The sequence below is a fragment of the Pimephales promelas genome, chromosome 13 (genome assembly GCF_988280905.1).
Source record: "Pimephales promelas chromosome 13, fPimPro1.hap1.1, whole genome shotgun sequence".
NCBI classification, from domain to species: Eukaryota; Metazoa; Chordata; class Actinopteri; order Cypriniformes; family Leuciscidae; genus Pimephales; species Pimephales promelas.
In genome coordinates this window covers 78,194-136,918 of record NC_142781.1, presented here as the reverse complement: position 1 = coordinate 136,918, position 58,725 = coordinate 78,194, and the positions used below count along the sequence as shown (strand labels likewise).

Genomic DNA, 58,725 nt, shown 5'->3' with positions numbered 1-58,725 from the left:
AGATGTTTTCTCTGGAAGTATGTAGGTTTGGAAATTTTACGGAAATTCTAAATTAATGCATTACAATTGAACTAAACCCATTATGTTTTAGTCATCTGAATTGTTTTAGTTAACTAACAGCTATGGATGATAATAAAAAAATACAGAAACAACATTTTTATTTTGGTACGGTTGACATTCACTTTAGGGTGGTTCAAATTGTTTTTCAGGACGTTTCCAGGACGGAGGTGAATAAAGTTAGTCTGGAGCCCTGGTGTTTAGGATGTAGAGGGGAAATGGCTCATAAATGTGTCTGTAGGGCATCTATGTATTTATTATGTCTATTAGGGATGAGCGAGTACAGCATTATCTGTATCTGTATCTGTATAACCATATGAATTATCTGTATCTGTACTCGGACTGGGCGGGGCCTAAACCCGGAAGTGGGTCGGGTAGTCTTGAAATGGGCGGGGCTTTAACCGGTATGTTATTTTAAGCATGCAATTGATATGGGTTGATCAGAAATTGTTATATTTATTGCTGATAAGAAAACTATTTACATGACAGCATCAGCATTGAGCTTCAGATCAATGGTTTTGATCACGATAACAACGAACTACCGAACAAGTTTTGCAACAATGAATACAACACATGTGGTTGCAAATATGAAGTAAAATGTAACGAACAAGAGTTTTCATCTCAACTAGGGCTGGGTGATATGGACCAATAGTCATATCCCAATATATTTAGGCTGAATTTCAATATACAAAATATATCCCGATATTTTTTCTGCAAAGTGAGAGCAAATGTTCAGTCAAAGCCAAATATGACATGTCACAAGTAGTTTTATTGAAACATGAACATTTGCAAAATCAAATGAATAAATAATTAACAGGTTTCTTCACCTTAGGGCTGCATGATTAGCTATGACAAAAATCTTAATTGCAGATTATTCCCTTGGAATTGTAATTGTGATTTATTAATTGGTTTATTTATTTTGTCAATACAACGTTGGTATGAGCCATTACATTCATTTAAAAAATATAAAAAATAACACAAAGAAAAATAGGGGCATTAAGGGGTTAATATAGACATGACAGTTACCTTGGTGAATAGACAATACTGTTAATGAAACATTGAAACTGCTCCTGGTGAATAGAATTAAAATCATACCTGCTTTGTTTTTATTTCGTGTTATTTACAACGCAACAGTGTTGCATGCTCGTTGTTTCTTTTGCACTTTATATACAGTGAGGCGATCCAGCGCGCGCCGCCGCATTTGCGCGTGCAATTGAGTGTGCGCTACGACTAACGTTACAGTATAACGGCTGACAGGACAAAGTCCGTTTTGCTGAGGTGAAAGACTTTATTTCATGTTATAACATAACATGCTTTAATCAAGCACGCAAAGTGGAAAAGGAGTGACTGGGGCGCGGGGAGCAGTGCAGAGAGCTCTGGGTCAGCACTAAGCAGCTTGCTTGGAGCAAGGCGTGCAGCGCAAACTCTAATTACAACTGCATTGAAAAAAGAAACTTCCATTCTCTTCAGTGCATCACCAAGCTCCTCATCAGGAGCCTCGTAGGAAAACTGCCTTTTGGTCACTCTGAGCCTCTTCTGCTGTAGGGCAGCAACTACATTCATCTCCTCACACAATTCTTTAGCAGAGGATTGTGCATCAGCAAAACCAGTGCTTCTGTAACTGGCAAGGGAGACCTCAGCTTTTTTCAGGAGGTCCACAGCAACATCCAAGTGCATGGTTGGAGACTGCAGCAGTTTATTGACATTCTGGACTTTTACTAGAATGTCATACCAGACAACAGTGCAAATGCAGAAGCGGTATGAACCAACTTCTTCAGCTAGAGACTGTGCTTCTACTTTTATGACCGAGTCTGCTGTGCTGTCTCTAACCTCAATGAGGGCATCTCTAACTTTGGCAGCCTGAAACCTTACAGCCGCCACACTGATAAAATTCGGCTCTCCCATCGTGTATCTGCCCAGGACTTCAGTGTTGTGTTCACGTGCTTTTGGAGAATGGGCCACCTTTTAGTGGAAGCAGAAAACAAAGTGAACAGTTTTTGCAGTTAGCCAAAGTAGCCAGTTGCATCTGCCGAGCTCTTTGCTGCATCTGAGACAACTAAATTAACAGTGTGTGCTCCGCATGGCACAAATAGTGCACGGGGGTTTATTTGCTGTAGTCCTGCTTGAACACCTGCCTTCTTCCCCTTCGTATTTGCACCATTATCGTATGACTGCCCCCTGCAGTCTTCAAATGGGATGCGTAACTCTTGAAGTCTCCCTAAAATTAGCGCTGAAAGGCCTTCTCCAGTTGTTTCTTCTGCCTCAAGGAACCCCAGGAAGTGCTCTTTTATTTGAGGAATGCCTTCAATTGAAACCATTCTCAGAATCACTGACAACTGCTCTTTGTGGCTCAAATCTGGAGTGCAGTCTAAAATTATTGAAAAATATTTTGACTGTATGATTTCAGACACAATGGACTCCACAATCCTTTCACTGATACACTCAGTGATTTCATTTTGGATATTTTTCCCGAGGTATGATGTATGGTTCGCTCCTCCTTCCACCTTGGCAACGTGCTCCTTTAGGACAGGATCAAACTGAGCCATGAGCTCCACTTCCTTTAGGAAGTTGCCATTGTTAGGTGCATTTAATTTGTCAGAGGTCCCCCTGAGAGCAATGTTGCGCTCAGCCAATGACTGGATGATGGCGACCAACCTGGTAAGCACTTCACGCCACCGTCTTCTTTCTGCGTTTATCAGTGCCATTTCCACTTTGTCAATTGTTTGGCCTGTTCTTATGCGGCTCTCTAGCTCCTTCCACAATCCCATATGTTCTTGGTGTGTTCTGGACTATTCTCATGCATTTTTAGAGTCTCACTACAGTTTTTCCAGTATTGAAACCCATCCCTACTTAATTTAAATGCTTTCTGGGAGAAGAGCTTGCAACAGAAACAGTATAAACTACCCCTTTTGGGCGAATACATCAGCCACGTTCTCTTAATTTTCTCCCCATTCACTAACTGCCTGTGGACATAGTGGTTATGGAAACTTCTTCCATCCTCACTTTTAGGGAATGTGAAATCTGTTTTTACTTCATAAGGTCCTCGACTAACTAATTCAGTTCTCACTATATCAGTCAACTGGCGTGGCCAGTCAGCAGGATCCACAGGGCCAGCTTGTACAGGTTCACAGACATCTCTTGAAGCTGATGATGTGTCTTCAGGCTGTTGGATTGGAGGACCGAGTCTGCTGGTGCTGGGTCCTTCTTCTGTGAGAAAATTAAACACACAAACATAGAGCAACTTTAAAAATATCTGTAGATGCAATAGTGATGATTTTACTTTAAATACAAGACCCAGGTTTTCAGGTGTTCATTGTGTCGTATAATGAGTAAACTCAGTAGGGTTACATGGAAAATTTAACCCACGATAATGTCTTATTCAAGTAATAGATTTGTAGTTACTATGCCAAACTATTGATGAAAATGCCATTATATATGCCAATGAATGTTAATTTAGTATGAACACACAAACTAATGTCCATCTAAACACACAAACTAATGTCCGTCCAAATACAACATCTTTAAGTAAGAAGACCATTTGAAATGTGTATGTTAGGGTGTCTTTAGAGTTGAGTATTTAGTGTTGAAAACCAGAGATTATGTGAAAAACAAGTGTCTGGTGTGGATTTAGATAGATTAAGATGGCATATATTGATATATGTGATGTCGACTCACCTGGTTCTTGATGCTGAGATTGTTGCTCAGTAAATGTGCTGCTGCTGCATGATGGCTGGATAGATGCTGCAGCGTAAACAGGAAACAGAGACTGGCGTAAAATGTCATGCTGTGTGTTAGACAGTGTGATAGGCAATTCTCACTCCCCGATGTGTCGGATGAAGTAGAAATTTCGCTAGACACCCACCTGTTAGTTACATAGCTTTCTTCTGATATAATACAAATATTAAATTCATATTTGTGTGCCTTCTTATTAATAATTGAGAAAAAAATTGAGAAAGATCTGTCCTGCAATCATACTCCAAATCAGAAAAAAGCTTACATGACAATATCTGCAGCCACGACGACAGACATTGGTTGACGCTGGAGCACTGTCTACGACTGCTGGACCTCAGGTTGCGAAATACTGAATTATTTATTTAAACATCTAGCAAGGAGCTGTGCCTGGTGAGATCAACAGCTGTAACACAGCATGTTGTTGCTGTTAGCTCATAGCTTACTGCAAAAAGTTCAGCTTACCGGAGTTAGGTGACAAGCCAGAATGGTTAGCAATTGAAGAAGCTTGTTGTAATAAGACTTCATTAACGGCTCTGCTCAATAGTCCCATTAAAATTGACGCCAAAAGTATCAACGGAAACATAGTTATCTCTAATATAATTAAGGTGTGGAAACAAATTAAGGTATATTTGAAAATTCCAGATATATATCTGGACACACCAATTTGTAATAATCATGCTTTTCCTCCAGGGTTACATGATAAGCTCTTTTTTCAATGGAAACACATGGGTATAGTAACAATTCTAGATCTTTATAGAGAAGGCACATTTAGCTCTTTTGAACAGTTAAAACAGAACTATGCTCTTGTTTCTGCACATTTCTTCCGTTATTTGCAAGTTAGAGACTTTGTTAGAAAGCACATTCCAAACTTTGAAGTTTTGAATTTGAATCCCACCTTAGAGAGAATCGTGAATGTACATCCTGGTTCGAATGGTAGTGTGTCTAACTTTTACAAATTACTGTTAGAAAATCTGGATAGCAACACAGAGAAAATAAAACATGACTGGGAGGAGGAAATTGGTCTTGGCATTCATGAAAATGTGTGGGATGAATGCTTGAGAAACATACATACATGTTCTGTGAATGCTAGACACAATTTGATTCAGTTCAAGGTAATACATAGGCTTCATTATTCAAAGTCAAAACTTCATAAAATATATCCCACAATTTCTCCACTATGCAATAAGTGTAAAATGGCAGCAGGCACACTGTTTCATTCGTTATGGTCATGTAGTAAAATTCAGCAATTTTGGAAATGTATATTTAAATTTATTTCTGAAGCAAATTCTATTGAGTTGGAGCCTGAGCCTTGCACTGGACTTTTAGGAGCAGAGAATGCTTTTTGTAATAAATATCAGACACAGGCCATTTCATTGTGTATGATGTTGGCAAAAAAACTTATTTTACAAATGTGGAAAGCTGATGCTGTCCCCACTTTTGAGATGTGGGCTAGGGAATTGGGAAATATGCTGTTCTTGGAAGAACTGAGATTTACATTAAAAGACAAATTATCCATTTTCATTAAGATTTGGGAACCAGTAAGAACATTTTTACAGATGGATTGATCAAGCGTTATATGTTATTTTGATTCCTGTTGTTGCCATTCACTTGGATAAAACTGTGTATGTTTATTCTTTGCCTATTTATAAAAGTTTTTGTTTGTAGAGCAAAAAAAAAAAAAAAAAAAGTTCAGCTTACCACAAAAAGTTTAAAGTTTTACTTTGGTAAATTGATATAATATTATTATTAATATTATTAATAATAATAATACTGCATTTTATTCACTGTTAAGCTGTAAAAAGTTGTTGGTCATTCATCCTGTTTTTTTATTATTTATTATGTGGGGGTGGCTCTCCCTTAGGAAAAGCCCCAGAGAGCCCTTGCTGATGAAGCCGCCCGACATTCGCACACAATTGTCGCATTTAAAGCGCATTTAAATATTTTCGCGCCACTCCCGGTTGCTGAGCAACGCGCGTGAGTTTGACAGCTGCCTGTCAGAGAGACTCAGACGTTTTTTAGGATTGTATAATCTAGTAAAAGAAATGGACAAATACAAGCAGTGTGTGGACAGTGCACAGTAAAAGTGTACAGCGCAGCTTTCATAATACAATACATACATTTAATACACATACCTTTTTTTTAAATTCTGCAATATTGCGCCCCGTCCAGAAGATGGCGCCCCAGGCGGCCGCCTGTGTCGCCTGTCGGCAAAGCCGGCCGTGTTAACACGTATATAGGTTGTCGAAAAAATATTTTTTGAACGTCCATGATGCAAAAAAACCCCAAAAAAACAAAAAAGATGAAATAAATAAACACAAACCTTTCCATTTTGAATCACTTTCGTTCGCTTTTTTTCACAACTAGATTACTGTAATGCTTTATTAGCTGGTTGTCCTGCATCCTCAATAAACAAGCTACAGTTAGTACAAAATGCAGCCGCTAGAGTTCTTACTGGGTCAAGAAAATATGATCATATAACACCGATTTTATCATCTCTACACTGGTTACCTATTAAGTTCCGTATCAACTACAAAATACTACTACTGACCTATAAAGCCCTAAATGGTTTAGCACCTATGTACTTAACGGACCTTCTTTCGCCCTACAATCCACCGCGTTCCTTAAGATCACTAAATTCAAGGCTTCTGGTCATTCCTAGGATATCGAAGTCCAGTAAAGGAGGGAGGGCGTTCTCGCATTTAGCTCCAAAACTCTGGAATGGCCTTCCCGATACGGTCCGAGCCTCTGACTCGCTGACACAGTTTAAAACTAGATTAAAGACGCATCTCTTTAGTCAAGCATTCACATAATGCTTACCTTCTAGTCCTCTGTTATGCCATACGGAACCGTTTGCCACTGAAACTGCTTAACGCACCAGTGGGGCTCGACAGCCTCTTAGACAAACGGGTCGGCGCGTATGGTTGGGTTGCGGAGAGTTCGGGTTACGGAGAGTTTGTGAGTTATAACGGAAATCATTATGAACATCAGCTATGCTAATTATTTCCCATCTGCCTTTCTGCTGTTATCTCGGGACGCTTGTCCCGAGAAAAATGGCGTTCGTCAGGTCCAGTTTTGTGTCCAGCCTCTCACGGGGATTTCGGATGCCCCAACGCCTGTGATGAGACGACTCAACGCCTGTGATGAGACGACTCAACGCCTGCGATATGTTATGGCGCCGTTTGATTCATAAACAATATTTATATTTAATATTTATATTTAAACAATATGAATGTAAGCCAGAGGAGAACTGGCCCCCGACTGAGCCTGGGTTCTCCCAAGGTTTCTTCTCCATCCAATCTGATGGAGTTTGGTTCCTTGCCACTGTCGCCTTGCTTTGGGCTTGCTTTGAGCTTGCTCAGTTGGGGTTATTTAGTGTTTAGCAATGTTGTTGATCTGTGTTGTGCTACTTTCATGTTATCAGTGTGAAGCTGCTTTGATACAATCTGTATTGTGAAAAGCGCTATATAAATAAATGTGACTTGACTTGACTTTTTTTCCAACTCTTGCTCCGTTACAAACACACCTTGTTTATCTGACAATTCAACAGTGTCCAAAGGTGCACATTTTTTCCCTTCACATTAAAAGTCCCAATATTAGAATGCAAAGCTTCAAGCTAAACAGTTAAAGGACTTTTTTGCTCTGTTTACTTTCAATTGTAATTCATATATATTTCTATAAACATTACTTTACATGAACTGACCATGAACTCCGCATATACAGCGTTTATTCATATTTGCTAATGTTAACTACAGCAGTTACTAATGCTGTATTAGCTAAGTAGTGTTAAAATAAAATAAAAATTAAAACCATTCCAATGTTTTTACTCGCGTTTTTCTTCCATCTTCACTTTTTTGCAATATTTTTATCCTATTCTAGAAAGCACCTGTAGTTTGCAGTAGTTTAGCCTATTCACAGCCCAAACACACTCTCACACACGCACACACGCACACACACACACACACACACACACACACCACTTTGTGTGGCGTGCTCACAACGAATTTATACTTCATATTAAAGTAAATGCATTGGTAATACTACAACAGAGTTTCTTAGGATCTTGTAATTTATCATTCAAAATTAGTTAAAATATAATTAAAGATGAGTGCATGGACCTGATTACATTAGGTTACACACAGGATTTTTAACTGGGGGATAAATATACATAGAACATTTAAAAACAAAAAAAGTCATTGTTTCAAAATGCAACTTGCTGCAAGTTGTTCTATTTCTTTAGTTCACTTATATTTACATTTACATACATATACACAGAGTACATATAGCTCTCCCTTTTAACGTTTCAAAGTTATGTTTGTTGACGGAAATGTAAGATAAATGAAATAATGTTTACATTACACCATTTTAGAAACATTGCTGTGTTTGCTTCCGATTTTAATTCCTAATTCTATATAAACGAAACTAAACATGTCTTAATAGTTGTTACTGTCTTTCCAACCTTTACTGTTTGTATTATTTAACTGCACTGTAAACTAACACTGACTGACTGTTTTTAAATTGTACTGACGTTAACAAACAATAACCAAAATGCAGTATTTTTGTTTAGGTTTACATTTAGTTAAGAGAAAACCTCAAAATGGAACATTATAAAATAAAAATCCACATTTTTAAAAATGGTTTGAATGCCTGAATGTTGTATTTGTGACATGTATATATGTATATGATTATTTTTTTTTTATTTTTTTTTAACTCTAACCCTTTTTTTATGGCTGTGACCGAAGCCATCTAAACATAAAGTGAACCGTGAGTAAAAAACCCTCCACATTCATCCAGGCTTGGGACTGGCACTGTAGGGCTGTCACTTTTGAGAAAAATCTAATTCAAACGGTTATCGAATATCAAGCAATGTATTCGAATATATTCGAATTTCTACGAGCCCCGCCCCCCACCAAAAAAAGAAAAAGAAAAAACACCGTAACTGAGATTCAATCACAAATTTATTAACAGTCTGACAGTCATAAACAGGACTCAGGCCTGTCTGAAAAAAAATCTGACTTAAAAATGACTTAATGTTTTAAACAGCAGGTTATCAACTTAATCTATATGAAGTGGCACTATGCATAGTCAATCACAAAATTAGGCTACATGGAAGAAAAAAACTGAATCTGAACAGCACGTCACAAACAATAACTTGACAGCTTAAACAGCAGCAGAAGTAAAGCCTAGCCTAGCCTGCATTCAGTTCTTAATATTGTTTGCTAGAAACACCAATTTATCAACTTGATCTGAATCAAGTACGGCTATCTTTTTATTGGCGATGTTCCCCGCGGTGGAGAACGCGCTCGGAGCGCACAAACAGGTATTTGCGCGTCAATGTTGAGAGGAGTGGTACAGTATCTACAGTGTAGAACCGGGGGCCGTTTACACCTGGCCACTTCATGCGTTTTCTGTGATCGGATAGATCGTGAAAAGACCAGGTGTAAATGCCCCCCGAAACGCATTCGAGACGGATTTGAATCCGATCGCTCAAACCACTTCAGGAGGTGCTCTGGGCCGCATTCCAGACGAAACTGGACAAGTGTAAATGCATCTGGGTCTTGAAACCACATTTAAATGTTACTACTCCCAAAAATGCTAAAAAATAAACGTGTGAGAGCGTGTTATAGGCCATATGTCATGCTAGTTTAGTCAGATATGACGACGCTACTGCGACACCATCACCTCAGATGAGCAGCTGAGCACCTATCAAGCCAACGCGCCGCAATCTATCGCTAATCAAAGTGAAAGTAAGTCGCAGACGATTAACACTACCATCTTCATTAAAAGTAAAAAACGACATGATCTTACCAGTTCTGTTTCCGCTCTCTCTTATTGCTGTCTTTGCTGATTTTGAAATTAGCCGATGATCAATAAAATGCAGCTCAGATCTGTTACTTTCGGTGACGTGCACTTCATTAAATCCGCATATAGCGCGGGAATTGAAGATCGGATTTATATCCGTTTTGCAAAAACACATTCATGTGGCCAGGTGTAAATGATATCGTTTTGATAAATCAGATAGCTATCCGATCTGAGAAAATGCATGAAGTGGCCAGGTGTAAACAGCCCCTTAGATGAGTTGGGGTCCGTTCTGTGCGTTTCTTACATTTTTAAAACAGGGAGACTATTGGCAATTATGCACTTGATTTGAGGGTCGCACACTGGACGAGAAGCACAGCGCCACATCTAGGACAACTCCAGGTATCGCACACCGGACGCGCACTTTCTCATCAGTGTATGGCCAGCAATATTGTTGTTTAATGACATGAAATGAAGATAATGTCTGTTCTATGTTATAATTGTACTGCACAATTAAATACAATCGTTGCTGAGTCTGTGGTCTGAAAACTTTACCTCAGATCATCCGTTCACTGAATAAATTGAGAATCTCACCTGAAAAATCCAATAACATTAGCAATTGTCATTCAAGCAGCTGATTTCTGTAAATGAATGCAAAACTAAATGTATATTGCAGGATAGGGCGAAGTCAGGATCCATCAGCAATGATTTGAGACAAAAATAATTAAAATTGTATATAAAACTATGTAAATGGCGCTCTGTGGCACAGCAGGATTTGAACACGATCCTGAGCCATTGCTGGGCGCCGCGGACAGACGCCGAACGGCACCGCCGGTGTGTGTACTGTACACTCATAGAGAATAATGTGCTCGAATGTTAAAGATTTGGCGTGGCACTGAGCTTCTCGTCCAGTGTGCGACCCCCTTTAAGCCTAGTTCACACTACATGATTTCAAAACATCGGGCTGAACTGTGCAGTTCACACTGCATGACTTGCTCTCTGTGAAATCAGGAGTGTTCAAGTTGTTGAGCCGTTCACACCAAACGACACATCATGATTGATCCGCAACTGGAGCTGACGCAATACAGGATTTGACAACAACTCTGTCATCCAACGATTCAATCTCATCTACAAGCGTTCACAGGGATACGGCCCTGATCTTAATGTCCTCAACAGTAAAGTCTAGAATTAATAAAGAAAATGCATTATTCATTAATTCTCAGTTATGCACCCCCACTAATTCTTTTGTTTTAATTTTCTGTTTCAAACTAAATATGACAATTAAATCCTTGAACTGAATATCCTCTTACTTCACAATATAATATATCACAACAAACAGAATTACAGTAAGATTTAATGTACATTTCCAATAACATTTTGCTCACTGTTTGAGGGCGTTTGTGATTTCTCTTTCTGGATGCGGTTGTGGTACATCTCATGTCCAACATCATAAAGGCATTCATGCTCCTGCCACAGTTCGATTCAATTTTGATCTAAATCTTAAGTCCATTGCTTTCTTGACATGTTGCTGATCTTTCTGCAAACTCCTATTGGACGTGTTTGTTCGAAAATCGTGCATTTCGCGTATTTACCCGGTGACCTCAACCCATGCCATGCTCTGATTGGCTCTAGCTCATGACATCACTGGATATCTAGCATGCTAGATATGTTTCTGAGCTCGGCGACGTGTCTGCGAGCTGTCTTTGATGCGTTGTTGGCTCTTTCATACTAACAGATTGCCGAGCGTTAATCGTCCGCTAATCGCCCGCGATTTGCACGCGATAACACCCTGACTTGTCGGTGACTCAACGATTTGCAAATCGGGCTTAAAATCATGTAGTGTGAACTAGGCTGAAAGGGTAAAAACGCAAAAGTCTGCTTGACAGTGAAGGTTGTACACAGGCGCACAGACTTGGTGTTGTTGTGTGGCAGTGCTTTACATCGCCACCTAGTCACCTAGAGTGCATACTACATTGAATTTCACACACTTTTGCGTCACCATATGCACGCGGATTTCCCACCCAAAACGCTTGTCTAAACTAGAGGTCGACCGATTAATCGGTCGGACGATTAATCGGCTGATTTTTGGCATTTTTTAACATAATCGGCATTGGACAATATCCCAGTTTATCAAGCCGATTATTAGGCAGGCGCATCTGTGGGCAGCCTTGTGTTGTCGTGGAACACGTGTTTGACGCGCGCTGCCGTTAGAGTCATTTTCCATTTTCCAGCAATGATTCAGTTCGTATAACTCATTTATATTTAATTAAAAACTTCTGATATGTTACTGCCAACTTCGAGAAAAAACCTGAATAAGCGACAAGACATTCGGCTACTTTGGATCGTAGTTGAAGTTGCATTATCACAGAAGAGTTGCTATCATGTCACAATAAATAAGCAATCATTTTGCAATTACAGAGTGAATCTGAGACTTTTTATTTGTTCTGTTTGTGTGTCTTATATTTGAGAGGGTTGTCACTCAATGCAGAGAAATAAGTAATGAAAAAGAGACCCGGTGCTAATACAGCACTGGAACTTTAACCACCGTTATCTTCCGCAACGAATTCAAACGATTTCACTGTAGACTAAAAGGTCCAACAGCGGGATGCCATTGTCTGAAGAACAGAAGGACGGTGTGCTGTGGTGCAATTCAAGTTTTTGTAAAATATCATTTTCCCATCTGGTGGTTTTTGTCGTTCAACAGCAATTTACTAGTGAAATACGTTATTGTTAGAAGTTAAATTATATAAAATATAATAAATCTTTATGAAAAATTAAATCATTTAAAGTTTTTTTTTCTCCTTTTTTGTGATAATTAGGTTATGTCCATTTGTCTTTGTCCGTCAACAAACAAAACAAACCAAAAATACATGTTTCAGGACATGTTTCAGGATATACATGTTTTTTGTGAGGATAAAAGGTTTTTGTTGAGAAAGTTTGTCTATGTTAAGTAATTATCATTTCTTTTACATTTTATCTTTCAAATAGAGGTTAAAAACCAAGCAAATATCGGACAAAATAAATCTTCAGCATTAATCGTCCATCGGTCGACCCGGATTTCAAAAGATCGGCATCGGCGTGAAAAAAACCATATCGGTCGACCTCTAGTCTAAACGCAGAATAAAAAGTGATAATGCAACGCCACTTTTGAGTTTTCTCTTCAGATCATTTCTGTGTAAAGATAGCCTGAGAGAAAGAGGCGAAAACAGTGACAGAGGAAGAGGGAGAAGAAGTGAAAGACGGACAGGAACAAGGAGAAGCAGAAACCGAGGAAGAGACAATGATCATGGCAGAGAAAGATCATCATCTGGCTCTATTGGCGTTTTCACTAGCAGCACTGATCGATGGTACACCAAAGACGAGCCTGCTATTTCACCACCAGTGATCAAATTCAGACCAGCTCGAACACCTGGACCTCAAATTATTGAAACAGAGGCCTACAGTCCTCTGCATTTGTTTAACTTTTTTTTCATCCTCGGTTTGTCAGACCATCATCCGAAATTCGAACAGCTATGCTGCTGAGCACCTGGAGACAGCAAGAAGGCCAAGACAGGGAATCACCCTGAAGGATCTTTTTCTCATTCCTCTCATGCAGTAGTGATATATATGGGTTTGGTGAAGCTGCCATCAGTTTCAGACTACTGGAATGGGTCCAGACTTATGGCATTAGTTTTTCAGCATCAGTGATGTCCTGCAGGATATTCCAGGCCGTGTCCTCGGCCCTCCACCTCAGCGATCCTAAGGTAGATGCTGAGAATGCAAAAAATAAAGGAACCCCTGCATTTGACTGTCTCTGCAAAGTCAAACCACTCTATGAGCAAATCCGTGAAGGATATGGAAGCAGAAGGAAGTTTTTATCACCCACATCAGAAATTGCCATTGACGAAAGAATGGTTGCTTCAAAGTCAAGGAAACCGCGAAGGAAAGGAAAGGAAGGAAAAGCGAAACCGACAAAGTGGGGGTACAAGCTTTTTGTCCTTGCAGACTCCCTAAATGCCTACATGTGGGATTTTTTCATCTACGAAGGGAAATCCCCAGTAGGTCTGAGCTACGACTCGGTCATGGCTCTGGTGGATGAAAAGATATTGGGATCAGGCTACAAATTATATGTGGACAACTTTTACACCGATGCTCTTCAGGGACCTTCTCCAGAGAAACATCTCTGCTTGTGGACCATGAGGAACAACAGGGTAGGCTTCCCACAAACCAACCAAAACAAGCTGCCCAAAAATGCACCCCGGGCAAACATAAGCATAACTCTTGTAATGAACATCTGAAATTCACTTTGGAGTTTAAAAAAACAAATTAATTTCTAAGATATTAAGGTGCATAAAGATGGCATGGCCATAAAAACAGAACTTTTTATCGTAAACCTACGGATCGTAATATGGTCAAAAGTCTTCCTATTACTCAGTTTAATCGTGTACGTAGAATATGCATTGACAACATTGCTTACTCGATGCAGACTGCGGACTAGACAAAAAGATTCCTCAATAGAGGTTATAAACAAGAGTGGGTTGATTCGGCCAAAAATCGTTTTGATCAGATAACACAAGATGATTGTCTTTGATCAAATAAATGGACTAAAGACCCATAGAAGTCCCCTTTATGTTGCGTGAAGTATTCCCCACTTGTGTCAGAATTCAGAAAATCTGTTTACAAACATTGGCATATTGTTGATTCGGATCCTAGACTAATGAGTCTTTCCAGAAAAAACAAAACTTGTTTTTAAACGTACCCCTAAATTAAAAGATCATCTTTTAGGATTTATTATGGATTTATTTCTTTTTGGAATGATTTCTTTTTGGATTTATTTCTTAAATACAATGTCTCCATATGGTCTTCATGAAGAGTTTGATATTAAACCATTCTTATAAATAATTTTTTATATATATATATATATATATGTTATATCAGACATTTCTGGAAAATAGCATATGTTTTGTGTATATATTGACTATATTTCAGCAGATCTGGTGTAAATGTGGGGTAGCCTAATGTCCCCTAATCATTTTTTGTTTATTTGTAATGTATTTTCTATTTGAATTTTCCTTTAATGTTGTGTGTTATGTTGGTTATGGGTTTGTTGAGTATGCTTATATAAGTTTTCTCTTATGCCAAGTTCAGACTGCATGATTTTCAAAGTAGTCAGGTCGCTGCTCTTTTCCCACTGCACGACTATCTTAGCCAGCATTCAGTCGCTGCTGTGTTCACACCGCACGATGGATCGGCGACAGAAGGTTTCACACTGCATGACTTTACAATAGGAAAAATCGCCGACAACTCTGTCTAGCACGCTGCACGCAAACTACATTTCACAACAAACACACGTGAGATGTGACAAGGAAACAACGCAACATCACACATGCAAGACCGGAGTTCTCACGTGAGAATTTTTTCTTTTTCGACCCGGTTGTGGTACAGCTCCTATGAAACGTCAAATACTCGTTTTCCTTCAATTTCTTGGGTCCAAATAGACAGAGAAGAAGCCTTTTTCTGAAACAATGCCATGCTTGTTGATATATGATCTATAACTCCCCGCTGCTCTGTATCTTGTTCTCTCATTGGCTGCCGGTGATCGCCGATGTAGTTTTCAGTCAGAACACTTTTCACACAGCAGGATTTTGAATCGCCGACAGGTCCAGATATTTAGCATGCCAAATATCTCACGGGCGTCGGCGACTCGTCTGCGATTCTCCCAGATCGCGTCTTTGTTCATTCACACTGTGTGATTGTCACTCGCTTGAACGAGCGCCGATTTTCCTGTGATTTCGGGTATTTGTCGGCGATTTCTCAAAACCTGTCGGCGAGCCAAAATCGTAGCTAAAATTCTGCAGTCTGAACTCGGCATTAATTGTATTATTAGGGGTGGGGCTATTAGCTAATCAAATTAATTGAAATCACGGGGTGGGTCAGTTGATTGTGAGACCTATTTATATCCCTGTATTAAATGTGTCCCCCATTTGCCTGAAGAAGACCCAGTGGGGTTGAAACATTGCTTTTTTATTAATTATGGGTGCATAAAGCAGTGTGGCGGACATTACTTTTTCTTTTACTTTATTAGTTCTTTTTATCCTACACCTGCCAGAAGGTGGGTTGTGCACACTTTAGCTGTGTCCCAATGTGAAGGCTGCGATGCAGCCTATTTGGCCTTCGAAGGACACACCATGTAGCCTTCGTGGGATTTCCTAATTGTGCAACCAGGTGTTCCCTATTACTGCTCCTGGCGCCAAGCAACGGAGCGAGAGAACAGCTGCCACCCTGATCATTAATTTAATGAAACTGAGTAAACAGCTATGGAGACAGAATTGGCTATTCTCATTTTGTTGTTTTATATTTTACTGGAAATTTTATGTTTTATATTTTCCTGTCTTTAAATGAGGGGCAATATATATAAAATCACATAATTTCAATTCACATAACCACTAAAAGTATATTTCGAGTCATGTATTTTTGGCTCAAGAGTTGGCCAGAGCTGGTTTAATGCTAGAGGCTGCGTCCTGAATAGCCAGATTACACTGTAAACTGTTCAAATATTGGGTGTTAACCTACGTAAATACTGTAATGAAATAGCCTAAAAAATAATAATAATGATAAATCATATATATAGCCTATATTCAAATGTTAATCGTACCTGATTGCGATTTTGTAGGGTTTTCTTTCTATTGTCTACAGAAATGGATCATGTTGAATATATTTATACAGGCTGTCAATCCTATTTGAATATTTTAAAGCAGATGGATATAAAACGTGCAAACGTCTTTACTCCCGCTCGTCGTCGTCAGCTGTCAGTCACAGTTGCTAGGCGACAAGAACAATCCTCCGCAGGCTAGACCGGTCCAAGCGCTTCAGGTGCGCACTTTGGGACGCAGTAGTTAGCAACAATTTGTTAATATTGTGACAATGGACCAACATTTTGTTACTTACTAACCCTAATTTTTAAAATAACCAGTGGGAGAATGTAAGGAACTTCATACTGCGTTAGTATTCATGTACATATGTGAAGTAGCCTACTTTTTCCCTCACAGGACAACACTACACATTTTACATTAAACGACACAAAAGTATATTATAGTTTAAATGTATCAACCTTGCAAACACAAAAATAAACAAATATCCAGAGCCATGAATTCTCTTTTGTGTACACATTTAAAGTTGCATAAAATAATGAAATAATGAATAATAAAGAAATACAATGTACAAGAAATACAATACAAGGCTATAATGCCGTTTTCGCATTTCCACTTGACAAAACCATGCAATGCTGACGAATTAGTTAAGATGAATAAAGGAAAAAAAGCGGGAAAAAAACCCCAAAAAACTTTTGGCTGTTAACACTGGTTTCTCTGGCTATTTGAGTAAATGAAAACATAATACTTTTACATTTAAATGTGAATTTGCCATCCACCACTGAACTCTCGGCCACCCTTTTTTTAAATAAAAATGCTGTCGTCACCCTCGCAATGATTTATGGGGTAGGATCGGGTAGGATAGTCCGCGAAGTGTCCATTTATGTATCCTTCCTTTCACGGGGAAACAAAGGGTGCATTTGGCGTCGCTTTTGAATCAGGTAAGCCTTCGTCGCGCTGCAATGACGCAACCGGCCTTCGAATACGGCCTTCAGAGGATGCATAACTGATTTGGGACAGCCCTCATTTCCACCGCGATGACGCAATCGGCCTTTAAATGCGGCCTTCGCGGATGGAGCTGAATTGGGACGTCCTTCGTCACGCGGCTGTGACGCAATCGTCCTTCAAATACGGACTTCGGAGGATGCAGCATTCTTGCATTCTTCACATCAAATACATGTTATATATTAGTTAATGTGGCACAATTTGTTTTTACCTGAATATGGGTGCACCAGGTTCACATGGAGTGGAAACGCAGCATCTCCCATGAGCACATGTGGCAGTTTGATGTTGGTACCTGGCAGGTTTTCAGGCTGTGGGAGTTCAAGAGTGCCATGAAGAAGTCTGGAACCAAAAATACTGTCCTTGAAAATTCCACCATCACTTTCACGTCCATACGAGACAATGTCCACCATAGTGAAACAATTCTTAGTGGATTGGATTCCTTTAAATTTAAAGAAGTCACTTCCAGCATTTTGGGGTGTCTTGATTAGGATGTGTTTCGCATCCACACCCCAAACAGTTGGGAAAGGTCCACACTCTCCAAAATTCATGCTTGATGTCAAGCCACTCAAAATCGCCTTTTAAACCTGTCCATATTGCCTGGCAGACCTCACTCACTATCACTGAGACTGTGGTTGATCCCAATTTGTAGCTGGAGGAAACACATTTTTGGGCACTTCCAGATGCAAGTATGCACAGCGTGAAAGCCAGTTTCTCTTACTTATTGGACTGGTGTGGGTTCTTTTATGCTCCAAATAAGGTTTAATGCGATGTAGCTGGTCCTCGAACCGCTGAGCAGACATTCGAAAGGATCCAAAGTGCATTTGCTCTTTGCCGGGTGGTGTTTAATGGGCAGACATACCACGTTTTCCTCTGTCTTTTAGTTAACCCTAACAAACACAACACTTCTTCTTCAGAATTGAGTATAAACGCCTCGTCCATTTGGGGAGGCGCGCGCACAGTCAGCGGAGACTCACGCTCGTGCAGACGCATGGAGTGTAAACAAGGCTTTAGACTGATTGTTTTTGGGGGGATATTTTTTTGGGGGGGTTTTAAGATAAACGGTTCATATTGAAAGGTTTTTTAAAACAGTCTGGGTTGGGGGTTCTTCCATTTGAAAAAAATTGGCGGGTACCTGCTAATATGTTGGATGATATATGATGATATGTGTTCAGGTTTTTCATGGGGGGAGGGGTGGAACAGTCTCATCCAAAACATGCGCTGGCCAGTTGCACTCCTGCGTTTTCCCTAAACCAAACTGGACAGCCCATAGAGGTGGTCTTGGGGGAAGGGGTTCAAATTGAATAAATTACCAGAGCTTTCAGACATAGGCAAGACAGATTGTATCAAAGCAGCTTCACAGTGATAACATGACAATAATACAATACGGATCAATAATATTGTTGAATATTAAATATCCCTAACTAGTGTTGTTTTTGGTGGCCTGTTTTAGTTTTATTCTAGTCTTTGTGTCAAGCTGACATTGTAGTTTTTATTAGTTTTAGTCACATTCATTCTCTTTTTAGTCGTCTAGTTTTAGTCAACGAAAACTGATGACATTTTAGTCTAGTTTTAGTCGACGAAAAACATAGTCTAGTTTTAGTCAATGAAAATTGTATTTTAGTCTGTTTTTAATAGGCAATTATATTTAACCCAGTCAATATATAAGTAGCCTGCCTAGTATAGGCCAAACATTTTCTTTTAGCCAAACCCATTTCAAACAATCTTATCTTCTTATATTATTGTTACCTAATAGACAGATGGTTGTGGTACGTTGAGATTATGTGCTGTATGGTCCAGTCCCCCTGCATTGCTTTCTTTTGTGACATTACTGTAAAAACTCTTTAGCAACTTCAAACTCAGCATCAATCATTATGGTTTGTGACAGGTCGAGAATATGCTTCACAGCTTTCACATCAAGGAAGTTATCGGCCTCTGGATTTAGTGCTGCAAGTGCACTTGCCAGTTGTGAGTTGCGCTCGCTGAATCTATGCTCCAGTTCCCCAACCACCGAATCAATAGTGTTGTAGTACAATCTCTGAAGTTCAGTTTCGAAGTCATCATCCCCTCTGTGACCTCCTGTAGGCCCTGTAACGATTTAACCATCCATCCGTGTGCTCTCTATGCGCCTCCGTTTGGGTCCGGGTCTCAGTGACTCGCTGGTGGGTGTGGCAGTATCCAGCATCTGCTGAAACTCTTCCTGCAGTTTTGAATAATCATTCAGCATTAGATCCCATCCATAACAGCATCCAGGACATTAAACGGTGGCTCTCTCTTTCTTCATTTGAATGAAGGTAAGACTGAGTATATATTGTTCACCCAGGACTCACCTTGTAGCTCTCTTAGTTTTGGCCCTCTCATGCCCCAGTTTGCATTCACTGTTCGTAACCTGGGTGTTGCTCTCGACAATAGATTGCATTTTGACAAACAGATTGGTGCAGTAGTTAAGATTAGCTTTTTCCAGCTGAGGCTCCTCAGTAAGGTGAAATCATTCCTGTCCAGTGCTGATCTAGAAAGAGCCATTCATGCATTTATCAGCTCAAGGCTAGATTACTGTAATGCCCTCTACACTGGGCTTAACCAATCTCTTCTCAGCCGTCTTCAAATGGTTCAAAACGCAGCAGCCCGTCTCCTTACAAATACCCATAAACATACTCATATCACCCCTGTCCTCTGTTCACCACTGCATGAAAAGTGGGATTTTCGTCAGTAAGCAGCACTGTAGATTGTCGTGGAAGTTCAGGTTTACGACTGCACATGGTAATTTACAGGCAACACTCAAAACTGCCGTGAATTGCCGGAAATTGACGTGGGTCTTGCTTGGCAGTTGTCCCCCCATGACTCCCCTTCTCCTAATTCTAGAGGAGGCTTTGATATGTAAATGAAAATGCTGTGAGCTATACACTATTTCCTGAAAATCCTCCTCCCGTGAACAGATCCTCCTGAACCTCAGAAGCTGAGATAGTACTATACCTCTGAATGTGTGTTTCGGATGATAGCTCTGATGATGTAGCAGAGCATGTGTATCTGTCTCCTTAAAGAACATTTTAAAGTCTAGTTGGCCTGTAGTGAGAAACTCGGGCCCTTTGTAGACCATTGTATCCAGAAACTCTATAGCCCGCTCCTGGAATACTGCTGAAACCTTAATAGAGGCATGGTGGGAATTTAAAACCCCTAAAAAGGTGTCAAAATCCTGTTTACTGTAAACCCACAATCCCCAAACATTGTCTAGGGAACGGAAGTAGGAAAAAGGGACCTTCTCACATTTAGGAAAAACAGTTTCCTCCCACTGGGCCATGTAAATGTTTGCATAGGCCGGTGCAAATCTCTTCCCCATAGCCGTGCCCTTAATCTGTAAGAAGTACTTCTAGTAGTGCCCTAACATTCCCCTCTGCCACTCCTCTATCAGGTTGGATTCTATGATTTAGGCCAAAGGAAAGTATGACCTGCCTGGCCCTAGGGAAGGTCGGGGTCCTATTCTTCAATATGTGGGCCCCATGCACCATATTTGCCCCGGGATAACTGTGCACTTCCAGCTCCCCCCGCCTGACACTTGAACATTTTTTCACCGAGATAATTTTTCGATACATGATTACATTTGGTCCCATAGCTCCGCCCCCAAAGCTCAGAATGACACAAGTTTGGTGTCACCTTAAAGGGCACCTATTATGGAAAATTCACTTTTACATGGTGTTTGAACATAAATGTGTGTTGGCAGTGTGTGAGCAAAACCACCCTAGAATGATAAAAATCCACCCAGTGGTTTTTTTACAATCTCAATAAATCATATGCACTGTGTCAGAACGAGCTGTTCTGAGATTCAGCTCTTTGTGACGTAGACCGGGAGACGGGGTTGATTGACAGTGTGGCTGTGGCCTAGACCCCGCCCTCGGTGATCTGTACACATCATCCTCCAATTTTTCAACGACGACAGCCAGTAATGTCTCTTGGAAACATAAGTGTTCTGTCGTGGACTCGTGGGTTAATCCTGTTGTTGTAGCTTAAAAGTTAATCCTCAACCGTGGATCGCCATCTACTGTTTGCGATCCACCGTCACCTCTAGTAACAGTAAGTGTGTTTTATGATTTTTGAGCAAATAGTCTTTTCAGTCAATGTCAGCCAATTCAACAACAAATGCAACAACAAATGTGTCTAAAGTTGTTGTCGTTGTAGGATGTCTGTGTAGGCTATATAATTTAAACCTTGTTTGTATAGTGTGTAACCACACGTTTATATATATTTAAAGATATTGTATTAAAAACTGCATATATGTTGTTGTTCTGTATGTTAGCCATCTCCTCACATTTGCAAGTAAACATGACGCCACAGGTCCCCGTCCCTTGCATAAATGTAATTTCGCTTGTACGTAGCAAACTTTATCACAGTATGTGTATGTAATTTCAAAAAAATTGCGCCAGCATTAGTGTTTATGTGTGTCTGTGTGTGTGTGTTGCACATGCCTTAATTTCAAAGGGAACACGATTACAACGCTAAAGTACATAAATGTATCAAATAACCATACCGAGACGTACTGGTCCATTCTCATTTATGTTTATTCTGCCGGAGTCTCTTCGTGCTATTTAAATATTCCGATTCAAACGTAGACTGAATGACATTCAAAACAGCGCGTCTCTCACTCTCTCAGCCCTTCTGCTTACCGACTGCCATAGGTATCAAGTTACGCCCTCATCCAAAGGCAGGGCGGGGATATGCAGCTCATTTGCATTTAAAGCCATATACCTCCGAAACAGGTCATTTTTAAGCAGTTCTAACCCTAAATATAACAAACACTAAACACAACAAACATAACCGTAACATATGTAAAAAAAAAAAAAAAAATCACCCTAACCACCAACCTCTAACACTAACCTAAATAATACTAACTACTAACAAATCCTATTCTAATTACTAACCCTATCCTAAACCTAACCTATAGAAAAAAACACTCCACACACATTCACTTCAGCATAGCTGCACGCTTCGAACAAAATGCCCTGTACGTACGCACAGGCACATTCTTCTCCCTGCATTGAGCGACATATAGTTCATATGCCTCTTTGTTTTTGACCACAACGCTGAGATTGATGAGAGCCAGCTCCAAACTTGACCAGCGGAGGGAGCTGTTGGCAGGGACACAGCGTGGAAGGATCTTGCGCACATTTTCCACCTCTGTGTCACTGCCAACCTCTGGACACTGCTCCTCAACCAGCTCTGGGACACTGCTCTCACCCACAGAAATGTTCTGCGGGGCACACACAGCTGGGACCCGCAGCCTGAAGGGGATGGACTCATGTAAAGCCCAAAGCTTGAGCCCATACACCCTCGGCAGGAGGAACCGAGACAGCACTTGCAATGCCCTGAGCCGTGCCTGGGTCACAGGAAGCTCTTGAATGAGCTCTCTCAGCTTGTCAAAGCTTTTATAGTCCCCATTTTGGAGGAGACCAATGCAGCTTGCAAACGTCACCACCTTCACCAAGTCAGATCCCTTCAGTGACGTTGGCAGCCTCACCATCACCTCTTGGATCCACGGCATTCCATGCTCCATGTATTTCTGTACATTTCGCATGAAACTCAGGCCACGTTTCTCAATTTCCAAGCAGACATCCCCCACGAGGCTGACTGCTCGTGCCTCAAGTGACGGCTCGGCAGACGCGTCATGCACCTCCCAAAAGTCTTTAAAATTCCAGCTTACTTTCTTATTGTTCTTCAGGCTGTAGAATTTTAAAGACGGTGAAGAACTTCAGCTTGTGCCCAAGCAAACCCTGCGTCAGACACAACTTAACGTCATGGCCTGCTTGCACTACCATTTCCTTCGCACGGCCAAAAGTAAATGGGTACACGAAGGACGCCTCTCCTTCAAGAGTGTCAGCAAGGCCCTGAACACTCATGGAGCCCTTCAGTGTACCCGGGCAGCTTTCTCTCTGCAGAGCTGACATGGGGATCCTATCGTTCCGGTCGTAAAGGTCACACAGAAGCAACATCACCAGTTCAGCACCAACCACACTCATGCCAGCCCCTAGCGCCTCTGAGAACCTAAACAACTTAACAATTCTGGCCTGTTGTGTCGGGTTCCCCGTCCAGTGCCGCAACGGAGGTGTATCAACGCTAGGGATGGGTACCGAAACCCGGTATTAAAAGGGCCCCGGTGCTGAATTTTGAAAGACCGCTGTATCGATAAGCTCGGACGTTATCGGTTCTGCTGTCGGTACTGGAGAAATTAAGTAATTACACGTAGGTTACAATTTATTCCTATAAAGACGCTATCTTGAACATGTTTATCTCGCCAGCCATTTCTATATATAAACTATATTTTAATTAAACCATTTGTCTGTGATGCAAATTTGCTATTCGCAGTTTAGAAGAGAGAGAGAGGAGAGAGAGAGAGCGATCTCTCACGCAAAGCCACAGCACGCGCAACACGACAGCCCTGCTTAATGAGTGACAATGAGGACAGAACTGAACATTCAACGTGGTTACACTTTAGATCTGGGATATTATTCAAATTTTATTTTAGATTTTGGCTTCCAAAGATTATAAGAAGATATTTGAGATAAGTTACACCCGTTAAAAACGAGATGGATGATCTGTCCAGCGCAACTTCCTTCACTTCACAGCGCTGTGCTGTCAGTTCTTCCTAAACCCAAAACGTGCCGTCAGAATCAGCACGATCGGCATTTGTTGCAAAATCCACACATCTAAAACATCTAATAAAATAAAAGGAAACATACAGAAGAAAATAAAAGAACACATATAAACGGAGAGACTCTGAGACTGCTTAGAAGTCTCCCGTTCTTAGCTCTTCTTAACTTTGCTTTACTGTTCTATAATGTGCTACTATGGATGGTGTTAGGCCATGTCCACACTAATACGTTTTCGTTTGAAAACGTATATTTTTCTCTCCGTTTTGGCCTTCCGTCCACACTGAGACGGCGTTTTAAGTCAACAAAAACGTATCGTTTGGGAAACGCTCTCCAAAGTGGATAAATTTGAAAACGCCGTTTTCGCGTTGTAGTGTGGACAGTGAAACCGGAGGTATTTCAAAACGATGACGTAAGTTTAGTCATGTGATCCTTGTAGTACTAATAGATATTCATGTTTATCGGTATTGTGCCTGTTATGTTATTCATTTTTACACTGTTGCTAAAATATGTTACTTTCTATGTTACTTAATATGTGCTATTCTTCATAGCTCAGTACTGCAAAGATGACAGATAATGTATTTACATTTGCTGTCCTGCGGCAAAACAGACCTGCTGTCCTTGCGTTTTAGACCAAACATATGGTGACTGAATGCAACCTGGACGCATCAGTGATGGTGAGATTTTTGGTAAATAAAATTATCCTGTTATTGTGCAATAACATTATTATTTATTTCCATATCTGTATCATCTCAGTGAGCTTTTGTGAAGTTTCACGCATGTGCAGTAAAGTGAATTTAGAAGTTTCTCATCCACACTGAAACGTTGGAAAACGGCTGAAAACGCTAGTGTGGTATATATGTGGTATACTCATGTGGTATAATGAGTAGCATCAGAAGGGTTTAGTGTATTGATGGAGGAGTTATTGACACTCCAAATATACCAGGAAGTGACTCTATAGCTCCGCCCAGGAAGCTGATCTTTGTGGAAGCTGGACTTGTGTTTTTTTTAGGTGGGACTTGTTTTTTTTTGTGGATGGGACTTGTGTTTTTGGGGGGCGTCACTTGAGGGGTAAGAGGGGTAGGGGTTATAAGGGGTTACACTCATAAAAGAGTTATAAGTGTGATGTAATGCATGCTTGTGAACTTGGTCTGACTCCGGTTGGTCTGAAGTGGCCAGTGGACAGATGGGCCATGCACAACCAGGTCAAGACCTTAGGTTTAGGGAAATGAAACATACAAGTTCAAACCTATTACCCAAACCCCACCCTAAGTGTATAACAGCCCTCCCCATTTATCCGGGCCTGGGACCTGCACTGACATTGCATTTGTAATGTCAGAGGCTGGGTTACTGTTTGTTTGTTTTTGTTAGTTTTATGATTTTTTATTCTTTTTCTTCTTTTTTTAAATTTCTTTTCATTTTTTATTTTATTTTTTTTATAAACACACCTAATGACAAAAATAATACCCAGAACACATCTAAACCACCACCAACACCCTAACCCTAACTCTACATTTCGAGTAACAACTACTATAAATAAACCCTATTATCATTCATTTCACAAACTAACCCTATAGAAAGACCCCACCCTATTTCAAGGCTTTCAACATCCTGCTGCGTTTCAATGAAAACGCATTAAATGTACGCACAGCAATGTTCATCGAATGGCACTGAGTGATGTACTGTGCATATGCCTCCTTTCAAAGGCACGTCGGGATTTAACTCAATCAATGCCAATTCAACGCTGCTCCAGCGGAGGGAGCTGTTGGCAGGGAGAACACGTGGAACCAGCTTTGTCACATTCTCCACTTCACAAGACCTGCCAGCCTCAGCACCCTCCTCGTCAACAGACACGGTTCTCTCTGGCACTGCAGTCTTTGTTTGCACAGTGGAAGCTGTTATGCGCAGCTTAAATGGGATTGTCTCATGCAAGGCCTACAACTTCAACCCACAGACCCTTGGCAACAGAAACCGTGACAGTACTTGCAAGGATCTGAGGTGTGTCTGGGTCACAGGGAGGTCCTCCACCAAGGCTCTCAGTTTTTCAAAACTGATAAAGTCACCGTTTTGGATGATACCAATGCAACTGACAAAAGTCACCACACTGACAAGATCCTGGTCTTTGAGAGCTTTTGGCAGCCTCAGGAGTACCTCTTTAACCCATGGCATGCCATGCTCCATATACTTCTGCGTATTTCGTATGAAGCTCAGACCTCTTTTTTCTAGCTCCAAACAAACGTCCCCCACCATGCTGACTGCACGGGCCTCTACAGATGGTTGCTGGCTGGCATCATGGATTTCCCAAAAATCTTTAAAATTCCAGTTCACTTTTTTGTTCTGGATGCTGTAAAATTTCAAAGCTGGGAAAAAACGGATCTCTTGTACGCGCAGCCCACACATCAAACACAACTTGACATCCTGTCCTGCTTGTACAACCATCTCCTTTGCTCTGAAAAACGTGTGAGGATAGAAAAAAGCCAATTCAGCTTCCAGGGTCTCACAAAGACCCTGGACTGACATCGATCCCTTGAGTGTCACGGACACCTGCTTTTTTGAAGGGCTGTCATTGGGTTGCGATCATTGCGATTATACAGATCGCACAGTAGGAGCATTACCAACTCTGCCCCAACCACACTCATTCCAGCATTCACTGATTCGGAGAATCTAAACAGGCGTCGAATTCTCTGCTGCTGAGTCTCATTGGTCGTCCAGTGACGAAGGGGAGGCGGAGTAAGTCCAGCAAACCCACGCTGACAGGTTAGACTTTTACTGTCATCAGAGCTGGTGCCCAGACTGACACTGTATTCTGTGGAAGCTGTATTGATGATCCCACTGGGAAGGGTTAGGTAATAGAGGTTTGGCTTAAAAAAAAACAAAAGTGTCAAGTTATGCCACCTCTGATCTGTTTCTGTGTGAGTTGTTTGTATGTATTCTGTCCAGGAAGAAGACCGGATTGGTGCCACGCCCTGATTGGTCAGCTGACCCCTGGTCGTTTATAAAATACATCTTTCATCTTGTGTATTGCTCTTGTGTCCGAGGACAGTTATGAGAAATAAACTGGTTACATTGTAAATGCGTGGGGTTTTTTTATGATTAAAACAGGAGTCCATGCAGCTATACAAACTCTTTATTCAATTGGTCAATTACTTGCAACATTACTTGTTAAAACAGGCACAATTGTCAGAACAGACTGCTTGGTAGTTGACAAACAAGTGCAACCATCAAATTGACGAATTGAGACATTGTGTACCACTTCCCGGTCACAAGGATATCTCCTCCCCAGACAGTCAACAATAACCCACTGGTTTTATCTGCCACGTCATAGGATCGTCTTAGCTATCTTTGATTGTACCCAAAACAAACACAAGTCACACCCATAACAAACACAAGTCCCACCCATGTCAGACACAAGTCCCACTCAAAACAAACACAAGTCCCACCCAAAACAAACACAAGTCCCACCCAAAACAAACACAAGTCCCACCCAAAACAAACACAAGTCCCACCCATAACAAACACAAGTCCCACCCAAAACAAACACAAGTCCCACCCAAAACAAACACAAGTCCCACCCAAAACAAACACAAGTCACACCCATAACAAACACAAGTCCCACCCAAAACAAACACAAGTCACACCCAAAACAAACAAAAGTCACACCCAAAACAAACACAAGTCACACCCAAAACAAACACAAGTCACACCCAAAACAAACACAAGTCACACCCATAACAAACACAAGTCCCACCCATGTCAGACACAAGTCCCACTCAAAACAAACACAAGTCCCACCCAAAACAAACACAAGTCACACCCAAAACAAACAAAAGTCCCACCCAAAACAAACACAAGTCACACCCAAAACAAACACAAGTCACACCCAAAACAAACACAAGTCCCACCCAAAACAAACACAAGTCCCACCCAAAACAAACACAAGTCCCACCCAAAACAAACACAAGTCACACCCAAAACAAACACAAGTCACACCCAAAACAAACAAAAGTCACACCCAAAACAAACACAAGTCCCACCCAAAACAAACACAAGTCCCACCCAAAACAAACACAAGTCCCACCCAAAACAAACACAAGTCACACCCAAAACAAACACAAGTCCCACCCAAAACAAACACAAGTCCCACCCAAAACAAACACAAGTCCCACCCAAAACAAACACAAGTCCCACCCAAAACAAACACAAGTCCCACCCAAAACAAACACAAGTCCCACCCAAAACAAACACAAGTCCCACCCAAAACAAACACAAGTCACACCCAAAACAAACACAAGTCACACCCAAAACAAACACAAGTCACACCCAAAACAAACACAAGTCCCACCCAAAACAAACACAAGTCCCACCCAAAACAAACACAAGTCCCACCCAAAACAAACACAAGTCCCACCCAAAACAAACACAAGTCACACCCAAAACAAACACAAGTCCCACCCAAAACAAACACAAGTCCCACCCAAAACAAACACAAGTCCCACCCAAAACAAACACAAGTCCCACCCAAAACAAACACAAGTCACACCCAAAACAAACACAAGTCCCACCCAAAACAAACACAAGTCACACCCAAAACAAACAAAAGTCACACCCAAAACAAACACAAGTCACACCCAAAACAAACACAAGTCACACCCAAAACAAACACAAGTCACACCCATAACAAACACAAGTCCCACCCATGTCAGACACAAGTCCCACTCAAAACAAACACAAGTCCCACCCAAAACAAACACAAGTCACACCCAAAACAAACAAAAGTCCCACCCAAAACAAACACAAGTCACACCCAAAACAAACACAAGTCACACCCAAAACAAACACAAGTCCCACCCAAAACAAACACAAGTCCCACCCAAAACAAACACAAGTCCCACCCAAAACAAACACAAGTCACACCCAAAACAAACACAAGTCACACCCAAAACAAACAAAAGTCACACCCAAAACAAACACAAGTCCCACCCAAAACAAACACAAGTCCCACCCAAAACAAACACAAGTCCCACCCAAAACAAACACAAGTCACACCCAAAACAAACACAAGTCCCACCCAAAACAAACACAAGTCCCACCCAAAACAAACACAAGTCCCACCCAAAACAAACACAAGTCCCACCCAAAACAAACACAAGTCCCACCCAAAACAAACACAAGTCCCACCCAAAACAAACACAAGTCCCACCCAAAACAAACACAAGTCACACCCAAAACAAACACAAGTCACACCCAAAACAAACACAAGTCACACCCAAAACAAACACAAGTCCCACCCAAAACAAACACAAGTCCCACCCAAAACAAACACAAGTCCCACCCAAAACAAACACAAGTCACACCCAAAACAAACACAAGTCCCACCCAAAACAAACACAAGTCCCACCCAAAACAAACACAAGTCCCACCCAAAACAAACACAAGTCCCACCCAAAACAAACACAAGTCCCACCCAAAACAAACACAAGTCCCACCCAAAACAAACACAAGTCCCACCCAAAACAAACACAAGTCACACCCAAAACAAACACAAGTCCCACCCAAAACAAACACAAGTCCCACCCAAAACAAACACAAGTCCCACCCAAAACAAACACAAGTCACACCCAAAACAAACACAAGTCCCACCCAAAACAAACACAAGTCCCACCCAAAACAAACACAAGTCCCACCCAAAACAAACACAAGTCCCACCCAAAACAAACACAAGTCACACCCAAAACAAACACAAGAGATGCAAGTTGCAAAGGTGTTCCCTGTTTTTGCCCAAACTACTGTAGGAAAGTGACGATGGTGTAATTTGGATCCTTTTTGTCCACCTCGTTTATAGCTTGCTCCAAAAGCTGAAGAATGAATTGCTGATCATCTGCAAGTACATTCATCCGGGATAAATCACTGATGTTGTTTTTAAACAACGTGGGACGTTGCAATTCTTGTGGAGGGAGCTTTTTCAAATTTGCTGAAAACACATCCAACACTGTGTTTATCACCTGAGCAGTGTTTGCTCTTGATGCCATCTCTGAGGCAAAGAGTGGGTGTGGTTGAACTTTTTTGGCCGAGACACAGCATAAATTCAGTAGGTAACCTCCATCAACAAAGGCTAATGTATGGCCATAGGTGTGTTTCAAAGCTGATAGCCCAGCAGGACCATATTCATTGAGTGGGATGTGTTTTTTCAGTGAATGCCAATGAGTTTGAAGGTTCACTCCGATAACCTTTCCCACCATCAAATAGTGGATGGAGGCCTTAACGGCTGAAATCCCCTTCAATTCGATGACAACACATCGATGTCGTAGTTGTACACGATTGTTTCGCTGGGGTTATCAACCACAGTGGGAAATATGGGGATGTGGATATCTTCGTCCCTGAGGAAGTCTTCTACATCGCTAGTATTTATTTAATATTTAATATATAAACAATTCATTTAATATTTATATATAAACAATATGAATGTAAGCCAGAGGAGAACTGGCCCCCGACTGAGCCTGGGTTCTCCCAAGGTTTTTTCTCCATCCAATCTGATGGAGTTTGGTTCCTTGCCACTGTCGCCTTGCTTTTGGCTTGCTTTGAGCTTGCTCAGTTGGGGTTATTTAGTGTTTAGCAATGTTGTTGATCTGTGTTGTACTACTTTCATGTTATCACTGTGAAGCTGCTTTGATACTATCTGTATTATGAAAAGCGCTATATAAATAAATGTGACTTGACTTGACTATGGTACATATTAAATAGATTTATGTTATTTGTTTACTAACTCTTCTGTACCAAACCTGTGTAAAACAATTTTTCGTCACACTTTATTTTAAGGTGTCCTTGTTACAGTGTCTTTATGTATTTAAGTACTGAGTAATAGTAGTTAACCACATATGCTTACTATAGGGTTAGGTTAGGATTAGGGTTTGTTTGAGGGTTAGTTGCATGTAATTATGCATAATTTACTGTTATTAATACTGTAAGTACATGTAACATTTGTAACAAGAACACATTAAAATAAAGTGTTACTCAAATTTTTTTCATTTTGTAATAACACCCATGGTAAACAACAATTCATATAACAGTTACACTTTATAACAACTGAATATTTTCACAGTTATGTAAGTACACTGTTATTGCAGTGTGAAACACATATATAATTTATGCCTAGCCTATATATTATTGATTTGTGAGTTGTTACATTTTACATCTAAATGCTGTAGTTTAAACTGCATGTGGAAGTTAAAAAAGTGATGCAAATACATATTGTTGTTACAAAATGTTGTTACATAATTCCTTCCATAGTGACATTACTGATGTGAAAAAAGTGAGTAACAATTTATAACAACTAGGCTACAAGCATTATAATACACGGGTAACAAATGCTTAATTACCATGTATTTCTGCTTTAATTCAGGGTTAATTCGGGTAGTTATAAAGCATTTAGTAGTGGTCAGTTAACTATGTTTGTGAGCACATCTAAAGTGAGGACTATTCATGCCGTAGAAATATTTAACATCCTTTAAATCTCCTTTATAAAAGCTTTACAAGGCATGAATAGTCGTCACTTTACATGAGCTCACCTAATAGTACACTGACCACTACTAAATGCTTAGTAACTATTCGGATTAGCTACATTTACTCACACTTTCTAAGTGATCTTATGAATGACTGACAACTCTTAAATAATTGGTTTATAAACAATGCCATACTTGATTTAGATAATATTAATCGATCATTTTCAAAGTATGAAAATAAAATTATTAAATCCATAACAGATATGCTTATAAATCCATAAAAAGTGCATTTATAGTTGTATTTATAAGACTTTGCTTATTAATGTGTATTAATGCTTTAAAAATTATGAATTAACTGTTTACTCATGCTTAACTAATGGATAATAGCGTGCAGTTATCATAAAGTTTTACCAAATGAGGATGACATTTTGTCATGTTAATTACTGGGCTATAAAATGTTGCAATTTATTCATTACGTTTAAACACGATGTTGAAAACCATTATGTACATAAGGTAATTAATGGAGTGTACAATATATATTGACATTTTTTGGTTCCGTCGAATTTGATTGCTACACTGTAAAAAATAAAATCTTAAAAAAAGGGTCAAATAACCGGCAGCAAAGGGTGCCAAATACATACCGTAAAAATAAAGTTAAATATCCTAATATAAATTAGGTTGTTTTACAGAAAAACACTGTTATTTTACAGCTATTATCTGGATTATTATGATCAAACACTCTAACTGTAAAAACAATGCATTGTTATGATCATAGTAAAATACAGTTCATAGTAAAAAAACAGTCAATGACTGTCAGCAATGGCTGCCATACAAAAAACATAAAATGAATGTAAAGTAGCCTAATTTAAATAAGTGCAAAAGTAGAAATCTTCATTAAGCTCTTTAACAGAAACAGTTATTTCACATATTTCCTGAATTTTTTATTAAGAAACATGTAGGTAATGTATGATTTTCTCTCACTATACATCACTGCATCAGCAACTACACAGTTACTGTCAGTTAAATAAAGGAACATGCAGCATTTCATCAGCTTTATTCTGCTCATCCTGAACTGAAGCACAGGCTCTACTCTTCAACACAATGGTGACCCACAAAACACACCATACAGAAACAATCCAGACTTTATTTATTGCATACTAACATTCTTACTGAGACAGATGTTTAGAAGTTGATTTTTTATGTGAAATAATAAATGTTGATGTCACCATAATGGAGATCAGTGTTTGCTTTAGTGGGGCTCTTGACCCTTTGCTTTTAACATTACTATTTCTCTGGCTGCTTTAACTGAGTGTCATAATTGATACATATTTGTAATGGTAGGAATCCAAGAGAATCTCAGTTCAGAAGATCTGATCACTTATTAATGGTAATGGTTTTCATGTAATTGAATGCTTAGTGATATCACCTGATTTTTAATGCACTATGGCTCAGCTTGTCAGCTAACTATGGCTCTTTGTCACAGCAAAAACTCAGTCAGTGTTAATTTAACACTCCTGGGATACAGGAGTACACACTCAAGAGTGTTAAAGTTAATGAGATAATTAAGTGATTAACTGAGTGATGATTGAGCATCATTGAAGACACCTAAAGCAGAATCACAAGGAGAAAATCTAAAATTGTAAGCCACCGTTATGGAGATGAGTGTTTGCTTTAGTTGGGCTCTCGACCCTTATTTTATACACTTTATATTTTAATTGGCTGTTGCATCTGAGTTATACCTGCCAGATGAACAAAGAAAAAAATATTATCTAATAATTTTTGTTATATTATTACAATCATTATTTGAACTTAATGTTTGTGACTTATGTTGTTGGTTACATTATAACTGTGATTCTGTACAAATACCCAGAATTTGAGATATAATATAATGGATAGCTTAAAAGTTGTACAAAAAAAAGAAAGTCTGTATTTTAGGCACACACAGATATCAAGATTCAGTCAATGCTTCTCAACAATGGTGGTGAGCAGAATATTCAAGTAGGAAAAGTAAATTACATAGACAATTCTAATCATAATTTATTCATACCGCAATGCATGATGGGAGCCATGAATGAGTTGTGATTGGTGGCAACAAGGATTATTATTGTCACCACGGTTGAGATACACAGGCTGATTATTGATGTCTGTGTTTCTAAATAAAGATAAAGGGATTTGATCAGAACAATTTTTATTACATGTTTTGGATTATAAGAAAAATACAGATTATCATATGGTGCAGAACCACTAAACTGTTGCTAACAAGTTAAACCGAATCATCTGAATAGGTTTCATTTAGATCTCAGTATGATTATGTCAAAAAATAACCAACTCTGTCAGATCCCACTTTTCTTTGTTCATTTGACTGTTATAAATCAATAACAGCAGACAAACAAAATTTAAAGTGAAAGGATAAGTGTCGAGAGCCCAACTAAAGCAAACACTGATCGCCATAACGGTGGCTTACAATTTGTGATTTTCTCCTTCAGTGATTCTGCTTGTTATCACCAGGTGTCTTCAATAATGCTCAATCATCACTAAATTAATCACTTAATATTGTTTCAATATAACAAGGTTCATGGGGAAAATACGACAATCCTAGATTTAATCTAAAACTTAAGTACACCTATTTACAATGTAATCACAACAGATACACTCACAACAGATTTCTCTGTCATATCAGTGAATCAGGTCACCATATGATGACTATAACATCACCAATAACCGACCAACATCAGCTGAAATTTTCTCCCGATTTCAATGCTATAACAAATGTATGTTGAAAACATAATTAAAGCAGCCAGAGTAAAACTAATAGCATATAATAAAGGTCAAGAGCTCAACTAAAGCAAACACTGATCTCAATCATGGTGATGTCAAGTTTTTATTTAAATTAACATATTTTTACTGTAATTTTATGGTTTTTGTTTGGCACCCTGTGCTGCCAGTGAATTGACCCTTTTTTAACGATTTTTTTACAATGACGGTATTTGATCATAATAATGCAGGAAATACCTTTAAATAACAGTGTTTTTTTCAGTTTATTTAAATTTAAAAAAAAATTTACTTTCATTTTATGGTTTTTGTTTGGCAGCCTTTGTTGCCAGTCATTTGACCATTTTTTTATGATTTTTTTTACAATGAAGGTATTTGATCATAATAATGCAGGAAATACCTGTAAATAACAGTGTTTTTCAGTTTATTTAATTTATGACGTTTTACTTTAATGTTACAGTTTTTTGAGCTACAGTCATGTAATCATTTAACTGTTTTGTTACCATTTAATTACAGATTCTATTTGTACTTTTACATAAATGTTTATGTAATTTAAGAAAACAGAAAAATATTGTATGAAAAATACAATCAATTACTGTAAAAAAAAATGTGAATGACTGGAATTTTTTTCTTTAATGTAACAATACCTAAAATATCAGCTGCATTTTTATTTTCCAGATATTATTTGTAATTTTGCAGTGTTTTGAGTACAATTTAAAATGAAAGAAAATGGTCGTCAAAAATCACAGTTATTTTCTGTGAAATTAGGATTTTTTTTACAGTGTATGCCTGTTAGTTTAGCATTGCTCGTTACAGCCTTTTTCATTTTAAATGATTTCTAATTGTTTTACAAGGTTGCTATGTTGTATAAACAAGTTTTATCATGTTGTGCAACATATATCTTATTTTAATAGTTTTTTTTCTTGTTTATATTGTTATATTTAATCGTTCTTTTCTGACAAGAGTTAAGCTTACCTTTCTTCGATTCGGGTTCAAAATCTCTGACCCCTGGGAAGTGAGGTTATGCTAATGTGTTAAAGTATTATTATTTTTGACACTTTGGAAATGAATAAAAAAAATGTATTTGAATCAATTACAATTAGTATTTAAAAAATATAAAACGAACAAATTACTTTAAATTAGTAAATTAATAAAAACTTTCGATTTAGAAATCGGGACTTTTATTTTGAAAATTAAACCGTGTCTCTGTCTGTGGTTTGTTTCTAAACATTGAAAATACATTTAAAACAGCTATGATTCTTGTTTATGTTTTGTGTTATGTGCAAAATTATGTTAAAAAATAAATTGTAATTATAATAATGAGATAAAAGAATGTAAACAATATATCTATACAAATTTATTTAATAATGTTTTTTTGGACAATAATGACATATAAATATGTATGTAATTAGAGGTAACATTTACTTAGAGGAAACATTTATTTAATATATACTTCAGTGCATAGTCAGTTCATTTTGTTAACCAATGTCTCCCTCTAGTGGACAAGTAACATTCATTTATTAGTAATTTTCCAAGCAGTGTTGCAAAAAAAAGCACTTAGAACATGGGCTCTAGCCCAGCTCAGACCACCTAATGGGATCACCCTGATGTCATGGATTATTTGTCCATCTGTCACATTGACCACTACAGCACAGAACATGTGAGCTTGGGAGAGGGCCTCCACGAGCAATTCAAGCCCAGCCAGGTTTCACCACATTAAACCATTCTAGTTATGAAATATGACCCATTAATGTAATGACCTATTAATATATTGTAAACAGTCTGTCTACAGGCAAGTGAAAAACTGAATCCCACCTATAAATATTTTAATAAGTAAACTGGACACCTTTTTTGTAATGACAACAAATTTTATTTAGTTTAACTCTTTTTATTGGTGTTTTACCGGTCAGAAAGGAAATGGAGAACAATACAAAGTTTGTGTCAACATATTGATCAATAATAATAATAGAAAAGTATACAGGCACATTTCTTACTCTCTGACTCAAAAAAAGAAAAGAAAAGAGAAAAAAAAGGATATATCCGCTTGCTTCAAAACATGTTAGTGCAGTGCATTACCCAATAGTACAAGTATAATACTAGTGCAGTATGCATGTACAATATGGAATCAATAAAAATAAAATACAGCAAGATTATAAATAAGATTATATATATATATATATAAAAAAACAAAAAAAAACAGCCTTGCAACACCTTTACAACTCTTTTTCCCCTTTTTAAATAACCAAACAATGCCATCTGACAAGAAAACAAATACAATTTATTTCCCCTTTTTTGTGTAGACTGTTTCATCTTAAACAATCAAGGACGGGAGAGAGGACAAAAAAAAACCCAGCTGGGATCAAATGCAAAAGAGTGGTTTAATGAATGGTTATTTATAGAGAGAATAATTATTTTTTTAAATAAAAAAGAAAAGGTTGCCAAATCGTATGAAATTGTTCTGATCTGCCAATCATGGTATATCTATTTTTTTCTATTTGAATAAACTGCAACAGGTCGTGCATCCAATGAGAGTAGCTGGGTGGAAGAGGATTTTTCCAGTTCAACAATATAAGCCTTTTTGCAATTATTAAGCAAAAAGCTAAAGCATTAGACTGTAAAGATGATAAAAAACCTTTACGGGATTAAGACCAAATAGTGCCACTAAGGGGCAGGGTTCAACATCTAGCCCGAAAACATTTGAGATTGACTTAAAGATTAAAGTCCAGAAAGAGGTTAATGCTGGGCAAAGCCAAAAAGTGTGGAAGAGAGTACCCGGGGATTGTCGACACCGGTCACACGTAGGATCGATATCCGGGTAAATTTTGGACAGTTTAGCTTTCGTCCAGTAAATTCTGTGTAAAAGCTTAAACTGTATTAGTGAGTGACGAGCACAAATAGAAGTGGTATGTGTCACGATTCCTGTCTTGTGTTTTCCTTGTCTTGTGTGGACTTTAGTTATTTCCTGTTTCTGTGATGTTTTGTAGTCCTTTGTAGTTTTTCTTGTTTAATAGTTTCCCCAGGTGTTTCTGATTTACCACACCCCCTTGTTCCCTCATTTAGCTTGTTTGTCTGTGTATTTAAACCCCTGTGTTTCAGTTGTTGGGTGTCGGTCGATGTTTCACTGTAGCGTTGTTTCGACTTCTTGTTTCTGAGTTTTGTTCTGAGTTCCTGTTTCCAAGTTTTTTGTTCTCCGTGGATTTCCCTTTTTGTTTTGTTTATTATTATTATTATTAAAAACTGCTTACTGCATTTGGATTCCTCCTTGCCTCCTCAACGTTACAGATCGACCGACCCAACATGAATCCATGTGCAGCTTTATTTAGAATCATCAAACAGGCAGGGGTCAGGAAACAGCAAAACAGGGATATCAGAGAGTGAGCGCAGAGAGTCGTCAGGGAACAGGCAGAAGATCAGGGCAGGCAGCAAACAGGCAGAAGTCAGGAAACAAACCAGGATCAGAAACAGGATATACGCTCAGAAATTACAAGCCGTGGCAATGCAATACTTCGCCCTGGGTGAATGTTTGAGTGTGGCTTATATGGAGAGTCTGATGAGGTGCAGGTGTGTGTGTAATCAGTCACAGGGATGAGGCATTATGGGAAACAGAGTTCTGGTGAAGTGCTCAGTTCTGATGTGGAGTGCCCTCTGGTGATTCTCTGGGGCACTCCAACTGGTAATCGTGACAGTATGAACACGGCGAAGGACCTTTGACCATTCTTCATCCGTAAAAACATAATTCCCAGTTCTGCTTTATGTTAGACATGGGTGAAAAATCTGAGTGTGCAGTAAATGAAAAAATAGTTTTGTAAATATTAGAAAAAGCACCTGTAGAGATCTTTATTTCTAAAACTTGATCAATCTCTTGTTTCTGAGGTGCATGAGGAACGTGAGAGAATTTATTTCTTATAAATTCGCGAGTCTGAAGGTATCTAAAGAATTGAGTACTCGGGAGGTTAAATTTGTCAGATAAGTATGAAAGAGTAACAAATGTATTATCGTGGAAGAGATCGTAAATATTTACAATACCCCTTCTGAACCATAATGCAAACCCTCCATCTGAAATGGAAGATAAAAAAGAAGGATTTTTGTATATAGGAGACAGACCAGACATTTTCTGAAAGCCAAAGTGTTTTCTAAATTGTTGCCAAATTTTTAGACTATGCAGAACCAACGCGTTCTCATCCTTTAACGTCATATAGAACGCTATATGACAAAACGGCGCTATACTACGCACATGGCACCCGTTATCGTTAATATAACACGCGCTGTGAGGGCTAAGTTTAGGTGTGGGGTAGGGTGTGCGTGTCATATTCACGCTAAAGGATTTATAACGTCTTGGGTTCGCGTGTTATTTTAACGATAAAGGGTGCCATGTGCGTAGTATAGCGCCGTTTTTGCATATAGCGTTCTATATGACGTTAAAGGATGAGAACGGGCTGGCAGAACTAAAGGGTTTGAAGAGTAGTGAGAAAATTTAATAGGAATAGAAGAACATAACAGAGCATGTAAAGAGACTCTGCTACAAGAATCGCATTCTATTTCAACCCATGCTGGCACCCAGTTACAAAGACCAAAATGCTACTGACTCCAATAAAGAATGGTATGAATGTTTGCTGCCCAGTAATAAAATAAGTAATCATTTGGGTTGCTGAAGGAAAAATTTCTGTATTCTTACCGGGCCTCCGTTCCAAATAAAATCTGAAATCATAAGATCTAGGGATTTAAAAAATGCTTTTGGTATAAATACCGGAATGTTTTGGAATAGAAATAAAAATTTGGGTAAAGTGTTCATTTTTATGGCATTAATTCTACCTACCAATGAGAGTGGTAAAGTTTTCCACCTTGCAAGATCCTCTTTCGTTCTCTCCAAGATTGGAATAAAGTTATGTTTGAAGAGATCTACATGTTTCCGTGTTATTGTAACTCCCAAGTAACGGAAATTATCTGAGATTGATTTAAATGGGATATTTGATGGTAAAAGATCTCTTGCAGCTGTGTTGATTGCAAAAAATTCACTCTTATGCAGGTTTAATTTATAACCTGAGACGCTACCAAAATGACCTAAAATACTTAAAACATGTGGAAGACAAGTTTCTGGATTCGAGATATATAACACTACGTCATCAGCATAGAGGGACATTTTCTGTTCTTTTCCTGCTCTATGGATGCCAGAGATATTACAATTAGAACGGAAAGAGATTGCAAGAGGTTCTATAGCTATAGCGAACAAAAGTGGAGACAGGGGGCAGCCCTGTCTTGTCCCACGGTGGAGAGAGAAATATTCAGAACTCATACCATTCGTTTTTACCGATGCCAAAGGGGAAGAATATAGGAGTTTTACCCAGGACACAAATTTATCACCAAACCCAAATTTTTTTAATGTACAGAATAAATAGTCCCACTCAATGTGGTCAAAAGCTTTCTCCGCATCGAGAGAGACTAGGGCTTCTGGCATGAATGAGTCTGATGAGGTATAAATTATGTTCATCAACCTCCTAAGGTTAAAGAAGCTTTGTCTGCTTTTTATAAAGCCAGTTTGGTCTGGATGAATGATATCTTGAATAACAGATTCCAACCTTAGAGAGAGAATCTTAGCCAGGATTTTCACATCTGCATTGAGAAGGGAAATTGGACGATAGGACCCACAGTCTAGTGGATTTTTGTTAGGTTTCAGGATCAGTGATATTGACGCCTGCCGCATAGAGGAGGGAAGATGCCCATCATTTAGGGATTCTTCAAAAACCGAAAGTAGTAGTGAGGAGAGCTGAAGAGAGAACTTCTTTAAAAACTCTGAAGGAAGCCCATCTGGGCCTGGGCATTTTCCGCTCTACATCTGAGCAATAGCTAGCTGAATTTCGATTAGTTTAATAGGATCCTCTAATTTGTTTTTTGATTCGTTACTAATTTGAGGGATGACCAGATTTTCAAAAAACGATCAATAAGATTAGCATCTTTGAGGGAGTCTGACTGATACAACGAAGAATAAAACAGTTTAAATTGATTATTAATTAGGGGCCAAGCCCCGAAGGGGCTGAGGCACCTATTGTATCCGTTGGTTTTCTTATTATTATTCTTCTTCCGCCAATGTAAGTCTATGGCAGCCCTATGAACCGTACGTAGGAAAATGATGAAATTTGGCACACTTGTAGTGATGCTAATGAATAGTAATTGGACCAATTTTTGACCCTCTAGGACCAACTCTATAGCGCCACCAGCAGTTCAAAAATTCAACATTGAAATGGTTATAACTTTTGAACCCTTTGCTCTAGAGACATGCAACTTAGTACACCTGATTCCTCTCATCATGTTGATCACAACCAATACTGTACATTAAGACCCCGCCCATTACAGTAGTGGCCATTTTGAAATGTACAGTTCTCAGTTTTTTCGCTACTCCTCCTTCAAATTTTGTCCAATTTTCTCCAAACATGCACTCAAATGATCTACAGACTGAGCCGCATAAAAGTACTGTCCCCGATTTTTTTTATTCATCTTTGTTCAAAAGTTATGGTGTCGCAAACTTAACAAGGTCCACCCAAAATTGGCTAAGAGGCTGTATCTCGGCCAAAGTTTGATCAATCAAAACGAAAATTGGTACACTTCATCAGAACCATGTTCTGAGGTGACATGCCAAAGTTGGGAACAGTGCCACCTACGGGTCGTGAGATATGCAAAATTGCTATTTTGGCCAATAACTTTTGAACAGTTTCTCAGAAAATCATAATTGTGGTATCTATGGATTCTCTGGATCATGCCGAATCTGTGGATATCGATTTTGCCATGATGGGATGTATCACGTGTCTGCCATTTTGAATTTTGTCATAATTTGCAATATCTTTTAAACTGTTTGAAATTTCTTCACCAAAATTGGTATGGATCACCATTAGCATGGCCCGGAAATACCTGAGAAGTTTGGTCACAGCGCCACCTAGTGTTCCAGAGATATCATTGTTTTTTGAAAAAACGCTTATAACTTTTGCTAACATTGCTTGAAATTTGATTTCTATATGTCAAAATATTCCTTGGGTTCTGCCAATTTCAACGATATCTCATATGTTACTTTTGAACAATGTGACTGGCCGCTATATTGGAGCAAACGTGAAACAGTTTTTTTGCTACTCCTCCTTCAAATTTTGTCCAATTTTTTCCAAACATGCACTCAAATGATCTTTGGACAGAGCCGCATAAAAGTACTGTTCCTGTTTTTTTTTATTAATTTATCTTCAAAAGTTATGGTGTCGCAAAATGAACAAGGTTGACCCAGAGTTGGATCAGAAGCTGTAACTTGTGAACAGTTTGTCACAAAATCATAAAATTGCTATTTATCGATTCCCTGCGTCCTGACAAATCCGAGGATGTGTATTTTGCCAGGATTGGATGTACCAAGTCATAAGATACATTTAGCATTGAGCTAGCTTAGCATGCTAATCTGGATAACATGTCATGGAACTTTTTTGTGAATCATTCTCACACTGAACCCTCTCCCCTGCTGCTTTGAAATTCACAACCTCTCAGTGGCGCAATATGCTAAACCATGCATCTCAAAAACTGAACCACTCCGGTTGTGGGTTTGAGTCCCACGTGGGGCAACTTTAAAATTGTGTAATAAGTTTTCATTTCAATTCCTTTCTGCTCTGCACTGCTGTTGGTGCTTAAATGCTCACTGTGCTTCATTTACATGTGTATTCAATTTGTGCTGTTTTTGTTCTTGAGGCTCTGCATTGCTATTGGTGCTTAAATGCTTGCTGCTCTGATGTGCTTAAAGTACTTGCTGTACTTGATGTGCTTGAAGAACATTTACATGTACATTTAATTTCTGATGTTTTGTTCTTCGGGCTCTGCACTGCTCTTGGTGCTTAAATGCTTGCTGCGCTGCTGTACTTGATGTGCTGGCTCTGTTCCGTGCATGGTCTGCTTGCTGCGCCTTGCTGGGCTTGGCCCCGTGTTGCTGCTTGCAGCTATATTTTCTTGTGGATCTGATATACTATTCCCTGCTGTGTCTTGGATTTGAGCAATAAAATTCCTTGTAGATTGCAGCCTAATGCCGAGTTCAGACTGCATGATTTTAGTCACGATTTTGGCTCGCCGACAGGCTTTGAGAAATCGCCGACAAATGCCCGAAATCACAGGCAAATCGGCGCTCGTTCACGCGAGTGACAATCACGCAGTGTGAATGAGCAAAGACGCGAACTGAGAGAATCACCGACGAGTCGCCGACGCCCGTGAGATATTTGGCATGCTAAATATCTGGACCTGTCGGCGATTCAAAATCCTGCTGTGTGAAAAGTGTTTTGACTGAAAACTACATCGGCGATCACCGGCAGCCAGTGAGAGAGCAAGATACAGAGCAGCGGGGAGTTCGGGGAGGAGTTATAGATCACATATCAACATGATATGGCATTGTTTCAACAAAAGAAAAGCTTCTTCTCAGTCTATTTGGACACAATAAATGGAAGAAAAGTTAGTAGAAATTTGGCAGGAGCACTCGTGTCTGTTTCACCAGCTGTACCACAACCGGGTCGAAAAAAAAAGTCTCACGTGAGAACTCCGGTCTTGCACGTGTGGTGTCGCGCGTTGTTTCCTTTTCATATCTCACGCGTGTTTGTTGTGAAATGTAGTTTGCGTGCAGCGTGCTAGACAGAGTCTGTCGGCGATTTTTCTAAAGTCATGCAGTGTGAAACCTTCTGTCGCCGATCCATCGTCCAGTGTGAACACAGCAGCGACTGAATGCTGGCCAAGATAGTCATGCAGTGTGAAAAGAGCAGCGACCTGACTACTTTGAAAATCGTGCAGTCTGAAAGAGCCATAAGTTGTAATGCGAGTGCTTTGCTTGGTTTATCGCCAAACTCATAGAATCGATGACGTGACTTGAGTAAAAGGTGTTCAGCATGACTAGTGGAGAGAAGATTATATTCGGAAAGCAAAAAAGCCCTTTCCTTATATAATAATGGGGTTGGGCTTAATGCATATTTCTGGTCTAACTGACCAATCTGTCTAGAGAGATCCCAGAGCCTTTTATCCCGCACCTTTTTGATGTAAGCAGAATGAGAAATTATTTCTCCGCGCAAATAAGCTTTGAGCGTGTCCCAGAGAAGAGATACAGAAATTCCTTCAGTAGAGTTAACCTCAAGAAAAGTACTAATCTTATCGGAGATAAATTTAACAAAGTTGCTATCTGATAAGAGTAACACATTCATTCTCCAGAAGTGTGAAATTATAGGATCCCCAGGGAGGGCCAGTTCCAGAATTACTGGGGCGTGGTCAGATATGACTATGCTTCCATAAGAGGAAGATTTTACAAAAGGAGTAAGTTTGCGGTCAATGAGGAAATAATCGATACGTGAGTAAGTATGGTGAACTGGAGAAAAAAAAGAGAACGTTTTAGAAGTGGGATTCAAGTGACGCCATATATCAGTTAAACTGTACCACTCCAAAGAGGAGTTAATCATTTTAGAGGATTGGGACAAGCTAACTGATCTGGGGGATGACCTATCTAATGCAGTATTCAGGACACAATTAAGGTCACCTCCCATGATCAGTTGATAAAGATTTAGGTCTGGAAGATTAGAAAAAAGTTTTACAAAAAAGTCTGGGTTGTCCCAATTAGGAGCGTAAACACTTGCTAAAGCAATTTGATTACCATAAAGAGTGCCTGAAACGATCACGTGTCTACCATTGGGGTCTGAAATAACTTTAGAAGGATTGAATGGAGTATTCTTGTTAATTAAGATGGCTGTACCTCTAGCTTTAGAATTAAAACCAGAGTGGAACACCTGTCCCACCCACGACCTCATCAAGCTTTTATGACTAGAGTTCTTAAGGTGGGTTTCCTGGAAAAAACATACATCACCCTTCAACTTAAATAAATTGGAAAATATTTTTATACTTTTCACTCGATTGTTTAATCCCTTTACGTTCCAACTAATTAATTTAACACTGCCCCTCCTCCCTTGGAATGTATTAAGCATTTGTGATAAACCTTAGCTCAGTATTGTTAGGGGAGGATGAATAAATAAAAAAAATAATTGTAAAAGTAGAGCATTACAAAATTGCTGGTAAATAAGAGATGGCTGAAGGTGTAGAGAGAGGGAAAGAGAGGGGAGAAAAAAAAAGGCTTTACAAATCTAACATACAAAACATTAACAAACCTAACTGAAAAGAACGTAACAGTCAGGTACAAAACAGCGAAGTTAACTAGCTCTTGCAACTTTAGCTGTAAAGTATAGTTAAGTATAGTTTATTCTTTCAGCAGTACCTATATGGTGCATGGCATCCAAACCAGAAAAAAGGCAGAACAGTAGGATGGAATCCGACTCAGTATTCAGTTTATGGAGCGGGGCAAGATTTTAGCGACTGGGGATTGAAAGTGGACTAACGATACATACCTACATTTTCATGACACAAACACTCACTTAAAGCAGGTTGGCAAACCCTTTTTATATTTAAAGCATGTTTGTCGCTCAATCCTTGCTGGTTGCAGACTTAATGACCGTACTAAGAAAGTTCATCGCTTCCTGCGGGGTCTGGAATAAATGGCGCTGTCCTTGAAAGTCGACGCGAAGTCTGGCGGGATGGAACATTCCGTAGGTGATGCCAGCATTGCAGAGTGCTGTTTTTCACGTCTTTGAAATTCAGCGCGGCGTATCGCTACCTCAGCAGACATGTCCGGGAAAATACGAACCACAGCACCATTAAACGTCAGAGAGCCCAGTTCGCGGCTCAGTTTCAATATGAGTTCTTTGGTTTGGTAATGGTGGAGTCGGACCAGCATATGCCTAGAAAAAGCACTTTGTTGAAATTTAGGGCCGACACGATGAGCTCGATCAATTTCCAGAGGTCGCTTAAAGGCGCCGTCTCCAAACAGCTCAATAAAAAATGAGGACATAAAAGCAACCGTGCTTTGGCCCTCCGAACCCTCAGGTATTCCAATAACCCTTAGATTCTGCCTCCGTGACCGGTTCTCCAAGTCGTCCAGCTTAAGTTTGAGGCTGGTGTTTTCTGTTTGCAGCGTGCTGCACAGTTTCTCCACCGCCGTCAACCGGCCGTCTGAGTCGTTGAGTGCCTCTTCAATGTCCCCAATCTTTTGAGCTTGCGATGACAGGGTAGTTTGTAATGTGGAAACGGCAGAACGAATTTCAGACAGAAATTCAGATCGTAGTGTCGAGATTTCTGAACGGATGGTGGATGAAATTAGGTCCTTTAAGGAAGCTGGCATGATATCTTCCTCCACCTGTACTGAAGCGCTTGCGTTAGCCTTAGCAGCTTGGTCGCTCCCTTTGTCAGTCAGCATTTCTACCATGTTTCTCCCTGATTTTCCTGGTTTTGGCATTCTTCTTTATTAATGTAACATAAAATCAAATAACTAGTAAAAAATGTCAAAATAAGTAGCACTGCTGAAGATAAAACAAGTGAGTGTTCACGGAGTGACTTCCAGCCACGTCTATTCGCCACGAGGCATACCGGAAGTCCAACAAATTTTATTTAGAGGAAAATGTAAATATACAAACTATTTACAATAATAATAAAAAAACTTAAACAAGTAGAAAATAAATAGATTAAATAGATAATAATAATAAAAAAAACCTCTGGGTGGTAAACCACAAAACCACCTTTTGAAATGGCCTGTTCATCTAGCAATTCCAGGTTCAGTCCCTCTCCCTGGAAAGAAGATCTCCTAACGCCATAATCGTATTTGAGCTGTGTGCCGACACTGATCTCCTTCATTGCCCTGAACAAGATAACTTCCTGGTCCTGGCCATTTATTTTTATTGAGCAGTGGAACGGCTTGACGTTTGGCATCTTGCGTGAGTGGTTCATAAGTCTGCCGAAAGTATTCATGTGAGGGTGGCACTCGCAGGGGGAGGTCTGGGCATCAATGCAGAGTTCTCTTCCTCCAGCTTTAAAGAAAAACACATAGCCCGGTTCGTTGAACTGGCTCTTCACATTGGCCCTCCCTTCTGCCGCTGTGACCACCTTTCCATGATAGTCACAGACAATATCATCTTTGAAAAAGTGACTGGTCGTGACCACTCCTAAAATACAGAGAACAGAAAATATTTTAGTTATTGGAAGGAAAAAATACATTACATGTAGTTCATGGATGCTGAAATGTACATTTTACATTATTGTTTCTTCTGTCCGGAAAAATTATTTGTTTTCTTATCTAGACCTTCCGGTGGACCAAAATCCTTTATGGCCAGCCCAGTCCAGGTCTGCTCGGACACACGGCGAATGACCAGGCTGTCACCTTCCACCATTTTCTTTGGAGCTGGTCTCCAAAGCTGTGCAATATCTTCCGGCTTTGGGCAGTTTACCGTCCAACCCTCCTTTGCAATTAATCTTGCCACCTTCGCAGTGGACGGCTTGCGTAGTTTGTAGTATTCTGAAATACAGAATGAAAAAACTTTACTCATGTGAAACACTTGTCACTGTAATTAATGGCCTGGTTTGTGTTGAGTCAATGTCTGCCAATGCTGTATTGATTGTTTATCATACTTACACAGAAGATTTTTCTCCCGCTGGGCATACTGGGAGGCCCTCCATTTATCGTAAAAGTCACGGCTTTCTTGGAAACCAGACTCCATCCTTTGTTTCTTTGTTGGCGGCAGACCCTCCAGCGAAACGGGAAATCGGTCAAGAAATGCCTGAAAGTCTCTCTGCAGTCCTCCAGCTGCGCCACTAGTTTCCAAAGATGTCTCAGACGTGCTGTGTAAATGAGGAATACAAGGGTTTTAATATGCACAAATATGAATGTGAATGCAAACTTGCTAATCTGCTGTGCAAATATTTTTAGATGAGTTATGTCTTTGTTGTATGAAGAACTATACCTGGACAATGATTCTAGCAGCACAGCAGTGTCCACGACATCCTGACACTGAAAAACACCAGCGCTGAGTCCCAGGTAGTGGAGTAGTGCCCCCTTCTGTTGACCTGGGAGGGTTTTAGACACTGTTTCAACAGCCCTCCTCACACACTGGCTGGTATAAGGCACCATCTTGTACCTACAGAAAGACAAAATTAAAAAAGGAAATTTTAATTGTGGTGTGACTGACAAAATGTGGATTCATTCACTCACATGCACATGAATCTGTGTAGACACTTACAATTCATGGAGCCGGTTTATCACCCGTGAGACGCTCCGAACTGCCTGGCCGTCCGATGAGACAAAAAAAGCATTGCAGTCTGTCTGAGGCTGTAGTTTCTCAGGCCTGACCTCCTTAAAGTACAGATCTAAGAACTAAAAAACCAAAAAAACCAAAGAGTTATTAAATGTAAAACACTGGTGGTAAGAAATCTACAGTTAGCGTCATATTAAAACTTACAGTTTCCTCCTCTTTCGTAATAGCGATACGCATGCTAGAGGCTTTATCCCCCTGCACGCCAACCACAATCCTTTCTCCCAGCTCAGTGCGGTTGACCCACTCTTCATCCTGGAAAACATTGAAATTTTTTAAATTAATAATGCATACATGAGCAAATATTACAGTATATTACGAGTATAAAATCGTTAAAATAGATGAACTTACCGTCAAGGCTTGCACTGCTTGTGGACACTGCACGTGTTTAAACACCAAGAGCGCTTCACAAACGTAGCGGTACAGGGTCTTGTCCGTGCTTGGGCACTCTTTGTTCTTCTCCAGGTCCCCGCGGATCCTGAGGATGTCAGGCATAGACAGCCTCAAGATTCTCTGACAATCTTCAATGCCAGGAGCTGACTGAACCAACCGTCTGTTTGGATAAAACATAACAAATAAGACTATTGAAGAATAAAAAACAAACCTATGAAATATTTTTCAATGTAGAACAATATAAAATGTTTTTTATTATTATCATCTAATAAAAATGTAATAAGTACACAGTTAACTGCACTTACTCTGGAGGAGAAAGAGGAGGAGCAGCAGCAGCAGCAGGGGAAGAGGCAGCATCTTCAGCTTCTTCAACATCCTGGGGCTGTTTTTTTACAAAGAACCCCCGAAGAAAAGAAGCTCCTTCAACATGGCCTTGCAGGAGAGTGGGTCAGGAAGGATGACACGAAGCTGGTTGTAGTCCCAGCATCTATTATTGCGGACCCAATCTTTGTGGGAAACTTTTGCCTTAGATAGCTCTGTTTCTCTTTCTTCCGGAGAGCTGTTTTTCATGCACACACGCGATAAATGAACAGAAAGGGCTTTGCGGCTTGTGGCAAATCAGACAATAAAGCACACGGTGATCGGCAGACCTTTAATGGAAAATGAAAAGATGTAAAATAAATTATACAAACAATGATTTGAAAGAATGATGCATGATTAAACAAAACAATGATTGAAAAAAACTAACTAGGCAGCAAAACAAGGCTTGTCCTTTTAGCATTTCCTTTGTGCTCACTTTCAACTTCATAAAACTTAAAAAAAAACACAGTGTCTTTGATATGAAACTTTTTTAACAACCTTTTAGCATTTCCTTTGTGCTCATTTTAAACTTCATAAAAATTAAAAAACACAATATTTTGGACATAAAACTTTGTTAACCTTTTAGCATTTCCTTTGTGCTCACTTTCAACTTCATAAAACTTAAAAAAAAACACAGTATCCTTGATATAAAACTTTGTTAACAACCGTTACCTCTGACCTTAAAAATCATTCATTTTAGATAAAAAGAAGTTTCCTTCATTTAGGGAAGTCTTTTAAGGAAACACAAATTAACACAAAGCAACAAAGAAAACACAATCCTTACCTTTTCTGAGCTTGTTCAGCCATTTCAATGTTCAAACCTTGTCCTTGTAAAAAACTCTTGAAAGTGCCCTGAGCAGACAGATGTGTGAGTAAGTTACCTCTTTCGCTATCCAAATCAACCAATCACATCGCAGCACCCCCACAACCCCCAACGTAAACTTGCCAAACCATTTTCAGAATCATCCCCTGCCTAGGCTAGGTGTTAATGGCCCCTAAGTGGGAAATGTGTTTGTTTTGAGTGGGACTTGTGTTTGTTTTGGGTGGGACTTGTGTTTGTTTTGGGTGGGACTTGTGTTTGTTTTGGGTGAGACTTGTGTTTGTTTTAGGTGGGACTTGTGTTTGTTTTTTTTCGGTGGGACTTGTGTTTGTTTTTGAGTGGGACTTGTGTCTGACATGGGTGGGACTTGTGTTTGTTTTTTGGGTGGGACTTGTGTTTTTTGATAATAATGTTAAAAAATTATTTTTGGTGCGACTTGTGTTTTTGGGGGTGGGACTTAGATGGATAGATACATGAGATTGTTATATATTTTTGAGCATATTTGTATTGTTTTGCCTTTGAAAAAAGTGAATGTTTTGTTTTGTAATGTTTTGTGAATGTTTAAAGGGATTCACTGGGATTTCAGCTCATACGCTGAAATGAACAATTCTTTACAGGGATTCATTGGGATTTCAGCACTTATGCTAAAATCCACAATTCTTTACAGGGATTCATTGGGATTTCAGCACTTATGCTGAAATGAACAATTTATTACACGGATTCACTGCGATTTTAACACATATGTTTTTTTGTGGGTGTGACTTGTGTTTTTGTGGGTGGCACTTGTTATTTTTGGAGGTGGTACTTGTGCTTTTTTGAGGTGTGACTTTAGTGGGACTTTTTTATTTGGAGGTGGGACTTGTGTTTTTTGGAGGTGGGACTTGTGTTTTTATGGGTGGGACTTGTGTTTTTATGGAGGTGGGACTTGTGTTTTTATGGGTGGGACTTGTGTTTTTATGGGTGGTACTTGTGCTTTTTTGAGGTGGGACTTTAGTGGGACTTTTTTATTTGGAGGTGGGACTTGTGTTTTTATGGGTGGGACTTGTGTTTTTATGGGTGGGACTTGTGTTTTTTTTGGAGGTGGGACTTGTGTTAGGGTTAGGGTTAGGGAAAAATGAAATCCAGAGCCAGGACCAGAGGTCCAAGCCCGGTTATGCACAGTCCATAGCACGCCTGGCCGCTTCGAAATGTAACACCAGATTGACCCCAAAATATGTCCAGAGAGATGTGTAAAATTATAAATGGGCTATTTTAGCCTGGGCTGTGCCAATGAGGGCTTTTTCACAGAAAACCAAGGGTTAAGTGTTAGAAAAATGTGGAAGGAGACCTTCCTCGAGACTCAAAAATTGAACAGACCAACTCAACACGCCTGTATGGGCGAGGAGAAATAAATATTGGGTTCAGCGACATCACACCACACATGTGACGGCGACCAGCACGATTTTTTACAGTCTGGGTCATTCAGGAACTATCTCGCGACGCGTTTCGGACATCCCAAAGTTCAAAGTTCAAAGTACCTTTATTGTCCCACAAGGGGAAATTGAATTCGCAGCAAATGCTCACATAAAAACACATAACATACAACGACACACAACAGCAGAACCAACCAGCAGAAGCACAGAAGGCAGGAATTCACATTAGCGCCCAATACATAATATATAATAAATAAATAAATAATTTACAAAACCATCAAAGTGCAAAAATGCAACTTTTGCTAATCAATATAAAGTATAAAGTGCTAAGTGCCATTAAGATGCCTCACAGCTGCCGGAATGAAGGATATATGCAACCTCTTTGTTCTGCATCTAGGGACTCGGTAACGCCGCTTAGAGGGCAAAAGTTCAAACTCAGATCTGAGGGGATGATCCTGTGCATGAGATATAGCACTAACTTTCCTGTGGACCTGTTTTTTGTATAACTCCCCTGGTTGAGCCTGACCTCTCCTGGAAATCCTGCTCGCCACTTTAACCAGACTACCTAGTCTGTTTTTATTTATCAGGGAGAGGCTACCAAACCAAGCAGAAATGCAAAAAGATAAAACCGATTCAATGGAAGCACGATAAAACAGAGTCATCATTTCTGAAGAATCATTAAAACTATTCAATTTCCTAAGAAAATACATTCTTTGTTGAAATTTCTTTGAGACAGCGTCTACCAACGGTTCAAAACTCAATTTATTATCTAAAATAACTCCAAGATATTTGTATGTTTCAACGGGCTTAATATCCGTGCCCTTAATAACCGTGACTGTAGAGGGAGGTGGTGTCCTACGAAAGTCATTGACCATATCCTTGGTTTTAGATACGTTCAGCTGTAAAAATGAACTATCACACCACTCTACAAAGTCACTCAGGAGTGGCCCATGGTCCCGCTCATTCCCCGATAGCAAGCTCACGATAACAGAATCATCCGCAAACTTGAGTATATATCTATCTTGGTACAAACTGCGACACTGATTTGTGTACAGGATTTACAGGAGAGGAGACAGACAGCAACCTTGGGGAGAACCAGTAGATGTAAACGTGACTTCAGATAGGGTACTGTTTACCCTCACCCGCTGTGATCTATCTGTTAAAAAGTCCAATACCCAGCCCACCAAATTCAAATCCAGGTTAAAATCCGCAATCAGTCTCTTAGCGAGCAAAAGGGGCTGAATAGTGTTAAAAGCAGAAGTGAAATCAACAAATAAAAGTCTGGCATGAGTTTTTTCTCTATCCAGGTGGCTAAAAATAAAGTGCAAAAGTGTGATCACAGCATCCTCCACACCCCTACCAGACCTATATGCAAACTGCAGTGGATCCAGCTGATCTCCAACCTGCAGTAAAACAGCCTCTTTAATAATTTTTTCAAAGCTTTTCATGACCAATGAGGTCAAGGCTACAGGTCTAAAATCATTCAAAGATTTTGGGGGGCAGCACTTGGCTATAGGCACAATAATAGAATGCTTCCAACTTCTAGGAACTCTTTGTTGTAATAAAGACAAATTAAAAATGCACTGAAAGATATTACAGAGTTGATCTGCACATATTGTTAATAATTGCCCACAAATCTTATCTGGCCCCGGACCTTTTGATCTGGTGCGCTTGAATATGTTGGCCACAGTCTTACTGTCAATAGTAATTGATGGAGCTGCCTGTGTGATAGCCCTAAAACCCTCAATTTCATTATCAAAATCCAAATTGTTAAATCGAGAATAAAATACATTGAATTCATCAAGCAAATGTTTATCAGATGAAAAACCATCTAGAACAACTCTTTTAGCTTTATCATTTGACCCAATCAGTGTCTTCATACCATTCCAGGTTTTCTTTAAATTATTACTTCTCAGATCTGCTTCAATTCTATCCTTGTACCTTAATTTAGCTTTTTTAATTTCAGCCCTAATCTCTTTTTTACAGCCCTCTCAGCATACACATCACCTTCATTAAAAACAGTTTTTCGCTTGATTAGCAAATCCTTGATGTCCTTAGAGAACCACTGTTTGTTGTTTGGAAACACCTTGACTTCCTTACTCGGGAGAACAGAGTCTTTACAAAAAGAGATGTAACTACAGACATCAATATCAGAACAGGAGTCCTGAAACACTGTCCAGTCTGTGCACTCAAAGCAGGCTTGTAGCGCTGAAGAGCTGTCCTCTGTCCAGACCTTCACCTGTTTTCTGACAGGTTTCTCCCTCCTCAACACCGAGGTGTAGGTGGGTAAGAGGTGGACAGAATTGTGGTCAGAGGAACCCAGTGCTGTCCCCGCCTTGGACGTATATGCACCTTTGATGGAGCCGTAGCATAGGTCTAGAGTTTTGTTACGACGTGTGGGACATGTTACATACTGATAAAAACTGCTCAGTGTTTTCTTTAAGTTACAATGGTTAAAATCGCCAAGAATAAAATTAGGAGCACCAGGGGAAATAGACTGAAGTTTGTTTACGGTTTTAAAAATAATATCCGCGGCGGACTTAGCGTCAGCTTTGGGGTGGATGTAAACCACAGACACAAAAATCTGGGGAAACTCTCTAGGGAGGTAATACGGCCGAAGTGACACAGACAACAGTTCGATGTCAGAGTGACAGATCCTCTCTCTTACAGTAACGTTAGTGCACCATCTCCGGTTTATGTACAGACAGACCCCTCCACCCAAAGTTTTATGTGTCACCTCACTGTCCCGATCCAGGCGTAAAGGGGCTCCAAAGCCGCTGATATCCAGAGCCGATACCGAATCCGACTCCGTGAGCCAAGTCTCTGTAAAAGCCATCAGACACGCATCCCTGTAGTCCCGCAAATGTAAGACATTTGCCCGTAATTCCTCCAGCTTGTTCCTGCGGGACCGCACATTAGCCAGTATAACCGAAGGCAAGGGCATGCAATTCCTGCTCATTAGCTTCCTGGTTCGCTGTTTCACACCACCCCTTTTCCCACGCTTCCTGGTTTGGCCTTGTTGTATAAAGTCAATGTTTCTTCCAGTAAATAATTCCGGAGGCAAATTCCCAGCTCGTGAATTGATGTTAAAATCCGTCACGGCAGGGTGGCACCATTGTAATCCCAATAAGAATTCCCGGGTGTATCGGAGCGTGTGCTGGTCGCTCCAAACAAAGTAGATAACAACGGTCAATAACAATAGGGCGTAAAAAGTGACTTCCATCCCTCAGATATTCAACAGATATTCAGCAGTGTTCAAACAACATTAACCGCACACCACAAGGGGGAATTGAAACCCTAAAAGACGCTAAAAAGACGTTTAAAACACAATAACACGGACACGAGCTAAAGCTGCTTGTCGCCTCAGAACAGCGCCACGCATAATGTCGATCATGCCCAGGCACTCATCAGGCGAGTTTGAACGACTCTCTCTCTGTCCCTCAGTACTTATAGTTTTTGCTGAGGGCGTGGCCCCTCCCACCAATTTTTAAACACACAATCAGCATAAGATAATGCTTCATACACTGTTTCTCTGCTATAAACCATATTGTTTTAAGCCTTTAAAAATACTTTTAGATTTTTTTTAAGTCCACACATGCACCCAAAACAATCCCAAGGACACCCCAACGCCAAATCGAAGTCCAGAGTACTAGGCACTGGCTGAGTCAGGGGAAAACGAAATCCAGAGCCAGGACACGAGGCCCAAGCCCGGTTATGCACGGTCCATAGCACGCCTGGCCGCTTCGAAATGCAACGCCAGAGTGACCCCAAAATATGTCCAGAGAGATGTGTAAAATTATAAAAGGGCTATTTTAGCCTGGGCTGTGCCAATGAGGGCTTTTTCACAGAAAACCAAGGGTTAAGTGTTAGAAAAATGTGGAAGGGGTCCTTCCTCGAGACTCAAAAATTGAACAGACCAACTCAACACGCCTGTATGGGCGAGGAGAAACAAACATTTGGTTCAGCGACATCACACCTCAAATGTGACGGCGACCAGCACGATTTTTTACAGTCTGGGTCATTCAGGAACTATCTCGCGACGCGTTTCGGCCATCCCAGGCACTCATCAGGCGAGTTTGAACGACTCTCTCTCTGTCCCTCAGTACTTATAGTTTTTGCTGAGGGCGTGGCCCCTCCCAGCAATTTTTAAACACACAATCAGCATAAGATAATGCTTCATACACTGTTTCTCTGCTATAAACCATATTGTTTTAAGCCTTTAAAAATACTTTTAGATTTTTTTTAAGTCCACACATGCACCCAAAACAATCCCAAGGACACCCCAACGCCAAATCGAAGTCCAGAGTACTAGGCACTGGCTGAGTCAGGGGAAAACGAAATCCAGAGCCAGGACACGAGGCCCAAGCCCGGTTATGCACGGTCCATAGCACGCCTGGCCGCTTCGAAATGCAACGCCAGAGTGACCCCAAAATATGTCCAGAGAGATGTGTAAAATTATAAAAGGGCTATTTTAGCCTGGGCTGTGCCAATGAGGGCTTTTTCACAGAAAACCAAGGGTTAAGTGTTAGAAAAATGTGGAAGGGGTCCTTCCTCGAGACTCAAAAATTGAACAGACCAACTCAACACGCCTGTATGGGCGAGGAGAAACAAACATTTGGTTCAGCGACATCACACCTCAAATGTGACGGCGACCAGCACGATTTTTTACAGTCTGGGTCATTCAGGAACTATCTCGCGACGCGTTTCGGCCATCCCAGGCACTCATCAGGCGAGTTTGAACGACTCTCTCTCTGTCCCTCAGTACTTATAGTTTTTGCTGAGGGCGTGGCCCCTCCCACCAATTTTTAAACACACAATCAGCATAAGATAATGCTTCATACACTGTTTCTCTGCTATAAACCATATTGTTTTCAGTCTTTAAAAATACTTTTAGACTTAGGGATAAAGAAGTCCAGAGCCTGAACCGAAGTCCAGACCCGGTTATGCACGGTCCTCCTGACACCTGGCCACTACGCATAGACCACCACGTCATCCAGCAACCGCAACTCGCATGTCCCTATCCCTGTCCATTTATGTGTATATATTTGTGTGTATCTATAAATATATTGTGTTTTTAAATTAAATTATTTATAGATATATGAAATGTATCATTATTTATTTATTATTTATTAATTATTTATTGCTTATTTATTTATTCATCAATCAATCATGCTCTTATAACTGTTCTCCTCTTTCTATATACTTATTTTATACTAATGAAATTTTGGACCCCAACTGTTTATATGACTAATAAAATTAATTATAATTCAGTTATTGAATTAAACATGGGACCTGGGAATTAAAAATTACTTAGGGTTAGGGTTAGGGTTAACCCTAACCCTAACCCGGGACTGAGGAAAAGCACTGGCCGACGCTTGTCTGACTACCTTGTCGGGTTAGAACTTCAGGACCTATAATGGGAAACACCTATCTCCCCTGTGGGTATCGAATCACCATGCTTTTGTGATTCCACTATTTGATTGAGTGTGGACCACATTACACTTGGACAAGGGCCCCACTCAATCCAAAGGGCTAAGCTGAAATCCTAATGGATTGAGCAAAAACCCAACCAATCCATTGCCTGGATATAGCAACTTTACTATTTCCCCTGATTAAGTTGACCGCCAAAAAAGGTTTAGAGTAGATATAACTGATTTGGCCCAAGTGTTCAGGCATCCAAATCTCTTGTTAAGTTTAGAGTACGAGTGGGTAACGACCCACCACTGATTTTTAGAATAAAAGTAGATTAAGGCCTAGAACTGATTTCGCCATAATATTTAAACCTACCAGGTTTGTATTCCATAGAGCTCCTATGGTTAGGTTTAGAGTAAGAGTAGGTTAAGGCATAGACCTGATTTTGCCATAATGTTTAAACCGGCCAGGTTTGTATTCCATAGGGCTACTATGGTTAGGTTTAGAGTAAGAGTAGGTTATGGCATAGAGTTATTTTAGCCACAATGTTTAAACCTGCAAGGTTTTTATTCCATAGGGCTACTATGGTTAGGTTTAGAGTAAGAGTAGGTTAAGGCATAGAGTTGATTTAGCTATACTGTTTAAACCGGCCAGGTTTGTATTCCATAGGGCTACTATGGTTAAGTTTTAGAGTAAGAATAGGTTAAGGCATCGAACCGATTTAGCCATAATGTTTTAAAACCTCCTAGGTTTGTATTCCATAGGGCTACTATGATTAGGTTTAGAGTAAGAGTAGGTTAAGGCATAGAGTTGATTTAGCCATTTAAACCTGCCAGGTTTGTATTCCATAGCGCTACTATGGTTAGGTTTAGAGTAAGAGTAGGTTATGGCATAGAGTTATTTTAGCCACAATGTTTAAACCTGCAAGGTTTTTAATAATTTGTGAATTAGGCCATGTACAGAAAGTTTATTATATTGAGATTTGGTGGTTTGTTGAATTGTATTCCTTGTTGTTTGCGTTCCTGTCAGTGGTTTTGCCCATAAGTATAAATGCCCACAGGATGATCCTACAGGATTGCCAGTCTGGGATGTAGTTTGGAGAGGGAAGGTCCAACTGAAGTAAAGGTATAAGAGAGTTATTTTTATTGTTGGTTATTTTTCACTTGTACTTAATTGGTGTTGTAGATCTTTACCCTTTCTGTATATTTGTATTTTCATAACTTTTTTTAAAACTTTAATGCAGTACTGTTTAAAATTAGGGATGGGGAAATGAAGCAATGAGGCTTTCCCCTGACTGTTCCGGGAAAAGATTCAAAGCTTCGAGAGTGTCGAACAGCGCCATCTGGTGCTTATTTAAAATAAAGCAGCCCGAAGAGCTAGCAGATGAAGCAACCACAACACACTACAGAGTTTCAATGTTATGTGTACAAATAAAAACCTTACATGTTTGTGTTTGATTTGTTCATTTATTAAATTCATTTTCCCATTAAAGTGTGACAATAAAACATAATATAAGCTTATATTATTCAATAAGATTTAATGTAGGCCTACTCTATCTCTCTCTGTACACACACACACACACACACACACACACACACACACACACACAATGAATATAACATTGTCTGATAGGATCATCTGTTTTTAAATGTATGACACTTGGCAGTGATAGTACTTATGTAACTGTAGGAATGGCAGAAAGGTGATAAAGTTTTTAATTATTTTTATTTAGAAATAAAAGCTGTTTCACGGTGTTGGGGCTGAGTCTATTTCTCCTCTTACAGTAATTCCCCAGCCTTAGAGCACAGTCTTTCACACGGCTTTCTGGAGCTGTGGAGTCTCATGTAAAGCTCTGAAATGCCTCAGCATGGATGATGTGTTGTTTCCATAAACAAGCTCTTTGTCACACACCAAGCATCTCACCTTCTAAAAAATGGCTTCACTAGAGATTGTGTTGCATATGTGATTCACGCATCTAAGCTTCAGTGTCATACGTAACATCACTAGTTTAAATGTAGTGATTGTAAACCAAGGCTTTCTGAAGCATTTTTAGGCTTTCGTCAAATTGTGCCACTCCTTGATCCCAGTTTCACCGTCTTCATTAACACAACACAGCTGAACCTCATGAACTAGTCAGGTCTCCATTCTCTCCCAGTTCGTTACTATGGTTACTGTTGTTGGGTTAATTTACCCCAGCTGTGTCTCGTTTCCCTGATCTGTTATCTGTGTATTTAAGCCTGTTTCTCCCTGGTTGTTTGCTTGCATTACTTTAAGTTGTAGTTGATGTGTGGTTCTCCTCGTGGATGCGGCTGTTCACTGTCCTATTAACCTCTCTTGAAGTTATCTCCATCGTTGTGTGCTTTAATACATCCACCATTTTGTAACTGACATTTATGAGCACATTTCTAAAGCAGAAATGTGTGCTTGTTCTTATGCCTCCTTTGATCATAGAATTAGGATGCTTGTATTGTGAGTATTTTTATTTATTTATCCTATTTATATGAAACTCATTTTGTGTACTGCTCTTATAAACATCCCAAAAAGATTTTTCAGATTGAGATATGATGTGTAATGGGTATTTTACAGTTTCTTTTAGCAGCCGGCCTATGCCAGTGTTTTACTGGTCTTTAAGGTTTTTGTATATTTCACTTTATTCTCTTTCATGTAGATTTTAGGATTTATTATTGTTTCTTTAATGTGGTGTATCATGTTAACTGTTCTGTTTCCTCTGTAGATCTGAGATATAAATGAGCCTGATGTGAACTCTATCACTGAGATCGGATTGTTCATGTGGTGCTTTTATGTCGAACGATCCATTTACAACTGGTCCTGTTTTTTAAACACCCGTATTCAAAATATGCCCTATGTTGCTGTAATGAATTAACTTATTTGATTAACTAATTAATTAATTTGATTTTGTTCCAGTGAGCTCTTGATTGGATTGAGTACTGGATGTGTGTGTGATCTGATGATTTGTGTTTTAAGGGGCGCTGTTATAAAGGCACCTGAGTGAGTCAGATTTCAGATG

The 58,725-nt window shown here is 39.7% G+C and overlaps 2 pseudogenes; both read right to left on the bottom strand.

Annotated features, from left to right (window-relative positions):
* Positions 1-17,338: 17,338 nt before the first annotated feature.
* Positions 17,339-18,040, bottom strand: LOC148973769 (uncharacterized; annotated as a pseudogene).
* A 27,501-nt stretch (positions 18,041-45,541) lies between these two features.
* On the bottom strand, positions 45,542-48,860 carry LOC148973768 (uncharacterized; annotated as a pseudogene).
* Positions 48,861-58,725: the final 9,865 nt, after the last annotated feature.